The sequence below is a fragment of the Budorcas taxicolor genome, chromosome 15 (assembly GCF_023091745.1).
Source record: "Budorcas taxicolor isolate Tak-1 chromosome 15, Takin1.1, whole genome shotgun sequence".
Classification (NCBI taxonomy): Eukaryota; Metazoa; Chordata; class Mammalia; order Artiodactyla; family Bovidae; genus Budorcas; species Budorcas taxicolor.
Genome location: NC_068924.1, coordinates 33,841,644 through 33,913,732, shown reverse-complemented (window position 1 = coordinate 33,913,732; position 72,089 = coordinate 33,841,644). Strand labels below are relative to the sequence as shown.

The 72,089-nt window shown below is 40.5% G+C and overlaps 1 protein-coding gene across 1 annotated transcript; it reads right to left on the bottom strand.

Moving 5' to 3' along the window:
• Positions 1-23,552: 23,552 nt before the first annotated feature.
• SAAL1 (serum amyloid A like 1) lies at positions 23,553-44,454 on the bottom strand. Its single transcript, XM_052653162.1, has 12 exons — positions 44,323-44,454; positions 42,887-43,000; positions 38,531-38,614; positions 37,485-37,564; positions 35,904-35,963; positions 35,655-35,770; positions 34,866-35,046; positions 32,567-32,649; positions 32,293-32,481; positions 27,655-27,851; positions 24,838-24,930; positions 23,553-23,831 (listed from the first exon to the last, which is right to left on the bottom strand). The coding sequence occupies exons 1-12, from the start codon at positions 44,452-44,454 to the stop codon at positions 23,739-23,741; spliced, it is 1,422 nt and encodes a 473-aa protein (XP_052509122.1). The 3' UTR covers positions 23,553-23,738.
• Positions 44,455-72,089: the final 27,635 nt, after the last annotated feature.

Here is a 72,089-nt window from a genome sequence, read left to right as displayed (position 1 = left end):
TGCCACCTTGCATGCATTGATCCAAGACTGTGGAGCAAGTATCATAGGATGGCATGGGCTTGAAGCCAGAGAGACTGTGTTCCAGTACCCCACAGTTCAAACTTCACGAACTCGTGGAAGCCTTCCCTGACCTCCCCAAGTCAACCCCTAGTGTTGATTCTCATTGCACCAGATACTTCCTACTCATAACAACAGTCACAGGTGCAGCTGTAGCTCACCTGTATATATGGTTGTTCTGTATTTACAACTAGCCTATGAGTTCCGTGGGGGGCAGGGATCACATATACTTTTATTCACCATTGTTAGTACCTAGCACAGTCTCTGCACATAACAGGGACCAAACAGATGTCACAGAATGAATAAATGAATGAAAGACTGGCGACAGACATGGTCCCTACCCTCAGGAAACTATAAGAGTCTTATATAGAAGAACAATGTGAAGGATAAGCACTGTAACAGAGAACACAGATGGTAGAGTGATGGCAGTGGCTAGATTAATTATCTCACTGTGTATTTAGAGGTGCTTCACTGAAGACGTGTTTGAATTCCTCTCCTAAAGAAAAAGGGGAAAGAGCTCATGAGGAGGAGAAAGACGACAGATGACAGGTGAAAGACAACAGGAGATGACCAAGTATTTCAGAGCACTGAGGGATCACGTAGGCATGGTAAGCGGGTCAGATCCTTCGAAAGGCTCTGTGCAGTTAATGCAGAGGAGTTTGGACTTGATCTTCTATGCCCATCCAGATACCCATCTCAGGTACCCATACAATGACCAGCCTGATGAAAAGCTAAATGAGAAAAGTTAGGACAAGGTAATTTTCCATTAAGCTAAATTCTTGGCTTGGAAATGCTTTCTATAGGCTGATGCAAAATGAGGGGCTTCATGAATTTCTGTCCTTCTGACCAGAGAACTTTGTGAGTTTTCTCTTTTGGCCATAATGCCCTTTTTAAAACCCATACTGTGTAACATTTGGGGGCACCTTATAAGAAGTAACCCTAAGAGCCCTATCTGGCTTGATAGAGGTTATAAAGTACCAAATAAAGCTCAGGAATTTCCAACTGTATGGTCATAAACAATAGTCTGCTACTAAATTTGCCAATGGAGTACAATTTTCTGTTTCAGAATCCAGTCTTTGATACCTTTGAAATTTAGTTTTAAAAAATATTTATCAGCCAGATACTAAGTTGAAGGACTTCTACATATAAGTTCAGAGAGTATGAAGATAAAGAATTTCCCATGCCATGATAACAAGATCCCATCCATTTTTAACAACCCAAGAGGTGGGTAAGGGAACTGATACTTGTCAAATGCCTATATATATCATGCACTAATATTGTCCCATATAATTCTCATAAAAATCTTGGTGGAGAGAGATAGGAATTATATTCATTTTATAAATGAGAAAACTGAAGCTTAGAGAAACTAATCTGTCCATGGTAACACAGCTAGAAATGTAAGAACACATATTGAAAACTGGCCTATGAAAATGTGAATGCTAATGTGTGTATCTGCTTTCACAGAATTACCCTAAAAATGTTCAGAAACACAAAATGTAGAGCAAAATTCCTAGGATCTAGTTGAAAGTTGATGTCTCAGATGAACTAGATATCTACCTTGGCATCTTCTCAACCACTATTTACACTGCAAAACAGTGTAAGGAAATATCTAATCACTGGTCTAACATTTGTCAGTGTATGACCTTGGGCACACTACCTAACTTTTCTAATACAGCAAAGCAACCAAACAGTTAATCAGAACTCACAGCATTCAAACTTGCTTACACATTTTAAACACATAATGTGACTTGGTATTCTGGTGTTTTCCCCAGAGAAGAAACTAAGCTACTTCAGGTACCCAAAAATATAAAATTCAAAATTTAACAAATACTTATCAAATCATTGACATTAAAACTGAAACTGCTTAGATATTTCTAACCGTGTCAACTTATTCTCTGCAACTAAGACAATCTCTGTGTCAAATGCTTTAAAACCAAACGGCCAGTTAAACTTAATGATAAAGTGGATTTTTTCTATGATTCAAATGATTACTAGTGGTAAAACAAATAAAATTTCAACACAAGCAGATTTATGTGAATGAATTACTATAGTCAGTATTATGGCAGTAAAGATGAAAAAGACAAAGAAGACTATTTGCCTCAAAGGAATTTGCAGATTTATTATGAGGGGAAGGAGGAAAGACAGACTTGCCAGGAAGGACAAATAGGCAGAAGAGAACAGTATACTGAGATCTGAGCTATGATATATGAGAAGCACACCAAACTTCACCTACTTCCCCACCCTGTGACCAATATCCCATGAGATTCTGAAGGTGTTGGAGATGGTTTGTGGCCCATCCCTAAGTCTCTGAGCAGAAAAGATTTATGGATGGGAAACAAGACATCCAAAAAGGAATTTTCAGCTTCAAAGGATATGACCATTTCTTAAGGCAAGCTTAATTATACACAGGAAATTCTGAATTGGTGGCTCTAGAGCTAAAAATTCAGGGATGGTCTCATGTTTGCATTCTTAGAGATTTGGAAACAGTTCTTACATGTCTAACCATCACTCAAAGACCATGCACTTTTTTTTTTCTCACAGTATTGGTGACTTTGTCCTAAAGAATACAACTGCCAAAAATAAGAGAGATGTAAAATGACAAAGCAGATTTCTGTAATAAATCCAACTACAAATCCATGTAGACAAGTTATAATTTCTATGTGCATTAATTTCCTTATATGCAAAATTGGATGGAGGCTAATTAGCCCCAAGTTTGTGGCTATAAGGAGAAGCAGTATAATATATGAAACTCTTAGAACAGATGCTGACCTACACTAAGTACTCAGTAAATATTAGCTCTAACAATGGGAAGTGCATCCCACATTTTCCAGTCTTTCAAAAAAAAATATTAAACATAATAAAATTGATATCCTAAAGTTCCCTGGCTAAAAACTTTTCTTTCCCTGGGAATTAAGCATTTCACAAGATAGTTATAAATCTACTTCTTATAATAGAAAGCACATGAAAAGATTGTGTTATGGCATAAAATTTAAGTATTCTTTTGTCTTAAGGTGTTTTTCAGTTTTATTTGTTTATTTGCTATGAAACCCCTAAGTGTATTAAGTTCAAAATCTCAAGTGAATAGTTTAGCAATTCTTTTGCAAACAAACAGATGAAGACTCCAAAGTACAATTTACTGAGTCAGTCTATATTTACTGAGTCCCCATTTTCCCTCATATTATCACCATAACATGCTGAAGTAACAGCATACTGAAAATATAAGTTATTTCCTGGTCTACCACTATTTTCAGAATATAAGCTAACTTTCACAACAAGCAAGGAACAGAAAACAGGAAAGAAAAATGATGTTTTTTCCAGTCAGTGGCAACACCAACAGAGTTCAGATCTCCTGATAGTTCATCCTTCAACAGTCGCTCAGAGCTTAGAATGCAACTCTTCATATCAAACTGTATCAAGACTTTATTTCACATTTCAAACTGACCCTTAACCTCCTGTGGCAGGAGCCGCTGTAAGAAGGTACTAATGCTCATAGCTAATCCATCATTTTGGGCTTCATAATTCTTTCTTTTCTCCCTGGTTCTGAAATGGATCCAGTGTTGCCTAATGCGTGGGGGTAGAGGAAGGTGAAGGATACATTAACTGAATATTTATGACAGGTAAGGCATTTTGTATACTGAGATTTGGAAATATTCCTATCCCTCTTGTTAAGTCAATATAAGAATGAAGTTTCGCAAAAGGGACTTCTGCTAAGAAACTAGAAGAAAAGAGTTCTCTCCACTCCCCAACTCTCACCCCAAAATCAACTTAAGAACATAGGGCTTTGATCTTTACTAAAATTTGGCCGCAGCTTGACCTGACAGAACTTATGAAGCATTTTTATTCTGTCTTTATTGTTACTCCCAAACCCCTTTTAGAACCTAAACATTTTCCCCTTGTCACTTTTTTTCTTTCCCCCTTCAGGCTACCTACCCCCTCTTACTCCTTCAGGGGCAAAGCCCACCATACTAGCCTAGTAAGATAAAAGGTTATGAACCATTCAATGGGTCACACTTGTTTGGACATATGTCTCATGAAGAAGTGTATATTTTACTTTGAAAGCAACACTCTAATAGGCCAGTGCCAACTGGTACTTCCCGTTTTTCTGTGAGAGGCAGTGAGCTACTCTCCTATCACCTTTCCTGACCTGAGTAAAGATACACTGGGATATAGGAACCTGCCATGTGAAATAATGAACACATACCAAGAAGACAGTCTGAAGTCCAACATGCCCTTGGTATAGAAGAGGTCAAGGTGTTTACACTGACTGTTTTCTCAATTTAGTTTAATCAGTAACAGTGTAACTTAAATTTCTATGATCTAGGAAGCACAGAGCATTATTAAATTAAAGTATTTTGAAAGCATGGATGCTATTTGAAGACAGAATTAAAAGCTTCTGGAAAGACTGGTGTGAAAGAAGAGAACCCTCCAGAGAACCTTGATGTTCTTTTCTGAATGGAGGAAGGGAATGAGGATGAAAGTAAAGATGAAATAAAAAATCAAATATGAAAATGTGAAAAACATTATTTCAGGAAATAAAGGCACCAGCAAACAAAATGGTAATAGAAGATACATCCCTGCCTGAAGATAATCTGACAATAATACATCTCCAAATGAACTCCAGTGAACTTCATACGTCACAGATTATAGCTTTACAGAACCGTGTATAGTTATTTTAAGCTGTGCTCACTTCTACTTTTAAACCAAATAAGTGAATTCCATCCCTCTTTGAGAATTAATTGACAGGTGCAAACTTTCACTGGCTTCGAAAGTTCAACTCTAGTCTTTTGGCCCTAAGTCAATTAGAGTAGAGCATCAGTGGGGAGTTAATTTTAAACCTCTGTAAACCAAATGGCCAGAGGCAAGATTAAGCTTACCTCGACTATTAACAGGATCTGAACTAGTAGGTCGGATGCCTCTTTGTTAGCTGCAACCTTGTACTGGAGCTCTTGGTCCTGTGTTGGGGTGGAGGTGATGAGATGAGATGCTGAGAGGCTTTGCATCAGAGACACCCTTTTCTTTGGGATGTCTAAGGGAAGGTTCCCTCTGCAGGAGTAGAAGGAAAAAAAGAGATGTTGCAGTTGGACATAGAAGAGAAGGAAGAGTGCGTCTGTTTCTGCTAGCATAGAGGAATCGTGCACTCTTGGGTTCAACTCAACTTCAGTTTCCTCATCTGTAAAATTCAAGACATATCTACTTCAGAGGGTTTGTTGGGGAGGTGAAATCAGATGACATGTAAAGAGCCTGTTTCTGGCACTCAAGAGGTCCTCAAAAATAGTTATCTTTTCGCCCCAAAGAGAGTAGACGGAAGGGAGAAGAATGAGTGACCACAGGAGCACAACTTTGACTTCCCAGACCCAGCTCCCCACAAGCATTTACCTCCCGGAGGATGATCCTGCCTCTCCCCGAGCCAGCCCAACGCCCCCAAATCCTTGACGGTGGTCCCTGATCCCAACGAGAAGGCACCAACCCACTCACCTCGAAGGCAGCTTAGCTGTGAGCTAGGTCCGCGCGCAGCCTCGCGCTGCCCGCCTCTTATAGAGGCGGGCGTCAGAGCCGACCAATGGGAGCCTGAGACGGCCGTGCAGTGACCAATGAGGAAAGGGTTCGCCTGCCGGGCGGGGGTTGACGGGGCACCCAAGGAGCTGACCTCCTCTGGGTGCTGACTGTCCCTGCCAGCCTGCGCGGAGACTGGCACGCCTTAGCCTTTTAACTAAACTAACGTGAAGTGAAGTGAAGTGGCTCAGTCGTGTCCGACCCTTTGCGACCCCGTGGACTGTAGCCCACCAGGCTTCTCCGTCCATGGGATTCTCCAGGCAAGAATACTGGAGTGGGTTGCTATTTCCTTCTCCAGGGGCCATCCTTAACTACAGAAGTCCGACCAATATTAAGCAATCGAGTTGGAAATTCCCTCCAAATCAAGATAACATCCGTTATTGACATCGTAGGCTTGCACTGCTTTTCCTGCTTGGCGACAGAAGCAGGAATCCGCCGCCTCACCCCCACCCCACCTTCCAGAATATGTGCTCTTAGGTTAATAGTCCAGCCCAGCCTCATCGTTCTCTTGGTGCCTTCCCTTGTTCCTTAAAACAAGGCAATTGACCTTTTAAGAAGTGCTCAGTACCTTTCCAATTTAAGAAACTTTAAAGCTGCAAACAGATGAGCACGCTATATTAGCAGAAAATCGTACGTGAACAATGTGGCACTAAGGTCAAAAATTTGGACTAAAGTACTTGTTGATTGAGCACTCAGTCCATAAAATCCTGTCCCAAAAGGCTATATATGTGCTTCAATTTTTTTAAAGTCGTTTGTTGATGTATAATTTACTCCCAGTAAAATTCACCCTTTTGAGAAGTACATTTTTGAGTTCTGACAGATATAGTTGTGTAGCCACCAAACGAACAGAATATAGAACGTTTTACTCACCTCAAAAAAGCTCCCATTTCAATTCTCTCCCCCTACATCCAACCCTTGACAACCGCTGATATAATTTATGTCAGTCTAGTTTTTCCTTTTCTGGAATGTCATACAAATGGAATTATACTGGCATGTGTTTTTTGGCTCCTGGCACTGAACATGATGTTTTTGAATATCATCGATTTTGTTGCCTGTCTATCAGTAATTTGTTCCTTTTCATTGTTGAATATGGATATATTTTTAAAATGCAGGACACCTACTGCTTTCAAGTGCACTCTTCCTTTTATCTGCCTAATAATTCTATGAGATAAATATTATCCTCATTTTACAGATAAGGAAACTCAGGCTCAGAGAGGTTCTGTGACCCTTCTCTGGCACAGGCTGGTAAATAGAATCACAAATTAAACAAAAGTATTTTGACTTTAAATCTGGTGTTTTTACTACAATTCCATGAAAATCACTAGCCAGGTACAGACGTTTCAGAATCAAGCTGTGGTCAAAGACCGCTTTCCTAAAGTAAGTTGGGTCTATGGGAGCGCTTGAACCACCTCTGTTAAGTCATTCAAAAAAATCAGGAGAACAAGTTGGGCACTAGCTCTATGTGAAAAGTTTTGAGTAATTGATATAAATCTATCTAAGGTCACTTTGAAGGACTGCGCAAAGCAGGAATTGTCTCTGGACCTCACTGAACATACTCAGCTCCCACAATCCTAGGAGCTTGCAGGCATTTGGGCTTTCCCACTACTCTGACAGAATTCTAAGGTAATGCTGACTCTCCCCTAAGTATAATGTTTGACATCTCAAACATTGTGCTTGGAATTCCACCAAAGAATAATTTTCACTGGAGCTAATGGTACAATTTAAATTAAATTCATACACTCTGACAAGGCACAGAGAAAGAACTATCAGTTGGAGAAAAATTATATATATATATTTGCCTAATTAGAAGAGCTTATAATTAATATGAAACTGATATCATAGAATGAAAAAATTACATTTCCATGGAAGTTATGGAAGAGGTAAATTAATCAAGACTTGAAGAAAAGAAGCCATCTCAGTAAATGTATTCATTTTCCACCATTGCTGGAACAATTTGCAACAAGCTTAGTGGTTTAAAACAACACACATTTATTATCTTATAGTTCTGAAGGTCAGATCCAAAATGGGTTTCACTAATCTAAAATCAAGGTGTCAACTGGCTTATGTTCCTTTTGGAGGCTCCAGAAGAAAATCTGTTCTCTTGCCTTTCCTAGCTTCTAGAGGTCCCCTGTGTTCCTTGGCAGTAATAAACCATAGTGGAAAGGAATATGAAAAAGAATATAACTGAATCACTTTACTATACACCAGAAAAAGACACATTGTAAATCAACTCTACTTCAATCAAAATAAATTTTAAAAAAAATTTTTTAAGAGACTTTCAATTGCCTTTAATGCTACTCTCCAAGTTAAGGACAGAAGTGTCACCACTGGATTCAGCAACAGGGAAGTCACTGGGATCCTCGATAAAAGCAACATCAGTGATATATGGCAAAGGGAATCCAGTTTGTATGTGCAGAGGTAAGATTAGGCTTCAGAAATAATATCAGCTCCTTCAGGAGGTTTATTGTAGAGAGCAGCATAAAAAATGTGGTACAAACTGGAGGGGAATATGAGGTGAAGGAAGGGATTTTTTTAAAAAATAGGAGATAATAGAGAAAGAATGATCCAATAGGGCAGAAGAAATGGATGACTTAAAGAAATGAGAAGATAACTGTAGAAGCTGAAGTCCACTCCGCTGATCTCATTAGTTCTAATAGGTCAGTCAGGTAAGCCTCCTGATTTCCTAGGTATATAATCATATCCACTGAAAAGGCATCTGAAAAACATCTCAGTACTTTTCAAATAAGTGAAAAAAGATCACCCTAAGTGAGTAGAATGGTTTGGAGGCCATATAGAGGGATATCTGGTTGGCTGACAAAGTTGTTTCTCGAATTGGCCGATGGAAACAGAAGTATTTGCCTTTTAATAATCAATGAAATTCAGTTTTCTGCCTTTATATTTTGACAAGAAAAAGACTGATGAAAAACAGAAGTTATAAAAAATAACAATTTGACCCTTTCTAATATTTCAATCTTATACTTATTTGTTTTTCATCCTATTCTATTAGTCGGGCTGTCAGAGCAACTTTCAATAATAACATCCTGTTTTGTTCCAGACTTTAATGCAAATGTTTCTGTTTCAATTAAGAATCCTATCTGCTTCAGGTATTATGTTAATGAAATTTTCCTTTATTTCAGATTATAAAGGAGTTTTTCTTAGAAACAGATGTTACAAATTTTATCAAACTGTTAGCATTTACTGATTTGAGTTCTTTTTTTAGTTCATTTCCTAATGTTAACTTATCCTTGCATTCATAGGATAAACTCACCTTGTTCATGATGATTTTATGGTTTTTTTAATATATATTTTGTGTGTTTGCTCAGTCACGTTCAACTCTCTGTAGCTCCATGGACTGTAGCCTGCTAGGCTCTTCTGTCCATGGAATTTTCCAGGCAAGAATACTAGAGTGGGTTGCCATTTCCTACTCCAGATCTTCCCAACCCAGGGATCAAACCTGTCTCTTGCATCTCCTACATTGGCATGCCAATTCCTTACCACTAGTGCCACCTGGGAAACCCAAATAATATATAATTCATACATCTTTTAATATGGTGTTAAATTGTATTTCTTGGTATTTTGTTTAGAATTTTTGCATCCATATCAATAAATAAGACTGATCTATAGTTTCTGGCTCAGTCAGTAAAGAATCTGCCTGCAATGCAGGAGACCCGGGTTTGATTCTGGGGTCAGGAAGATCCCTTGAAGAAGGAAATGGCAACCCACTCCAGTTGCCTGGGAAATCCCATGGACAGAGGAGCCTGGCAGGATACAGTCCATGGAGTCACAAGAGTCAGACATGACTGAAGTGACAAAACCATCACCACATAGTTCCTTTGTGTATGACTCTTCTTATCCAGTTGTTATCTCTGTAGAAATAATTCAAAAATTTTCCACCATTTTCTGTTGCCTTGAAGTAGAGATGGGGTAGTTCTTTTATTACCTTTTCAATGTCAATATTAGTCTTTTACAGTTTTCTGCCTCTTTCTGGGTTTAGTATTGAATCTTTCCCTAAAAAAATTTTTTTTTAATTTCCTGGTGGTTATGTTCTGGTTTTCCTTCTAAATATTTTTTTCTTTATTGCACCTGAATCAGAGAATGTATCTGTATGATTTCTACTTAGAAAAATTTATTAGGATGTCTTTTGTGGCTCATCACATTATCTCTTATGGATGTTATATTAAATTTGAAAAGAAAGTGAATTTTTCATTTGGGGGTATGTAATAATCAAGGCAGAGTAAGCAATCCTATAGTAATGCATTATCCTTTTATCATCATAACATAGTAAAGGTTTATTTCTCTCTCACTCTAAGTCCAGCATGTATTGGGTCACTCTCTGGGGAAGCTTCCCTCCATGTGGTTCTGTGTGGTTACTCAGGGATTCAAACAACTTCATCCTGTTGCTCTGCCATCTCAAGCCATGGCTGTCACCCAAAGGGAGAGTTTCCCAGTAGTATGCCAGCTTTTAAATGCTTTGGCCCAAAAATGATACTTGTCATCACTGTTCTCACTTCATTGGTTATCACTAATTGTATTGTTCTTTCTTACTGCAAGAGAGCTTTGAGGTCTAGTCTCCCGATAAGCCCAGAAGAACCAAATATGGAGAGCCCAAGTATTCTTTACTATAGAGCACAAAGGTCTATGTATGTGTGCATTCAGAGCATAGGAGTTAAGAGCATGGACTGTGGGGCCATACACAGTCTTGCCATTTACTTAGCTGTGTGATCCAAGGCAAGTTACTTACGTTTTCCGTAACTGTTTTTTTCCATTTGTAAAATGAAGATAGTAACATGTCTATCCCATAGGACTGTTATAAGGATTAAATGAATACATGCTTATAAAGTATTTAGAACAATGTCTAGCTCATAGATTTGATAATTAAAATATAAAATCAACATTTAAAAATAGTTATTCACATTCTCCATGTCCTTACTTTTAATTTACTTTAATTTTTTTTAAACTTGGTTTGTCCATTTCTGAAAGGCAAGTTTCTTACAATTTAAAAAAAAAATCTCCTTTATTTCTAACAATATATTTGTTCCCTCTATTATCTGGTATTTTAAAGTTTATGATTGTTATATCTTATTAATTTTATCACTTATAGTTTATGAAATAAACAAAGTGTCTCTCTTTGCTATTAACTTTATTCTTAATTTTTTCAATTCTTGTTTTCTATTTTATTACTTACTTAATCATTATCCACCCCTTTATTGAGTGCTGTCTGTCTTAGGTTTGTCTCTTGTAAACAACAAAAAACTTGATTTTGTCCCTTAGAAAAATCTTTACCTTTTAATAATGAGATTTAACTCATTCATATTATGCATATATTTCACCCTAAAATGTATATTTTTCTTTCCTAGCCAAACTTTTGCTGGATAGATCAAATTTTCTTTGGTCTCCTTCTTTTTTAAGTAGTGGTTCCACAATTTTTTCTTATTTCAATAGTAATTATCTTTGAATGCTTAACATACTTAAATGCTAATGTTCATACATTAACATTTAACAATTGTAACAAACGCCCCATCAACTTTTACCAGTGATTGTTTGATATTAACTAACAAACTTCCTGATTTATTGGTTCATTGCTTGTAGAGGATATTACTGTTTTTACGCTTTGCATCTATTTTCTCTTCTTCTATTAGCAGAACCCCGTTTTCCTCTGGAGATCCATACCTCTCCTAGTCTCAGTCCATTTGCTTTGGGTAGGTTTTATTCTACCTACTTTCCACCCAGTTCTAGGGTAATCACATGACTCTAAACTGCTGATCAGAGAATTGTAAGCCTTTAGCCAGATTAATCAGTTCAACGATGGTAACATGCTCTGATATGAGCCCATGCGAATCAGGCCTATGACTTATTTATAATTCAGAAAAAGATCCTCTTTCTTATCTTTAACCTTGGAGGATAAAAGCCTGGAGTTAATGAAAGTTAGCCAGTGGAGAAGGACACCAACATGAAGAGACGGCTGAAAGATGAAGAGAAATGAGGACTAACGACTTTGTTTGAACGTCTGGAACCAGCCATACCCATAGCTTGCCTTCCATTTTTTATTAAACCAAGGACTAAGTTTACCATGAATTCATATTTTATTTTCTTGAAGTAAATTCTTGACTTTTTTTTTTTGCTAGAAAGACTTGGATGGGTATTAATTATATTTTCAGAATACTCACACAAGGAAAAGTGTTCCAGTTCTGGAGACTTACTTACTGTCTTTGTCATTTCATGTGTCTCTTCGGGAAAAGAATAAGTAAAACTCACAGAGCATTTCATACCATGGCAGTCCCATGTTCAATATGATAGATATAGGAAAAGGAGAATTTTTAGGTAAAGAAATAGGCTTTACAGTCAGACAAATTTTGATTCGAATTCCAACTATCTCTGTGATCATCAAAAATTTTCTTAACCTTTCTGAACTTTTCTTCATCCAGAAAACAAAGATGATATAATCTCCCTTGTGAAACTATTGTATTAATAAGACTATGTATGTAAATTCCCTGGTTCGGGGATCAGGTCCCAGCATACACTAAGCACTCAATAACTGCAGGTTTCCTTCTTTTTCCCTTTCTTTAAATCTCTTGAATATAAAGTAGAATAGCACCAGAGACAGGAACATTTAAATACATGTCTTAATACAAATACTTTGTTGAGTTGAAAAATAGCATTCATGATCTACACAATTATTTTTTAAAAGTTGCAGTCCCAAGATAACATGCTTCTAAGATAGCCAGAGTCATGCTGAATTTTCAGTTTTGAGTTTTGATATATTAAATAATATATCAAATCTGAGTGTATATTGTATGGAATGTATGGAGGGCTTTCTCTTTTTTGTGTAGTAAAACCTCAGATGTTAGAAGCCATATGGGGTTCTATCTATTTTCAAATGGAATTCATTTGATGATGCCAAGGGATGAGAGAGATCAGGCCACACATAATCTTTTGAGTCCTCAAGATCTAAATCTACTAAATCTCCCTCCAAAAACAGTAATCTTCCCACCATGGTGTCTTCAGGGATCACGCATTTCTGATAACACTCACATGGCTTTATGGGGGAGAGTTGTGTACTAGTCTGTTGACACACAGCTTTAACTCAAGTTTCATTCCAGATCTGCTTCAATTCTCAATTCCACTTCTAAAAATTACAACTGGAAACCCTGTTTATCATTTGAACATTCTTGCTTCAACACATTACTCCAAGAGATCCTGGCTTGTGGTCATTTCTAACACAGTGAACAAAGCAGTCCAAACAGAAAAAAACCTTTTACTTTTTGTGCATTACAGCTTGCCTGAAGTCACACAGGGAATGACAAAGGGGAGCCAGAATCCAAGACCTCACCTAACCCAGAGAATTTCTCACCTCCAATGTACCACCAAATTAAAAAAAAAAAAAAATTGACTAAGGAATCCAAAGGACTTCTTTTTTTAGTTTCTTCAGGTTTCTAGACTTCTTTGGCTTTGGGCTGTGAGTCATATGGAAACCTCCTAGTCCATTACTGAGAGGTAATTACGAATACCATCTGAAAGACCCAAGACAGTCCAAATCCAGGAAGCAAGATTTACATAAAAGGCAATGCAAATGGTGCTCCCTTGAATTGTGCAAAACAGCATTCCTGCTCAAGTTAATAAATCAAAGTGTGAAAAAATGCCACTAACTACAAGGTCATGCTGGTTATTCAGACTTTTAGGACGAAAGAGACCATCTTACAGCTTGAGAAACAACTGGAGAAACAGGCCCCACTGCCTGGGCATACTTGGTTCCCCCCGCTGCTGTCCTGTTTGCTTTGTACTGTTTAAAGAGGCATCATCCCTCTCATTCAACACAACTAGTCATTCCTCCTACAAGTCAAACAGCATTAGCTGCAGCTGCAGAAAGAAAAGCCAGTACCATTTTTCTAATTAATGATCTCAGAAGCTTCTATGAAAGGGTATCACTGAGCCTACATCAAGAAAAATGAGCAAACTTGATGATTAACGTCCCTTCTCCTTTGTTTCTCCAACTGAGTTCAAGATAGTGTGACCAAGCTTTCACATTATCAGGAAGATTCTGAAAGACTCTAAAAGTGACCACTTAGAAGAGTCAAGAGAGGAAGGTATACCATTCGGACAGACAAGGAATGCCCCTCTTGGAGTTCCACAGGGTCAGAAAGGAGAGATGGGAAAATATACCTAGCTGGCAATTATACCCTGGATCTCACCCCAGAAGAGGTTAGTTGGGGGCACATTTTCTTAAGTGCCAGATATTAGAAGACTATAGATGCTATTACAGCAGAATTTAATCCAAAAAGCCCCAGTCTTTCCCTACAGAGAGAGAAGCAGCCATGCCCTTAATCTGCCTTTAGTCATCACTGGGGGCTCTGGCTTATGTGTTACATAATATTTTCCTCAGAGTGCAACAAAGACACTGATAATCAGATGCATCAATAACTTGAATGTGACCTGCTAAGTAGGTGTTTAATAACAGAAAGAGCCAAGAGGACTCACACCAAAGCATGATCAGGAAAAGGAAGCCTCAGAGAACCCCGAGCAGCCTGTGCACCCTGTGGATGATATGGGTAAATACAGACCACACAGCCACTTGGCAAGTTCAGAGCCACTTCCAAACACCGCTGAGAGCCTCTCATCAGCGGCTGCACAGCGAGGTGTTCTACCGCTTCCTCTGCAGGCTGTGGTCATGCTCACCCTATCGAGAGTCAGGGAGGTGACCTCCCAGGTGGGTACCTGGCCCAAGGCAAGGAAGAGGAAGTGCCGCACATGGCCCTGCTCTCTGCCAACTGGCCCACATGTGCAGCAGACATGGTTATTGTTTGTCTCTGTAATAAAGTCATTGAATGAATTCTGTAGAGCTTTAAATCAGCTGCATAAGTGTCACCAGGCAACTCCTCCAGGAAAAGGAACAGGGGATGGTGAGGTACAGACCTCCAGGGACAGTAAAAAGACAAGTGTGTCTCTTGAAAAGGCCCTTGCACTGGAAATGCTATGACATGATAAACTTTGTGCTGACCATGAAATCCAATCAATACAATGGTCCTGGAAGAGGCCCAAGCAAGTGAAGGGTCCTTAAACCAATGGTCCCCAAACTTCGCTGTACGTGAGAACCACTCAGGGGGCTTTAAAAATCCTGATGTCCAGTTTGTACCCCATACCAATCAGAATGTCTTAGAGGTGAGAGTTGGGCATCAATAATCTTTTTTTAAAGATTTAGATTCCCCTAGGTGATTTCTAGGTGCATCAGTTTGGGAACCACTGATTTAAGTTCATTAGCTTCAGGTAAGCCTCCCTCTGGAAATGGAGCATAGCTTTTATTTACTTATTTAACATTTGTGGAGCAAATGTCACATCCCAAGCTCTGTATCCCCAGCACTTAGCATTGTGACTTCATGTAGCTGGCAACTGCTAAATGCTTGTTGAACGAATAAATGAACTCTACTTATGCAGTCTCTCTCTCTTGTTTCACATAGAAGACTGGTTGTGTGTTAGACCTGGAATTCTCCAATTTCTCTTTTCCTTTAGATAGGCCAGCTTTTAAAGGAACACAGGGTTTCACCCCATGATAGAGATCCTTCATGGCTCCACCATACATATTAGGTGGTCCCTATAAATTCTAGATACAGATGTCAGTCAGCAAGCCTCCTGAAATGAAATCTTTTTCATCTATTGTCTTCCTCTGTTTTCTTGGAAATGAATCTATGCAGAGAAACACTGAGTATATCTGACTGCAGAAATTCCAAAAGGAGTCTGTAAGGATTCTCACTTTTCTGCTAAAACTTTGGCAACTCCTTCTCCTCTCTTTCCTCATGTTGCTGCTGCTGCTGCTGCTGCTAAGTTGCTTCAGTCGTGTCCAACTCTGTATGACCCCATGGACGGCAGCCGACCAAACTCCCACATCCCTGGGATTCTCCAGGCAAGAACACTGGAGTGGGTTGCCATTTCCTTCTCCAATGTATGAAAGTGAAAAGTGAAGGTGAAGTCGCTCAGTCGTGTCTGACTCTTACCGACCCCATGGACTGCAGCCTACCAGATTCCTCCGTCCATGGGATTTTCCAGGCAAGAGTACTGGAGTGGGGTGCCATTGCCTTCTCCGTTTTCTCACGTTACAGGGTCTCAAAATTCAATTCACACTGGTACTCTGATAGAGAGAGAAAAAGTAACAGCTTCATTTTGTTACCATAATAAAGCTGATATTTTCTGGGTCTCCATCTGTTAGTAGCAGGAAAATTTAAAAACCAAATATCCAATTCCAATGAAATTCACTCTGGTCCAATAATTTAAAGAGGTCCTTCAAGACTGCAATCTTTAATTAGAAAGAAATAAAAAAGGCTGGTGTCTTACACAGCTGCCTCGTAAGATGCTGTCCAGGTACATAGAGGAGCGGTGTAGCCAAGATGTCACGGTAGATGTGAAGATTATGTTCTTTTCCACTTGGACTTCTTGGCTTCCAGGGGTCTTGTTGTTGCTTCATCCTCACTTGAGGTAGTATCCTAGTTTCTGTAAATTCAGCATTTTATCTTGTTGGGTTTGCCTCGGGCTCCACAGTGCTCCGAGTGACTAGGCCCCATCTCAGCTCTCACTGGCAACAAACCCTTGAGTCTCCTACATACACATCATTGCTCCAACCTCCTGGATCAAGGCCTCGTCCTCTCCAGCCTCTGCTGTGGCATCACCATGTCCTGCTACAGCAGGCCTGCTGGCATATTCACCAGCTCTCAGAGCCTCCCTCTGCAGGCGGGATGGAGTCAAGCCCCGGGCTGGAGATGCTTTCCTTATGTGGTCCCACGAGAAGGGGGGCAAGTATTTATCTGATGTCCTTAACTGTGATGGTGTATGGGCAACAGTGGAAGGGAGCTTGCTGTTAGGCCTGTATTTAACTGCAGGGAGCTCTCTACCCACAAAGAGACCTATATATCTCTTAGAGTTATGTAAGCCTCAAGAGAGCCCCAATCTCTGACTAGCATGTAACTTTGAGAAGTGAAAGTCAGTCATTTCAGAAGAGACATGGACTCTGATTTTTGGAGATAAAATAAACACTTGTTAACTTTGTTTTCTTCTTGTACCGAATTGTCAACTTCTTAATCCCACTGAGCATTGTGCTAAACACATGGCAAATTCAGCACACTACAACTTTCACACCATGGCATGCATCACTGAGAAGTGTTCATTCACAATTCAGTTTCTCTCTTCCTGGTTCAGCAAACTCCAACAAAGCACTTACTGATCACATATTGGAAGTTTATCCCTAGTTTGAGATGTGACAGAGACCTGTGTTCTATGAACATCCATCTTCTCCCACAGAAGACTAAATCCTCTGCTACTGGAACACTTCAAGACTCAAGAGCAATGTTAACAGAAATCAATACTAGCATATAGGGTGAGAGAACTGGTCCAAAGTGATGAAAGTAAAAGTGTGAGTTACTCAGTCTATCCAGTTCTTTGAGACTCCATGGATTGTAGCCCAAGAGGTTCCTCTGTCCATGGATTTCCCAGGGAAGAATACTGGAGTGGGTTACCACTTTCTTCTCCAGGGGATTGTCCCAACCCAGGGATTGAACCCAGGTCTCCTGCATTGCAGGCAGATTCTTTACCATCTGAGCTACCAGGGACAAAGTGATGGTACAGCCTAAAAAGAACTGAGCTCAAATTTCAGAGCTGGAAACGAATAGATTTTAACCAAAGCATTTCCCAAACTCAGGATGTGGCAAATAAATTCATGGCAGCGCTTCTGTGGTAGAAGTAGACACAGATAAAAATCAGTGCTGCTGCTGCGAAGTCGCTTCAGTCGTGTCCAACTCCGTGCGACCCCGTGGACGGCAGCCCACCAGGCTCCCCCGTCCCCGGGACTCTCCAGGCAAGAACACTGGAGTGGGCTGCCATTGCCTCCCCCAATGCACTAGACCAACCCAATTCATTTGATGACAATGACATAAGCTACAAAATCCCCTTTCTGCTCCCTTTGCGTTTATTTCCAGGAGCACAGACAACCTTCCATGTATATCTTGGGTCCAATGCCCAGTGATTCTGCTGTGTTTGGTGTTATTTAGGCCTTTGGGCATTAGACTCTCTTCCTGTACCCATCTCTTCCTCACGGTCCAATTGCTTTCCTCTGGGTCTCTATATCCAGAATTGCAAAAAAATAAATACCAGCTCCAGCTGGCAACAAACCCTTGAATCTGTCTCATCACTTTTCCAGGTTTCGAGGAGAGGCGAGAGGAAGAATTTTTTTTTTTTCCTTTTCAATTAATTTCCATTTCTTTCAAGTCTGAGTAAACTCTGAGCACAGAGCAACCAGGATGATATGATTATGGAAACTATTAATCTCTCCATCAAAGGAGAGCCAAGTCATGGTTACGGAGCAGCTGGCACGTTCCTCCAAAGGGCTTCTGCAGCATGATCCTCCTGGTTTCCTTTGGGCTCTAAGTGCTCAGGGCACAACCTGTGGCAACTTCCTAAAAGATAAAATAATCCTTGAGTGCCTTGTGAGTTGTTCTGGAAAACTGTGTGTCTTTTCAGCAACAGTCCTAAATAGCCAATCCACATTAAAACATGTTCAAATAGAAATGAAAGATAAAAACCTACTAAGATTTCACATTAGTCAAGACTGATCTGAAAATGTGAAATCTGGATCTTTAAAGATCATTTAGGTATCACTTTATGGGGGCAACAAGCAAAGGGGTACATTTGGAGTAAGAAATCTCCAAATTGCTTTAAATATTGAATACTATAATCACAAAAATTAAAGTAACTTCTATAAGTCAGTCAGGACACAAAAGACAGTTACCTGGTCTGTCCAAACATTTTTTTTTTTTAATTAAAGAATTCAATTTGAGGACTGTGTTCCAGGGTCCACAACGTTGACAGATTTTTTTTTTCTACCACTGGTGACAGAATACAGACTTCGTAAGTTTGTCCACGTGAATGCTAGCTGACTGACCACGTAGATGTTTGTTCCTGGTTAACACCAGCTGCATTTTGAAGAAAGCACACTCATAGGTTTACAAATGCCACCAGCTTTCCCAGACATAGGTCCTAGGAGAGTTAACTTCCAAAGATGCCAATTTCTTCAAACAGTATAGGGTCAGAAAGAGCCATTCAAAATAAAATTACATGATCCTACATTGACTGAGTGACTTATAATAAAGCTGTATGTCTACATATATATATTCTTGAACTGTGGACTATGATAAATATACATTCCCCACTAACCCACATGCCTTGCTTTCAAAACATACACTCCTTCGTGGAAGCAAGCCCAAACTTCAGGAAGTCAAGCTCCTCCAGAATACAGAAAGCCTCCCTGTCCTTTCTTCCACTGTCTCATTGCTGGAGTCTGCATGCACAACGGGCCTGACCAAGCAGGAAATTGTCAGTTTAGGGACTGTTCCCTAAAATGTTTCAATTTCTCATGTAATCATATAAACCCTGAATGGTAAGCGGGAAAACCCATAAAATCATAAACAGATCCCGTGATGTCAAAGGAAAAGAAAGAGTTTAATAAGCAGGCTTCTTTTATTACAATAGACTTGACGTCATTATTTATTATTTCCAATACTAAAACACAAAGACACTTGCCACATTATGGACCAGGATGAAAAGGACATGTGGACTTTCCTGAGTCTTTTAATATCCTCTTATTGACAATAGATAGAAGAACTGAACAAGGACTGGAAACAGGAAATGATTTTAGTGATTTCATTACAGTAATAGAGAAAAGCATTTCCAGTGGCAGAGATGGGCAGATGGTCTCCTAAGCCTCCCACTTCTAAACAGCCTGCAGGTCACCAAGCCCAATATTGATACAAGCTCAGTATGTAATTAACTAGGTGTCCTAGTGAGCAGAATTGTCTTTATAAATACATGCTGTAGCCTTAGCAGTAGAACACGGAACCTGGTGTTTAAAAGTAAATTTAAAATCATTTCGCAAGGAAACGTATTTAGAGGCAGCTAGGGGCACATAGTTAAGACTGCCGCTAAAGAGCTCTTGATGTTCTAGTACAAATCATGTTTGCAGTAAAGTTTCAAATATGGTATATTTCACTTAATATATCCCTAGTGAAAAATAAATGCGGTTGCAGAATTTTCAGATACTTGAGACTTTTCAGATCTCATTCAAGAAAACTTAAAAGGCTTTGCAATATATTTTGAAATCATGACACATGACGTCTCCAGCTTTGTTTTTTTTTTGGCTCAAAACTGCTTTGGCTATTAGGTGTCTTTTATGCTTCCACACAAATTTTATGATTTTTTTTCTATTTCTGTAAAAAAAATCAGGATTTTGTAAGTGCTACAATGAGTCTGTAGATTATGTTGCATAGTATGGCCAACTTAACAATATTCTTAGAATTCATGAGCATGGTTATCTTTTCATTTTTGTCTGCCTTAATTTCTTCTGTCAGTGTTTTATAATTTTTCAGTGTGTAAAAGTCTTTCACTGCCTTTTTGATGCTACTCTAAGTGGGATTGTTTTAAGAACAGACATATAGACCAAAAAAAACACAACAGAGCCCAGAAAGAAACCCATACACACGCAACCAATCTTTGACAAAGGTGGCAAGAATATACCATGGGGGAAGGACAGTCTCTTCAATAAGTAGTGATGGGGAAAACTGGGTGTCCATGTGTGTAAGAATGAAAATGTACCTCTCTTATACATAAAAATTAACTCAAAATGGATAAAAACATAAATGTAAAACTTAGACTGTAAAAACTCTGGGAAGAAAACATGGAGGGAAGTTTCTTGATAGTAGTCTTTGTAATTATTTCTTGGACATGATACCAAGAGCACAGCCAAAAACAGACAAGTGGGCCTACATCAAACTATTCTGCATAGCAAACGAAGCAATCAACAAAATGAATAGGCAGCCTACAGAAAGGGAAAAAATATTTCTATGCCATATATTTGATAAAGAGTTAATATTACAATATAATGGGAAATCTGCAACTCACTAGCAAAAAAACTTCACAAACCACCTGATTAAAAATTTGGCCAAGGAACTGAATAGACATTTCACCAATGAAGATGTGAATGGCTGACACATATATGAAAAAGTGCTCAACGCCACTAATCACCAGGGAAACACAAATCAAAACCAAAATGAGATTACCACTTCACACCAGTTAGGGTGGCTATTATCTACATACACTAACGAAAGATAAGTGTTACTGAGCATGTGGAGAAAAAGGTACCCTTGTACACTGTTGGTAGGAATGTAAACTGAAAGTGACATCTCAATAATACCACGGCAAGGTGATCAGGGTTAGTATGCTCCAGATCAGCCTTATCCTGACAAAGATGGGAAAAAAATCATTATTTTAGGAGAAAAGAGTTGGGAGAGGGGATGAATTAACCGTTTTCTTAGCTAAGTTACTTACACTTCAGCAATCTCACTTCTGAGTATCTAACCAAAGGAACTGAAACCAGGATCTTGAAGAGAGAGCTTCACCCTCGTGTTCACTGCAGCACTCTCCACAAAGCCAAGACACAGAAGCAACTTAAGTGCCCACTGACGGGGAAGAGAATATGGCATATACACACAATGGAATACTATACAGCCTTTAAAAAGACAGGTGTATTCAGACTGCTTATATTAACTTAATGTTCAATTGGCTGAAGCAAAATGACTTGGCCAAGCTCAAAATCAAAGGGCAGGGAAACACACTCCAGTCACCAAAAAGCCATGGCAAGAGAATGGACACAGAGAGGTGAAGAACTGTGAACAATGATCTGCTCTACTCCAGGCTGAGTGACCCTTCTGTTCTTCTATGCAGGACCATTTCTTCCCCTGTTACTCTACAGAAGACTCTAGAATGTGAGCTCCACTTGGCCAGATTCATGTCTCTTTGTCCACTACAAAATTTCCAGTATGCATATCCTGTCCGTTAAGTTGGCTGCTGTCTTCCTAATATTTAGAACAACACCTGGTACATAGTAGACAATAAATATGACTGGCTGCCCCCAAATAGGGTCTTCAGCCTTGCAAGTTGCATGATTTTCAGAGTCCAGCCCTGAACCTGCTCCTGCAGAAAGCACCATTTTAAAATATCACTGTAATTGATACAAGTGTTAATTTTTGGTAAACTCTTCAAACTGTGTAGCATTTTAAAAAAAAGCTTTAACATTGCTCACTTAAAAAAACTCTTTATTATAATTTACAGATTTAGGAAGTTTTCAAACATACTGAAGTACTATGAAAATATGCACCACTTCATAAGGTTACAATAGCAAGAAGCATCAATAAGGCAGGTTCAAGGCAGAAATGGAAGTAGAAAATAACATGGACATCCCAAGCCTCCCCCCTGATGTATCCTTTTTCTCCCTCTGTAACCTGGCCACTCTGAATGGCACTCTTTTGTTCAGACACCCAAGGTTCCTGTGCTCCTCCTTTTAAAATGTGCCCTCAGGAAAAGAGAATGCGAATTTATACACTGACGTTAAACATGACAATAACTTGGAGTATTACTCTAATAGGCTTCTTTGCATCTTTACCCTTAAACTTTAAGAGATAACAAAAGAAGAATTTTTACCACTGGCTAGCCGGTAGAAGTGATTACATAGGTGCCTTTAAAAGCTCACATTAAAGTCACATTCCACTTGGCAGACAGGCTACCACCAAAGACATACAAATATACATAAAGCAAACCTACCAATTAAGAGTTTAATCGATAAGATTTTAATTTCACAGTTCAATTCTTTTTGGCAGGGTACTTTCAACACTAAAATTACCCCCAAACTGGAAATGCTGTATCTCTTACAAACAGCACAGGAAAACCCTGTGTTTTATCAGCAAAGGTCATTCAAGGAAAGAATACAAAGTGTGAGGCAAGACTAATGCTTTAAAGATTAAAAATTTAAAAGATTCTGCAACAGACTGAGAAGAGGCTATATCAGAAGAGAGGCTTTAAAAGCTGGCTTTTTCATTCATAACTGCTATTTTCTGAAAATCTACTAAAAGTCCACTTTCAGTACCTGAAATAATACAAACTGGGTACTTCCTATAAGTGTACCTCGTTGATTCTCAGAATACGTTTCATTAGGAAGCACTACACTAAATGATACAGTGTGACAGGAAAATCACGTATAACAGTCTGTAAACAACCAGAAGTTATGAAACTTCCTCAATCTTAACTTATCTGAAGTCACTCAAGAAAATCGTTTTCTGAAATTAAACCAGATAATTTTGCTAATGTGCTTTCATCAGAATGTTAGCATTTTCATCTTCATACGTAAAACACTGGAAAAATCCTGAACTGTAACAAAGCTAAACTAGTAGTTGCTTCTGATTGTTACTAACAACCTAGCATGGAATCAATACAATTAAAATGGATAGAAAGGTCTGCATATTGTGGCAAACACCATGAACTGGGTATACTCAAAAGCCATTCCTATCTCCCTTCTCTCTTGCCTTTCTCTCCTATAGAGGCCAGAAAGAAAACAAGTACTTAATTTCAAATACCTGCAATTAGGGACAGACATAAGACACGGTTCTGGCCAGGGAGGGCTATCTTTTCTAAATAAAAAGTAAAGATTTGTTAAGAGAAAGCCCCTTGGCCTCTTTCTCTTTTTTCTTCCATGAATGTGGAAGAAAGGACCAGAGATATTATAGTCCCTTTAACCAAAAGACAACAATAATGAACACAAAGGTCTACCCGGCAGATCACATAGAGATAAAAGGAGTCATGGTCCCTGAGCCACCTTATCAGGGCTGGACTGCACACTTCTGGACTTCTTACTGCATAAAATACATACAAGTTAACAGATTAAGCCACTGTAGTAGGGTTTTCTACTAGTGCAGCTGAATGCACTTGCAGCAGATATGAATACAAAACTCTGAGTAAAAATCAAATTGAGTTATGAAGAAAATCCTCAGTGACCTCTCAAAGATTCTAAAAAGGACCTCTATAATAATTTTTTTTCTTTATCTGAAGGCAAATACTATACAACCAACACACACACACCAAAAAAAAGGAGGGGAGGGAGATGATGTTTGATGGTAGTGAAAATATTTCAATGCCAAACAAAAACGAGATAAGGCTGGAGGAGAAGGGCATGAATATAATACCAAACAATTCTGGTGCAGTATTTCCTATTTGTCAATTTCAACAGTCAGCGAGTCCATTTCTTGGGCAGAGGATTCTAATAGGTTTTAAGTCTGAATCTTCAGACTTGGGAAGCTTTCCTCCAGGTTACCAGCAAGAGTCTTATCAACTTCACGGAGGATTTTGAGAAAGTCTTCCACCTGTGAGTTAAACAAAAGAATCAAATAAAAATAAGCAGAGGAAAAGATACCTTAAAAGATACTGACTACTGTCTATAAAAACGCTCTATGTCTTCTAAACAGTCCAATGGAAAATAAATGGTAACAGACCGTCAGATAACAAGAATAGTACTTCCTGGATAGTCCTCTGAAACACCAAGGAAATGCCCAGCCCTTATCACTTCGTTTACTTTTACTTTTATCTGTTTTTGGCTGTGCTGGGACCCCGCTGCTGTGTGAGGGCTTTCTCCAGTTGCGGCGAGCAGGGGTTTCTCACTGCAGTGGCTTCTCTTGTTGTGGAGTGCACGCTCTATGCGGGCGAGCTCAGCAGTTGCAACATGTGGCTCTAGGGCGCTCAGGCTCAGCAGTTACGGCCCACGGGCTCTAGAGGACAGGCTCCGTAGCTGTGGCGCACGGCTTAGTTGCTCTGAGGCATATGGAATCTTCCCAGACTAGGGTTCGAACCCATGTCCCCTGCATTGTCAGGAGGATTCTTATCCAACTGGTCCACAAGGGAAGTCCCCTCGTTTATTTTTAAACCAATATTTCTCCTCCTATTGATTCCCCTTGAGGGTCCATTACCAGTTATATTATCATCCTCCTTTCTGACCCACTTCCTCACTCCCACATTCCACATTCCATTTTTCTCAAAAAACATTATTTTGAAATTGCCTCTAATGGTAGCAAATGCAATGTAATTTGAAGGACCATAAAAACCTATTGACTGTACCTATCTAAGAATCTTATTTTTAATTAATATATATGCTACAACAGAAAAGGATACTATGAATTCAGGGTTGATCCCTTTGTTGCTCAGGCTAGTGCCATGAATTATCCAGCAGTCATCTATCTGACAAAGGCACCGAGTCATGTGTAGTATATGCATTCTTTCTGCACAAAGGCCTCAGAGATCAAGTGCTTAGTACTTAAAACATTTTACGGAGTAATCCCCTGAAACTCGGCCACCTATACATCTACTCATACTCACCACAGGGCTATAGAAAGGAAGCAGATTTTCAAATGCACAGGAACACTTCTGTTTGCTTAACTGGCCCTCCTTTAGTCCCTGAGTTACAGTCTCCTAAAACAAATAAATAAAAAGATGTTATCAAAAAAAGGAAAATTTCTAAAGCTACATCTGGCGAATAAATACAAATCAGTGTATCCAGTTCCCCACTGATCCTACAGGCATGTCAAATGTTCCAAACTGAACCCACCATCATTTCTCCTTGTCTAACCCAAACATGTGCTCCATTGAAGGCACCACCACCCCCCAGGCCTGCTGCACAAACCGAAACATAGGGTATCGCCAAGACGTCCTCCTCTGCTGCTAGCCCCTCCACCTAAGTGTTTAGTTCTGCTCTGCTAAATCTCTCTCATCTCACCCCTGCTCTCCATCCACTCTTCCACTGTCTAAGCTCTCACTCTTTTTCCTTGAGGATTACCAGCCACAAGAACCTATTGGTTGGTCTCCTGTCTTGCAGCTTCAACTCATTCTAATCCTCTACTACTTCTGGAGGAATCTTTCTAAACAGGTCATTTCACTTGATGCTTCAAAAAAACACTCTAGTAGTTCCCCAGTTTCCTCAAGGTTAAGTCTAAATTCCATTAAGTATGGCATATCAGAATTTTCAAGACATATCCCTGGTTTATTCTCAGCCCACTTTCTTCCCATATTCTTATCACATAAAAATTAAGACACACCTACATCCCTCCCTCCAAAAAAAACAAAAACAACAACAAACAATGGGAAAAATACTTGTAACAAATATGCAAAAGATATAGAGTTACCCAAGGAGTTCATACAAAAATCAAGATGGATAAGTTTATAAAGCAGGAAACACAAATAATATACAAATATATGGAGAGATATTCAATCTCACTAATAATAAAAAATTATTAAGGCTAAGGTTTTTCCAGTAGTCCTGTATGGATCTGAGAGTTGGACTGTGAAGATAGCTGAGCACCAAAGAATTGATGCTTTTGAACTGTAGTGTTGGAGAAGACTCTTGAGAGTCCCTTGGACTGCAAGGAGATCCAACCAGTCCATCCTAAAGGAGATCAGTCCTGGGTGTTCACTGGAAGGGCTGAAGCTGAAACTCTGGTACTTTGGCCACCTCATGCAAAGAGTTGACTCATTGGAAAAGACCCTGATGCTGGGAGGGATTAGGGGCAGGAGGAGAAGGGGACGACAGAGGATGAGATGGCTGGATGGCATCACCGACTCGACGGACATGAGTTTGGGTAAACTCTGGGTGTTGGTGATGGACAGGGAGGCCTGGCATGCTGCAATTCATGGGGTCGGGTCGCAAAGAGTCGGACACGACTGAGTGACTGAACTGAATTGAACTGAATAATAAAAAAAAAATGCAACCAAAATAAGGTGCAATATATCATCTGTTGCATTTTACTTGAAATAAAAATTATAATACACAACAACAAGGATCAAGTAAAATCAACATTTTTCACATGTCAAGAACATTTTGGCAATATATAGCCATTTATGCCTCAGTCATCTTTACATTTATCATGTCGAACCCAGCCATTTAGCTTCTGAAAATCTATGTTAAGGTAATAATCCCAAATCTGGAATAGGGAAGCATGATAAATCACCAAAAATACAAATCATCAGAATAACTAAAGCTTGTTTTAAGGAATATTCTTCTTAAAAGCATCAATGAATATGATCTTCATAACTGCATGCATAAATATATTCTTCCTAAAATACATGGCTTCATGGGAAATAGATGAGGAAACAGTGGAAATAGTGTCAGACTTTATTTTGGGGGGCTCCAAAATCACTGCAGATGGGGACTGCAGCCATGAAATTAAAAGACACTTACTCCTTGGAAGAAAAGTTATGGCCAACCTAGATAGCATATTCAAAAGCAGAGACATTACTTTGCCAAGAAAGGTCCGTCTAGTCAAGGCTATGGTTTTTCCAGTAGTCATGTATGGATGTGAGAGTGGATGGTGAAAAAAGCTGAGCACCAAAGAATTGATGCTTTTGAACTGTTGTGTTGGAGAAGACTCTTGAGAGTCCCTTGGACTGCAAGGAGATCCAACCAGTCCGTTCTAAAGGAGATCAGCCCTGGGTGTTCTTTGGAAGGAATGATGCTAAAGCTGAAACTCCAGTACTTTGGCCACCTCATGCAAAGAGTTGACTCACTGGAGAAGACTCTGATGCTGGGAAGGACTGGGGACAGGACAAAGAGGGGATGACAGAGGATGAGATGGCTGGATGGCATCACCGACTCGATGGACGTGAGTTTGAGTAAACTCTGGGAGATGGTGATGGACAGGGAGGCCTGGTGTGCTGCAATTCATGGGGTCGCAAGGAGTGGGATGCAACTAAACTGAACTGAACTGAGAAAGAATATGCTCAAAGAAAGAATATGCTAACAATCCTGCACATATTCAGGAAGAATACTTCTTAAGACAAGTTTACAGTAAATTTTGAAAACCGATTTTTTGGCAAATTGAGTATTAAACAAACTGGTTCTCAGTGAAAATTTTTTCAGTGTATTGATGTGCAGTCAGGAAAAGTGCTTATAATGTTAAGTGAAAAGAGTGGCCTTTAAAAATTGTATAACTGGTGAGAAGTATATGAAAAGCACATAAATAAATATACCAATTTACGTCAGCTGTTAGTTTGAGTATAAACTTATAGTGATAAGTTTCTTCTTTCTCTATTTCCCCAAATTTATGTAAAATTAAAAAATAAAAACACTAACAATAAAATTTGAGAGCAGAAAGTAATCCATACTTTCTTTTGCGGAAGAAAGCATTTATACTTTTCTCCTACCTTTGTTAACACTTGGAAAATATTAGAAAGAAATTCACATGAAATATCCTTCAAGATTTTCAAGTGGAAATCCTCTTGGGTTAAATCAGACTTTTTAGTTTCTTCTGTGTTAGACTCCACTGAGTTCTCTGGCTTCTTCTGACAATGTTCCATATTTTGTAAGACACGAATCAGGCTGTCAATTAGAGGAAGATCCACTGTACAAACAAATCAAGGCGCAAGGAATCAGCCAGTTAAATTTGGTTACCATTCATTCATTCCTGCACATGTACTGAACACCTACTAATACTAGACACCACTGTATTTTAGGTACTGTAGATATGGCCGTAAACAAGATTGTCAAGGCCTCAGACTTCAAGAGGCTTACGTTTTTATACTCTCAAATAAGCAAATGAATAAAACAGATTGAAAAAGAAACCCAAAATGATGAAAAAGAATAGATATCGAAAAATATAATTCAGGAACTGCCTCCTCCCTCAAGATTTAAGTTTGTAGTTTGAAAATACCAGGGAAATGGATAAAAAATAGTCAACATGGAGATATATGCTTTATCAGATTTTAAGGATTTTTTTTTAATGAGGGGCATTATAATTGTATTTTGAGACAGTTATAGTTATTAACCTTATTAAATCTCAAATATACTCACAAAACAAAGCAAATAAATCATATGCTGAAGTATTTCAATATAAATGTACATCATGAGAAATATGACAATATTCAGATCAAACATAACTATCAACATATTTAAATGGTTTAACTCATTTACTGAAAAGAAATAACACATCTAAAGCAAAGTATTCAGAAAGGTTGAAAAAAATAATATAGACAAAGGTATTAGAGGCAAATGCAAACAAAAGGAAAACAGGGGATATGAACTTTATATCTGATTTAAGAGGATTTAAGCAAAAAAAGTAAATATTATGGGAGACAAAGATGGACAATTTATAATGAATGTCTCTATACTAAACAATATGCCATCAACATTCATTAAACTACAAACGATGAAAAGGGCAAACATATTGGCAGTAAAAGATATTAATTTTCCCTCTTTTCATATCAAATCAAGTCGAAAGAAGTAACTAAGGTTTATGGAAGACCTAATAAGCGTTAACAGCTGACAACGCCAACATTTACAGTCCAGCTCAGGCCTCTCTTCTCCGCTCTAGACTCAAGACTATCAGCTCAACTGCTCCAGCTGGTCATGGAGTTGACATCTCAACCTTACTAGGTTTAAAAGCCAGTCTTTTCTACCTTAGTAAATGGCAATTCTTTCGCACAAAAATGCCAGACAGAGCTTGACTTTTCTAACGTTCATTCTACTAGTCGGCAAATCTTGGCACTATATAAAAACGATCAGAATCTGACTATTTTTCCCCACCACCTCCCCATTACCTTAATCAAATTATACCACCTCTTGCCTCAAGTTCACAGCAGCCTCCTAACTAGTCTCCCTTTTGCCCCCACAGAAAGCCTGTTAAAGTCTGCTCATGTCTGTCCATCCTCTGCTTTAAACTCCCACAGTTTCCTAGCTCATTCAGAGCAAAACGCAAAATCAAGCCCTCCCCACCCAACCTCCATTACCTCTCTGGCCCCAGGTGCTATTTCTCTTTCCCATGTGGTCCTATCCCAACCATATACAGCTTCATTGCTCTTCTTCAAATATACCAGGCATACTTCTAATTCAGGGCTTTTACACTTGCCGTTCTGTCTGGAATGCTTTCTGCCCAAGTATTCACATGAGTCACTTCATTACTTCCCTCACATTTGTACCAATGTCATCTCCTCAGTCAGGTAACTCATCCATAAACGCAAAAAAGACACTTGAAAAAGAACAAACCTAGTGGAGGTGATGGAATTCCAGTTGAGCTATTTCAAATCCTGAAAGACGATGCTGTGAAAGTGCTGTACTCAATATGCCAGCAAATTTGGGAAACTCAGCAGTGGCCACAGCACTGGAAAAGGTCAGTTTTCATTCCAATCCCAAAGAAAGGCAATGCCATAGAATGCTTAAACTACTGCACAATTGCACTCATCTCACACGATAGTAAAGTAATGCTCAAAATTCTCCAAGCTAGGCTTCAGCAATACGTGAACTGTGAACTTCCTGATGTTCAAGCTGGTTTTAAAAAAGGCAGAGGAACCAGAGATCAAATTGCCAACATCCACTGGATCATAGAAAAAGCAAGAGAGTTCCAGAAAAACATCTATTTCTGCTTTATTGACTATGCCAAAGCCTTTGACTGTGTGGATCACAATAAACTGTGGAAAATTCTGAAAGAGATGGAAATACCAGACCATCTGACCTTTCTCTTGAGAAACCTGTATGCAGGTCAGGAAGCAGCAGTTAGAATTGGACATGGAACAACAGACTGGTTCCAAATAGGTAAAGGAGTATGTCAAGGCTGTATACTGTCACCCTGCTTATTTAACTTATATGCAGATTAGATCATGAGAAATGCTGGGCTGGAAGAAGCACAAGCTGGAATCAAAATTGCTGGGAAAAATATCAATAACCTCAGGTATGCAGACGACACCACCCTTATGGCAGGAAGTGAAGAGGAATAAAAAGCCTCTTGATGAAAGTAAAAGAGGAGAGTGAAAAAGTTGGCTTAAAACTCAACATTCAGAAAACTAAGATCATGGCATCCGGTCCCATCACTTCATGGGAAATAGATGGGGAAAAAGTGGAAACAATGTCAGACTTTATTTTTCTTGGCTCCAAAATCACTGCAGATGGTGATTACAGCCATGAAATTAAAAGACGCTTATTCCTTGGAAGGAAAGTTATGACCAACCTAGATAGCATATTCAAAAGCAGAGACATCACTTTGCCAACAAAGGTCCGTCTAGTCAAGGCTATGGTTTTTCCAGTAGTCATGTATGGATGTGAGAGTTGGACAGTGAAGAAAGCTGAGCACCAAAGAATTGATGCTTTTGAACTGTTGTTCAAGGGACTCTTGAGAGTCCCTTGGACTGCAAGGAGATCCAACCAGTCCATCCTAAGGGAGATCAGTCCTGGGTGTTCATTGGAAGGACTGATGCTGAGGCTGAAACTCCAATACTTTGGCCACCTCATGTGAAGAGTTGACTCACTGGAAAAGACCCTAATGCTGGGAGGGATTAGGGGCAGGAGGAGAAGGGGACGACAGAGGATGAGATGGCTGGATGGCATCACCGACTTGATGGACATGGGTTTGGGTAGACTCCAGGAGTTGGTGACCGACAGGAGGCCTGGCAGCTGCGATTCATGGGGTCACAAAGAGTCGGACACGACTGAGCGACTGAACTGAACTGAACTGAATAAAATAAAACTAGATTAGTATCTCCTCAAATGGTACAACATAAACAGCTTAACCCTAAAACAGCATCATGATTAATGGAGCTCTAGAATCATGGCCAATTAAAGTCAGGAAAAAGGTAAAGATCACCATTATTACATAACCCCAGAGGTACAAGGCAATCCATTAAACAACAAAGAGGTAGAAAAGTGAAAAAACATCTAGGTTCAACAAAAAGGAGTGTCAGATAAAGTCCAAAATTACCACTGGAACCACCACTAAGAGAGTTCAGTTGGAGAAGGAAATGGCAATGCACTCCAGTATTATTGCCTGGGAAATCCCAAGGACAGAGAAGCCTGGCGGGCTACTGTCCATGAGGTTGCAAACAGCTGACATGACTCAGTGACTAAGCAACAGATGCAAAATTAACATACAGAAACCCAACAGTCCTCATATATTCCAACAGTAATCAGTGGACAATACCACAGACAACAGCAACACACAAAATATTTGCAAATAAACCTGAGAAATATGAAGATCTGTATGAAAAAAATCATAAAACATTACTGAGAGACGTAAGACATAAAACTCATAAAACATTACTGAACAAATGGAAAAGCACATGTTCTCAGATACTCTATAAATTTAATATCTCAATCAAAAAAGTCAAGAAGACATTTTGGTTTGGTTTTGTTTGGAAGTTGTCAATCTAATTCAGTGTTAAAAAAAAAGAATAAGAGTCAAAAACATACTGAAATATTAGAATGAAGGAGGACTAGCCCTCCTAGGTATCAAAACATAAAGTCTTAATAATTAAAACACTATTGCTATGAATATATGAATAGAGCAACAAAAATGAATCAAGTATATATGGAAATATAAAACACAGTAACAATGATCTTTCAAATCTGTGTGGGTAAACTGGTTTATTCACTCAGCAATGTTGAGACAGCTGGGCAGCCATCTGGAAAAAATGTGAAACCACATCTCACATGTAACACCAGAATAAATTCTAGATGGGTCATGGATTTAATTGTATTAGTCATAAAAAATTACTCTGTGAAAGACCATGTGTTTGCAGAGGAAAATATTCATTTTTATTTCTCAATGAAAAAAGCTGCCTAAAAAGCAGGGGAAAAAAAAATACTTATGGATGTGAGTGTATAGTAGTTATCTCTGAATGGTCAGATTACAAGCACTAGATTTCCTGTTATAAATTTAATTTTTTTGTGTGTTGAGCATGTGGTATTTTTTATTCAAGGGAATAAAAGCACCGAAAAAAATGGAAAAAGGAATAAAATGAACAACAAAGACCTCTGATGAACCAGAATTTAACTTAGTGAACTAAAATTACACTTGCCTTTTCCTATCTTTAGATACTCCTGTTCAGTCTGGGAAGCATAGATGGCAGACAACACTGAAAAAACCGAGGCCAGCACTGTTTTCTGTTCCTGCAGTATGATGGGCGGATCATCAGACTGGCAAAATTCATGGCACACCAGGTCAAAAAGTAAATTCCAAGTGTCTTTTCCAGTATCTGGACACTGTACTTGATAAAGATGATGAAAGTAATAATTAAAAAACAGAAAACACTTAAATGAATAACTATTGTGCTCCCCCACTCAACATCTTACCAATTGCTTGAATTCCTTCATCTACTGTGGTGAGCAGCTGTAAGACATGCATGTAAACATCGAGCCCTTCTGGATTTTCAGAGCTAAATACAAAAAGCAAAAGCCCTGAATCAACTCTCAGTCTGTGGAATTGTGACCATTCATTTATTCAGTAAATATTTATCGTGGTACTAGGCACTGCCCTACACGCTAAGGATGAAAGAGGGAACAGGACAAAGTCCTTACATTCTAATGGAGGAAACAGTCAAAAAACAAATATTATGTAGTACAATCAACACACACTGGGCAAGAAGTAAAAATTCGTTTTGACCTTGGCCCATGAAAGTAACAATGCAGAAACCTACCAGGTGACAGATACTTCACCATGCTGGTTTACTTGAATCATCAGACAAAAAGTGACTGAGACTTCTACAGAACGAATGTAAGGCCCACGGCACCCAGCACTGACAATAATGCTGTTCTTAAAACTTCACAGGATCATCTTACCCGCTGAGCTGGGAATACTAAAACCTGCTAAGTATAATTTTTGTGATAAACAATCTGGATTCCTAAACTCACAGACTTAGTTCTTCAACCACACAATTAAGTGAAAAGATAGTGAACAACTAAAAGATGATTCATAAGTGCCTACAGCTTGCAGGCACTATGTTAGAGGCTGGGAAAACAGATACATATACGACACCCTTACCTTCATGAAATTTACTGTCTAAAAGGAAAGACGATAATTACAGGGATAATAAATAATAGTAAAGTGATATGAATGTAACACTAGAAGATATCCAAGTAGCAGACTTAATTTAGTTTGGAGAGTCAGGGAATGTATCCTAAGAGAAACATTTTGCCCTGAAAGGGCCAGAGAAATGTTGGAGGCAGAGACAACATGGTGTGCAACGGCCTGGAGTCACGGTGGCTTGGTTCAGTTGAAGAAATGAAGGAAATTTCCTGTAGCTGAAACAGAGGACAGGAATAAGGATGGAGAAGCACTGTATAGGGCCTTGTAAGCCAGAAAAATCTGGACCTCATTCAAGGAAGGCAACTGAAGAGTCTGAAGCATGAAAGTGAGATGATCAGTGTATGTTCTGGAAAGACAGCTCTATAGTCTAGGCCTGGAAGAGCGAGCCTTGAGGCTGGGAACTCAGGTTAAGAGAATGGTGCAGCTGTCCAGCTGTGCAACTGTCCATCGTAGCCTGGCAGGGGCACAGACAAAGTTCCAGAAAAGCCAGGAAAAGAGACTTCCCTGGTGGTCCAGTAGTTAAGAATTTGCCTTGCAATGTGGGGGATGCAGGTTCAATCCCCAGGCGGTTCAATGCCCACATGCCAAGGGGCAACTAAGCCTGGTACACCGCAACTAGTGAGTCTGCATGGGGCAAACAAAGATCCTACATGTCACAACTAAGGCCTGCTGAAGCCAAATAAATTAAGTATTTTTAGAAAGTTAGGAACAAGGCTTGGAGGTTGACTGGCCATGGGAAAAGGGTGGGATAGGGAAGTGTCAGTAATGGCTTCCACATTTCTCCCACATTATCCAAATGGAATAATGATTACCTCATTTATTGAGATTGAGAATACTGAAGAGGCAGGTCTGGGGGAAAATGATGAGTTTTATACTCACCTGGATAAAGGACATAAAATTTAAAGGTTTTAGTGTGGATTATTTGGAATTCCCTGGCAGTCCAGTTGTTAAAACCCTGCACTGTCACTGCTGAAGGCCCAGGTTCAATCCCTGGTCAGGGAACTAAGATCCTACAAGCCACAGGGAGTAGCCCCCCCAAAAAAAGTAGGTCAAAAAGCATTAAGAATGAGTTGACCAACAGGCAGATGACTTCATAAATTAATTTTCTACTGACTAGCAAAAACCAGTTTCGGTGCTCTACAAGATCTAGTAATCACTCAGGAAGACACCAGAGCCCAAAGGCAGTCACTTATCCGAGACTGGCACAAATATGCAAGGAGCAAGAAAACAAATGATATCTGACATTAAAGGAAGAAGTTGTCACACGGCCAGTAAAAAATAAAGCACAAAGAAAATCTTTTCCATTTGATATAAAACTATACAAAACTGCATAAGATTTTAGCCTACTGCTAGGTAATACTAGTATTAGAACAGGTATTTTGCAATCATTATGATTCTTGCAAAGAGCAAATACACTGTCACCAATATTAGTAGTGAATCAAACCTGTCAAAGATCAGCTATGTGCTACTCATCCCGCCGAAAGGTAACTAAGAAGACATACGATGTAAGGATGCTTCTAGCAACGGGGTTTTCCCAGAGCATTCTGCACAGAAGGGCTCACCTACCGCACTTGTTTGGCAGCTTCAAGTACACACGGCACAATTCGAAACACTGGCTGCTGTTCAGAATCTTCCTGGGGTTGGTCCAGAGCCTGAACAGCCCCAATTCTAATCCATTCCAACATTAGCTTCTCATCCAAATCAAACAGCTTGTCCACAACCTCCCCAACCTTTACCAGCAAGTCAACTGCAGAGAATAAAAGAGATATTGAAATAAGAAATGAAATTTTTAAAGCAGTAAGTCTAATCAAAATTCCTAAAATTTGAAGGCTAAATCTTATCAAAAACGGCTAAAAGGCCCAGGTTCAATCCCTGGTCTGGGAACTAAGATCCTACAAGCCACAGGGAGTAGCCCCCAAAAAAGAGTCAGTCAAAAAGCATTAAGAATGAGTTGACCAACAGGCAGATCAATTCATAAATTAATTTTCTACTGACTAGCAAAAACCAGTTTCAGTGATCTACAAGATCTAGTTATCACTCTTAGGAAGATACCAGAGCCCAAAAGGCAGTCACTTATCCAATCAAAATTCCTAAAATTTGAAAGCGAAATCTTATCAAAGCATTATTTATTCCAAGCACAATCTGTTTTCTACCTTCATTTAAATTTGCTTGCGTTCCTTCAAGTGGGAGATTTATTGGTATCTCGAGAGCTTAAGAAGAAAGTTTATATCTTGAACTGAAACAGTTTCTCACCTAACACTTAGTTTTTAAGTGACCTCTAGAAATAGTTACGTGGTTTCCTAAAAATTAAATATAACTTTAAAGATTTTTTTCCTAGATTACATGGTGACTTACCATTTGTTGAACTTGACATGATAAAGCAAATACTATCATAAATAGCTGGATTGTCTCGAATTCTTTCAACCCAGACACTGGCCACTTCTGTCTGGGAAAGGCAAGTAAGCAACAACCTACGTGAAAAATGTGAGCTTAATACCTATCTTTCAAAACAGTAAAGAAAATTCAAGAGGGAAAGGGCAACTCTATTCTCCTGGGTCCCCTTATGGGCGAGTATAGAGAATCCATAAAAAGAAGAAAGCATACCTGCTTGTTTCCAGCAGAGTAGGAGGGTCTGAATCATGCAAACAGTGCAGCAATACCTGGCTACGAAAACAAAACTGGTAACCCAATGTGCCTCCCTTCTCTCATTTCAAACACCACAACAGAAGTTTTAGCTTTTTAAGCATTTTAATTGCGGAAAAATGGCTTACAAACATAAAAACCAGTAAGATGCAAATCTACACTTGGGGAACAATTATAAAGCAAGACAGAGAACAGAGCTGCACCTCTGTAGCCACTCTGTGTCCCTTTACAAATCACAGTTCTCCTTCCCACCTAGAATGAGTACTATCCTGACTTTTTCAGCAATCAGTTTCCTGGTTTACCCTATAGTTCACTTATATATTTTGGTTTTGAACTTTATATGAAAGAAATGATATTGTATGTACTCTATTGCATCTGAGCTCTTCTGCCCAACACCATCTCTTTACAATCTATCCATCTTGTTCCTGTAGCTGCCGATTCACTGCTGTGGAGCGTTTCATTGAATGAATATAAAACAATTTATTTTTCCAGCCTACTACTGATGAACATTTGGGTTGATTCCAATTTGGGGCTATTTCAAGCAATAGTCATAATACTTTTTGTATGAGTATCCTGATTTACGTGTGCAATTTATCTTACCGTATACCTGTAAGCGGCATCACTGGGTCACAGTGCATCTTCTAATTTGACTAGGTAATGCCCAACTGTCCCAAAGTGGTTGAAGAAATGTATATCTTATCAGCAACGTACACTGTTCCATATTATTCTTAAGATAAGTATTTAATTAAATTTATAAAACTTGTCAATATTACTCATTCAGATTTTTAATAGGTATCACTAGACACCAAACATAATCCTGAGTCATTTATTCCATGAATGATTGTCAGTTATGGAAGAATAGATACCTTAAACTAGGATCTTAAAGTCCTTCCACACCTAGAAGAGGTAATAACCTCTATTTTGGAAGCCCCAGGTACCTGAATCCTGTGATAAGCCCTACAGCTCTTCCTGAAAATAATCTAGAACAGTTTTCTTAATCTACTGTAGGCACGTATTTCTTTAAGATTCTGATGAACAGAATTAAAAGAGACCTATCCTCTAAGCAGAAGCATGAGAGCCTTTGAATCACAGGGGCAACCCTGTATCCTCTAGTCTGTTGGCAAGCCAATCCACCCACCATCTAAGTCACAATTCCCAGGGTGACTGTGGTCAACAAGTCTAGCTGTTTTAGACTGCAGCTCTGCGCCTCTGCATTCCCTGAGCCTGAACTGTTCTGGACTCTGGTCAGGGGCTCCATCTCTAAGCTCTGCCCCACTGGTTCTTATCCCATGTGGGTGACGATTCGGGCTCCTTTGCAACCAATGCTGAAGACAGGCTTAAATTCTGAATCATGTCCACAAATAGTATGGAAGCCCTCAGATACCATCATCAACACGGAGTGAAGTTCCTGGAGCATGCTCACCAGGAGAAAGGAAGTACTACATTCCACGTTTCCCTCTCTCTTATGTATAAGGATTTCCTTAGGGATGCGAAACATGGATCTGTCTTTTAAAAACACAGTTATTATGTAGTAAAACTTACCCAAGATTTTTATCACTGCTGATGGACACACATATCTCCTGGAAACAGGCCATATTACCTAATATCCCCACACAGATTTCCTGCCAAATCAAATTTCACATGTCACAATGGCTCCAAGGTGAAAGACATACATACAAAAATAACAACTTGAAAAAACAACAACAACAACAACTTTCACTGAGCCAAGTCTGGGAAGAGAAAAAGGGAAGCAGCACACGGGAGTATACTGCCTGTACCCTAATGTGACAACTGTCCAGTAGTATTTGAGAGGAGATGAAAAACACAAGAAAAAGAAAGATCAAAAGCAGGCAGGAGTTTGTGGAAGAAGAAACCTTATGGATGAACTGAGTCATAACTGATTGATAGGACTCGAATGTACAAACAAGACAGCCATTCAAATGAGAGGGAAAGTGTCAGCCGAGGCAGGAAGGGGATAATGCAATAGGGTGAACAAAAGCTAACACCCAAAGCTGCCTGTATTATCACACTTACTGAGTCAGACAAAAGGCCCATTCAGGTTTTCCCATGACATCGTACACAAACAAACTTTTTGGCCAACCCAATATTAGTAGCACATGGTGGGAGGAGAGCGTGAGATAAACACAGCAGATAGAAAGGATCAGGATTAAGGGCCCTAAATGTCATGTTGAAGAGTTTAGACTTAATCTGAGTTATCTGAAGTCATGAAGGTCCTCAAGAAAGTGGTCAACATACTGTAATATTTTAGGAAAATTATTTTGGCAGCAAAATGTATAACACATGATAGGGAAAATTTTTTTAAAGATGCTAACTTCAGTAGTAACAGCTAATATTTATTTAGCACTTACTATTCCCATGCACTTTCCATGTACCATTTCATTAATAATTTACAAGGTATGTACCATCATTATCCCCATTTTTCAGATGAGGAAATCAAAACACGGAGAAGGTAACAACTTGCAGACTGATCTGTAGCCACTTCAGAACAGTAAAGTGAGAAATGAAAGACTATCCAGGATCTTAGGTCACTGCTCCAGAGAGGCAGCTTTAGAAATGTACATACTCACTCTTAATCGAGGGCATCTGGATTTGGCCAATACTCCCATAAATATGTCAGGAGCATTAAATTCTTGGAGAAACAAAGCTACATCCTGAAAAGAAAAGTGATTATTAACTTGGATGCTGAATATTCCTCCTTAAACCCAATAGCTTAGGCAACCTTAAAAAAAATGAATTTCACATACACTTCTTTTCAGGCACAAGGGAAAAAATGCATAAGGCTAGGAATTGTGTCAACAGACAAAAGTAATATGAGAGCACTGTGGTATCCGGCCTCAAGGCAATGGAACAATTCCACAAGCAAATCGGAAGTGACTGTGATATTCCAGAGCACCGTCCTCCTCTCTCTGCCTGGGATGTAGTTATCTTAATGATCTTTCTACCCACCAGGAATTCTCATTAATTCATTCAAACACATTGCTGATTCCAGGTATCATGCTAGAACATGGGAGAAGGGGGAAAAAAGTAAGTCATAATTTTTTTGTCTTCTAAGAGCTTAACACTTGACAGAGAAAAAGAGATAAAAGCTCCTATTGGGTCATGCCCCAAATCAGAACTTTTATTTTCAAAATCCTCAACAGAAAAAATTCTGATCACAATGTAATTGCAACAGCTTCACATGTTCAGCCTAGAGAGTCTGCCTGGTCCCCAGGGCCTAAAGGGACACATCACACAGGTGAATGAACCGGGGGTGGACATGTGGCCCAACCTCACTAGAAATGTGAACTCCAAAACTAAATCAATTAGCTGTAGAGATTTTCATTGTAAAATACTGAAATAAAATTAAGCTTCTGGCTGCCTATTGCCTTGGATATTCACCAAACCTATGGAGTGTATTCGCAATAGTTTAACTTAGAACACATGATAAGTGGCTCAAATGAAAATGCCCTTCAAAACGCCCTCAAAGAGAAAGGCAGTAATCCTTCAAAGCAGCTGAAACCGTGGTAACTTGCATGACTGCTGGCTAGGAGAGAAATACTATACTTATTCAGAGATCATGGTCAGACAGAACAATATCTTCAAAGATATACTCCAAACTGAAAGTCACAGCACCAGATGCTCTCCACCCTAAGTGATCAAGCTGTCTTGTCAAGTGCGCATCTCTCTGCAGCATGCAGGGATTTACTTATTTAATGACAGTTACTGACTCCTGCAGTAGCACAAGGTAGCCTAATAATATCAATGCCAGTAATAGCAACAGCAATGAACATTTATTGAACAAGCAGTAAATCCCAGTGAAGTGGTTTGCACACTATCTCATTTAATTCTAAAAACAATCTTAAGAAGTAGTTACGATCATTACACTAATCAGCAAACTCAGGTTTTAAAAGGTACGTAACCTGCCCAAGGTTATACAAAAAGTAGGAGAACAAAGTCAGAATTTGAAATCTGATCAAGCCCATGCTCTTAGCCAGCACACCATCCTAACTCTAACTCTTAGGTATTCATCCACTCATTTGGTCCTCATAAAATATTTACTGAAAAACTCAAGTAATAGGCACTGTTTTGAACTCTGGAGACATACTAGGGATAAGGTCTCAATCCCATCTAGTTTTCCTTCTAGAGGTATAAACAAATAATAAACATACAAACAACTAATCTATTAATACATACATTCTAAGTACTACAAAGAAGATAACAAGATGGTATGTGCTAGAAACCAAGGTAAGGAGGCCTACTCTAGATATATCAGAGACGGTATCTCTGAAGAAGTGACGTTAAGCTTTTAAGAGAAGGAACTTAAATCTATCAGAAGAAACAGGCTCAAAACAATCACTGAATAACAAGAATGAACAGGTTCCACGAAAGCAGAGGAGAGGAATCCTGCCTGGAGTGTCTCCGGAGAAATCACAGGAGAGGTGACATCTGAGCTGGGCCATGAAAGATGGGGAAGATTTTGTGGGGTGGAGGACATTCCGTGCCGGGAGCTGCATGAGCAGAGCATGAGCACATGAGAATGCAAGAAGCGCCTGGAAGCCTCTGGCCCTGCTCAGACACTGAGTGGCAGGGGATAAGGCTGGGATGAGCTTCACTGGAAGGACTCTACCCCAGAGAATCAGCAAGCAGCTCTGTTCTCCAGAGGCACTTCAAGAACCACCACAAGGGACAAAGAGAAGACCAAGAGCATGACCCTCCCTCCACCCATGATCTCAAACAGTGGCTCTATTTCACCTTTTTATATTTGAGGTTTTCACACTAACATTTCATTTGAAAAATGAGTTTTCTTTAAAAAAATGTTTTCACACCATAGCTTCTTAACAATTGGAGGACAAACAGAGAAGATTTGAACAATACTCTCAACCGACCTGATCAAACTGACATTTACAGGACACTCCACCCAGCAACAGGAGTATACACACTCTTTTTAAGAGAACACGGAACACTTATCAAGACAGATCAAATACTGGGCCATAAAACAAGTCTCAATACATTTAACAGAAGTCAGAGTGTTCACTAACCACAGTAATAGAAAGATAGCTGAAAAATCCCCAAATATCTGAAATCTAAACAACGTACTGCTAACTCATTAACCAAAAAAAATTAAGGAAAATTAGAAAATATCAATTGAACTAAATGCAGTGAAACATATCAACATATCAGAAGCTGTACAACAGTTCTAAAGCAATATTTAGAGGAATATTTATAGTGTTAAATGCCTATATTAAAAAAGAATGATCTCAAATCAACAACCTCAGCTTCTACCTTAAGAAATTATACAAAGAAGAGCATATTAAACCAGAGTGAGCAGAAGAAAGGAAATAATAAAAGATCAGAGTGGAAATCAATGAAGCAGAAAATGGTAAAGCAACAAAGAAAAATCTGTGAAGATTAAGGAACCATCACTACAGATATTAGAAGGATAATAACAAACTACTGCTGCTGCTGCTGCTGCTGCTGCTAAGTTGCTTCAGGCGTGTCCAACTCTGTGCAACCCCACAGACGGCAGCCCACCAGGCTCCACTGTCCCTGGGATTCTCCAGGCAAGAATACTGGAGTGAGTTGCCATTTCCTTCTCCAATGCATGAAAGTGAAAAGTCAAAGTGAAGTCGCTCAGTCGTGTCTGACTCTTAGCAACCCCATGGACTGCAGCCTACCAGGCTCCTCCATCCATGGGACTTTCTAGGCAAGAGTACTGGAGTGGGGTGCCATTGCCTTCTCCTACTATGCCAATAAATTCAATAACTTGGATGAAGTGGATTAACTTCTTGAAGAACACAAACTACCAAAGTAACCAGAACAGCCCTGTATCTATTAAAGAAACTGAATTTACAGTCTTCCCCACAACACACTGCTAAGTCGCTTCAGTCGTGTCCAACTCTGTGTGACCCCAGAGACGGCAGCCCACCAGGCTCCCCCGTCCCTGGGATTCTCCAGGCAAGAACACTGGAGTGGGTTGCCATTTCCTTCTCCAATGCATGAAAGTGAAGAGTGAAAGTGAAGTCGCTCAGTCATGTTGGACTCTTCGAGACCCCATTGACTGCAGCCTACTGTGGCTCCTCCATCCATGGGATTTTCCAGGCAAGAGTACTGGAGTGGGGTGCTACTGTCTTCTCCGAACATACTGCTGCTGCTGCTAAGTCACTTCAGTCGTGTCTGACTCTGTGCGACCCCAGAGACGGCAGCCCACCAGGCTCCCTCGTCCCTGGGATTCTCCAGGCAAGAACACTGGAGAGGGTTGCCATTTCCTTCTCTGATTCATGAAAGTGAAAAGTGAAAGTGAAGTCGCTCAGTTGTGTCCAACACTTAGCGACCCCATGGACTGCAGCCTACCAGGCTCCTCCATCCATGGGATTTTCCAGGCAAGAGTACTGGAGTGGGGTGCCATTGCCTTCTCCGAACATACTAACAACCACTAAATGGTGAGTTTTATGGTAATGATTCGTGTCTCAATAAAACTCATTTTTTTAAAAGTAACATATATATATATATATATATACACAAAACTAAAAACAAACGAAAAACAAAATCTTCCCACAAAGAAAACTCCAATATCAGATGGCTTCACTGGTGAATTTCACCAAATATTTAAGGAAGCATTGATAGTAACTGTACACAAACTCTTTCCGAAATGCGAAGAGGGAAAACTTACCATCTCATTCTGTGAAGACAGCGTTACCTTGGTACCAAACCAGACAATGAAAAGAAATGAATCTCTCTCGTGAATATACATGAAATTTCTAAACTACACTTTAGTAACTTGAAAAATCAATCAATGTAGTTCATATTCACAAATCAAAAAGAAAAACCACATGACCAACTCAACAGATTTAGTGAAAAAATGATAAAATCCAGAGACTTAAGGACTGAAACATTCACCATCTCCTTACTCAACAGTCTTTTCAGCTTCATTTCCAATCCCATACCTCATCCATGGACATATCCCATACTCTGCAAATTTCATTCTCCATTTCTTCATCAAGCTCCATCTGCTGCTCCTCGTCATCCGAGCTGGATTTGGCATTTTCAGGGCTAACCATCTTCAGAAACACAAAGTAAGGAGATGAATAAAGGCTGTCCATAGCACTCCTCCAGTAATATTATCCCATAGTCGTTTAGAAGTCACAAAGATTAGTATCCTCAAAGTACCTTCTTCTCCAAGAAACTTATTTTAAAAAACTAGTACCTGGGACACCTTGGGGAAATACTGCTGCTAGGCACTGGGGTAGAAATACAAAGGTAAAAAAGATTTAATTACTTACTTCCAAGTAGTTAAGGATCCAGTGGGGAAAAGACATATAAACTGATAATCACAACAGAAAAGGTAAGTGATTCAACTGAATTGTGGACAGAGTCCTGAAAACAAAAAGATGGACCAGTGACCTATGTCTGGGAGCTTTCCCAAACTTCTCTTAGGAGGGGATATTGAAGCTAAATTTGAGGGGAAATCAGTTTGTCATCCTGAAGAAGAGGAGACAGAGAAAAGTACAAGAGTTCAGAGTTAAGAAAAGGCCTAGCATGTGTGGGGAATGGTGAGCAGTTTAGCGTGCCATGGGCAGATAAATCTGGAAAAGCTGCAAAGAGCCCTGGATTTCAGTCTAAGAAATAGGAGTTTTCCACTGTAGGCAACAGTAACTATGAGAACTCCCATGGACGACTTTTTTTTTTTTTAGATTATTGGGGCAGCTGTGCAGAAGATGGACTACGGAGGACAGTGATTGAAAGCAGAGGGAAAAGTTAGGGAAACATGAGAAGAACGTTCACATTTATTGAGAGGTTCCTATAAGGCAAACTACGGTAAGCATTCTCTGGCTATCATAATCTTATTTAACTCTATAAACAATAATACAAATACTACCCTACTTTATAGAAACTAGGAAAGAAGTCGGTTACGTGACTTGCCCAAAGTCACGGAGGGCAAACCGCGCTTTTGACATTAGAGCTGCAGGAAGCCCATTTATTCTACTACAGCCAAAGTCCTCGAAACAGATAAATTACGACCTGGGCTTCAGAAACGACAGCGGCAATGGGGCGCAAAAACCCACTGCATCATATGCACTGCATGTAAGCAATGCATTTACACGGTCACGTATATTTGGAAATTTTGTAAAAATAAAACATTCTAACCAAAAGCATTCCAGCATCCCTACCGTTACACTTCCGTTTGTACTGAGGGGCACAAAGAGTGGCGCCCGGCAGTTTTGGGGTCCGCGGGTAGACAGCCTGGAGGCAAGGCCAGGGGTAAGGCCCGGCCGCGGGGCCTGGGGAGGGGTCGTCGAAGGGACGGCGGCTCCCGGGGCAGGAGGGGGGCTGCCCGAGGCGGGGAGAGTAGAGGGAGCCCACGCGAGGCGCGTTTCCGCACCTGGATGAGCCCGCTGAGGACGCCGAAGAGCCAGTGTTTGCTGTAGACCGTGCTGCCTATGCAGTCCCCCCCGGCCGCAGCCTCCTCGTCCTCGTCCCGACTCGGCGGCGGTGGCGACGGGTTGCGGTCCATCTCTTGGCCGCCTCTGGCGCGCGGGAGCTCCTCCGGAAGCCGCGGGAGGAGGCGAGAGACCGCCAGGCGCCAGAGGGCCCAGCGCAGCTCCCGCCACAGCGCCCTCTGCTGCCCGGAGCCCTGCCGGCCTGAATACCCGCCGAACGCATATGCGACTGGGATGGGGAGCCCAAATGCCTTGGTCTTACCCCAGCGCTCTACCCAGGACCCCAGCGCCCTTATATTCATAATTGTTATTTGTCACCCTCCCTGGACCACATATTCCATCTCTCCAGGAGCTCTTATCCTGATTGGAATGGCCAGGGTGTGGGGGCAGGGAACAGGAAGATGTATCCGCTACAGACGTGAAACTATCGGACCTCTGCCCTTTGGGCACAGTTGCCATTCTTAAAAACATCGCTCTTCTCCCAGGTGTGTTCAGAATCCTGGGAAAGACGAAAGTCACCAGTAAGAATGTCAGTATTACAACTCAGTTCAGTTCAGTCGGTCAGTCGTGTCTGACTCTTTACGACCCCATGGACTGCAGCACACCAGGCCTCCTGGTCCATGACCAACTCCCGGAGTTTACCCAGACTCAAGTCCATTGAATCGGTGATGCCATTGAGTCGGTGATGTATTTTCAGTTCCTGCTACTATTTAGTCTGATGGTACTAAACCTCAGACCCCATGCTCCTCCACACCCCACAGCAAATATTTTAGAACACCCCTTTAAGGAAATGAAATTTACAGATGATATAACCTACCTCAAAAGGTAATGTCAATAATACCAATATGATTCCTTAGAGAAGGAATGGCAACCCACTCCAGTATTCTCACCTGGAGAATTCCATGGACGGAGAAGCCTGGCAGGCTGCAGTCCATGGGGTCACAGAGAGTCAGACACGACTGAGTGACTCAGACACGACTGAGTGACTAACACACACACACGCAATATGATTCCCTTACAGAAATGAAAAATAAAATTAATTTAAAATAAAATCAGTTCAGTTCAGTCGCTCAGTCATGTCTGACTCTTTGCGACCCCATGAATCACAGCACACCAGGCCTCCCTGTCCATCACCAACTCCCGGAGTTCACTCAGACTCACGTCCCTCGAGTCCGTGATGCCATCCAGCCATCTCATCCTCGGTCGTCCCCTTCTCCTCCTGCCCCCAGTCCCTCCCAGCATCAGAGTCTTTTCCAATGAGTCAACTCTTCACATGAGTTGGCCAAAGTACTGGAGTTTCAGCTTTAGCATCATTCCTTTCAAAGAACACCCAGGGCTGATCTCCTTCAGAATGGACTGGTTGGATCTCCTTGCAGTCCAAAGGACCCTCAAGAGTCTTTTCCAACACCACAGTTCAAAAGCATCAATTCTTTGGCGCTCAGCCTTCTTCACAGTCCAACTCTCACATCCATACATGACCACAGGAAAAACCATAGCCTTGACTAGACGGACCTTAGTCAGCAAAGTAATGTCTCTGCTTTTGAATATGCTATCTAGGTTGGTCATAACTTTCCTTCCAAGGAGTAAGCGTCTTTTAATTTCATGGCTGCAGTCACCATCTGCAGTGATTTTGGAGCCCCCAAAAATAAAGTCTGATACTGTTTCCACTGTTTCCCCATCTATTTCCCATGAAGTGATGGGACCAGATGCCATGATCTTAGTTTTCTGAATGTTGAGCTTTACACCGACTTTTTCACTCTCCTCTTTCACTTTCATCAAGAGGCTTTTTAGTTCTTCTTCGCTTTCTGCCATAAGGGTGGTGTCATCTGCATATCTTAGGTTATTGATATTTCTCCCGGCAATCTTGATTCCAGCTTGTGTTTCTTCCAGTCCAGCGTTTCTCATGATGTACTCTGCATATAAGTTAAATAATAGTATGTATTTTAATGTTTTAACTGCTCAGGCACAGCAGTACTAGAAGATATCAATATACTCAGTTCAGTTCAGTTCAGTCTTTCAGTCGTGTCCGACTCTTTGCAACCCCATGAATCGCAGCACGGCAGGAAAGATCTCCAATTTTGGCACATACATATCAGATTACTGTGAGCCTCATATTTACAAATGGAGAATGACTTAGGTGTGGTTCCTGAGGGACCCTGCTTCTCAAAATCATGAATAGATGATGGTAAAATTTCTAACAAAATAAAGTTCCAATTTACATAGCAATTGCAGTTATGGAAAAATTTAAAATATATTAAAAGTGAGCAAAAATACTCTGCATTATTATATAAAATACATGTGGGTCTTAGGCTCAAATAATTATCCACATTTTTTCATCTTTTGTTCAGGGGCAGACTTTGTGGTATTTGAATTATTCAGTTTTGGAAGCCCATTTTAGGGAAAACACTACAAAATTACAAACAGTAAGTTAGTTACAATATGAAATATTTATTTAGAATGGGAAAAAAGAAATCACAGCAAATCACCAATTTAAAGTAGCCAACTAATGCCTTAAAGTGAAATCCAGAAAAATACCTGTTTTTATTAATAAGCAGCCTGACATACTTCCACAATCCTTTTTTCTTGTTTTAATAGACTTTATTTTTCAACTTTTAGGTTCACAGCAGTATTAAGCAGAAGGTACAGAGATTTCCCATAGAATCCTTACCCCCATTCATAGATAGCCTCCACCATCATCAACATTCTCCACCAAAAACAATAAACAACATTTGATACAATTGTTGAACTTACATTGGGGTATCATTACCACCCAGAGTCAATAGTTTACGTTAGGGCTTACTCTTGGCGTTGTACATCCTATGAATCTGGCAAATTCGGTGGTACTGGTGGTAAAGAATCCACCTGCCAATGCAGGAGATGGTAAGAGACAGGTGTTCAATCCCTGGATTGAAAAGATCCCCTGGAGGAGGGCATGGTAACCCACTCCACTTGCCTGGAGAATCGGGTTGCAAAGAGTTGGACATGACTTAAGCGACTTAGCATGCATGCAAGTCCACTGGGGCATCTTTATCATCCAGAATCCATAGTTTTCATTAGGGCTCACTCTTGGGGTTGTACAATCTATGACTCTGGCAAATTTGCAATGGCAAGTATCTACCATTATAGTATCATACAGAGTAGTTAGTTTCACTGTGCTAAAAATCCTCTGTGCTCTGAGTATTTGAAATCCTTTTTCAATATAGTTTTTGCTATGATTTCTTTGATCACCTTTTTATATGACAATGGCCTTGTAAGGTCATTTTCTATGACAAAAAAAAATGGTAATTTTGTCTTTAACATAGTTGTTTAAATATTTAAAAATTATTATTAGTAGTTTAGGAAATTATGGGACGGGGGAGCCTGGTGGGCTTCCGTCTATGGGGTTGCACAGAGTCGGACACAACTGAAGCGTTTTAGCAGCAACAGCAGCAGCAGCAGGAAATTATTATTGGTAGTTGAAAGCTCCTTTCAGCTTCACAACTTGTTATTGATAATATTCTGTAAAGTTTTGACCACTTGTACTTTTCTTTCATTTTCACAGTGTCAAGCTTCCCTATGCTGGGGGAGTATTTTCTACTCAGCAGAATTGTTTGTACAAAAAAATAATTATTCACTTTTTTGAAGGGTTAGATTTGTCTGTAGGACCCTTTGGGAGTACTGTATTCCTTGGAGGAAGATTTGATCTTTTACAATGATTGTAGACTAATCAAAGTTCTCATTTCTTCTTGAGTCGGTTTTGGTAAATTGGGTTTTTCTAAGAATTTGATGATTTTTATCAAGTTTTAAGCTTTACTGCCGAAGTTTTTCATGGTGTTCTTAATATCCTTTCCAGGATTTGGAGCACAGAGTTGTGGACAGATAACTGTTCCATATAATGGTCCATATATGGTTTATAAAGCATGGTCCGTGTTCTGGACATAAAACTGGCATGCCCTCCATGTGGAGGGCCGACTATACTGTGTCATTTTATATGAAGCACTTAGTATTTGCGGATTTTGGTTTCTGCAGGGGTCCTGAAATCCATCCCCAGCAGTTATCAATGGATAACTGTAGTTTTACTCTGAATTATTACTGTTGTTTATTAGTACATTATCTCCTTTTTAAAAACAATCATGTTTATTGATCATCCCCATAGTATTACATCATGTCCAACCCTTCTGTGACTCCATGGACTGTAGCCCACCAGGCTCCTCTGTCCATGGGATTTCCCAGGCAAGAATACTGGAGTGGGGTGCCATTTCCATCTTCAGGGGATTGAACCTGAGTCTCCTGCATTGGTAGGCAGACTTTTTACCACTGAGCCACCTGGGAAGCCCTAGAGTATTGAATACCAAAGACAAATTGACTTCACAAGCATTTATTATTTTTTGTGCTCCTTATACACTATCAAGTACTGCAGATACAGAATGCAGTAACTTAGCTCTGCACCATCCCTGCTCCCTTGGGGCTCACAGCCCTACCCCGCACGGAGTGAGAGGCAGCTCAGTACAGCTTAGTACTGGCCAGAGGCCGGCCAGCAGGTCTGCAGTGATTGGGTCTTCGCCGCTCCAGTCCCATTCATTGGTACACTGGTCGGCCCTCGAGTCCTCTCACCCGTAGCCACTGTCGCCATACTTAGACAAGCCTGTGACTCCCTTAGCATTCTCTCTGGCATCGCTGGAATGGAGAAGCGTGGGGAGGAGATTAATCCAGGGCTGATGAGCCACAGCTGCACCCTCCCCACCTCTCCTCTTTCCAAGGAATCAACAACTCTGAGAGGAGCCAAGGAAGAGGGGCTAAAACTCTGAGACAGCGCACCTCCGCCCAACTTAGCCCTGTGCTTGGTGAATAGCTCTCATAGGGAGAGGGCTGAGAATCGCTGGTTCCACCAGCCTCATTCTGCTCTTCAGCCACTCAGACCCCACACTGGGCACAGAGCAGGAAGGTGGGTAAGAGGAGGAGGGCCCGCAGCCCTAAGGGAAGTTTTCCAGGCCTTGGCCCCTTCATATTCTCCAAGGCAGCTGAGCTCTGCTCACCCATCCCTGCATCGCCAGCGTGCCTGGTACCTGATCACTTTAGCAGCCCAGGTGCTCCCTGGTCCTCTTTAAGCAGCATAATAGTTCCCTGGGAGTGGAAGTATTTGTCTGAATCTTTGTAGTTGGCTTCTCTCATGTCAGTAAGAAATGGCCAGTATTCAGGTTCGATCCCCTGAAGATGGAAATGGCACCCCACTCCAGTATTCTTGCCTGGGAAATCCCATGGACAGAGGAGCCTGGTGGGCTACAGTCCATGGAGTCTCAGAAGGGTTGGACATGATGTAATACTATGGGGATGATCAATAAACATGATTGTTTTTAAAAAGGAGATAATGTACCAATAATACTGGCCATTAATAATAATTAATCTCCAGTATTCTTGCCTGGAGAATTCCATGGACAGGGAAGCCTGGCAGGCTACAGTCCATGGGGCCACAAAGAGTCAGACACGACTGAGTGACTAAAACCACTAATACTCTGTCATGTCAAGTAGGCCCTCCATATGTCTTTAGCTGCTGGAAAGGGAAAGAAAATGATGAGATGAATGTGATCATATCTTGGCAAAATAGAGAAATGATACATTTTCTTCCCACTGCATCCAAATTTCAGCCTTTGAGTAAGCCCTTGGAAATTATTATATTGGCTTGAAATAAAGATTCCTTTACTTTTCACTTCTCTGATTTAAACTTGTGAGAATCACACTTGGTGCAAGTTTTATTCTGTTTGATTCCATTTTAAGCCTGTTGGTACTTTGTTTCTGGTGGGGTGTGATGTGTGCAAGAAGAAGTCAGATGCTCTTTAAAGGACATTTGTTTATACAATGAACCTCTACCTGGAAAAATACAGGAAAGGCTCTGACCAGAACTTGAGAACAAAGGCAATACTAAGGGAGGCTGCAGATACAGGATAGTTCTAACAGAGTAAAGGGGAAAATATTCATCCCTGTACGCTCAGTGAGGACAACTTGGTTCTGCATACGTCTGAGTTCAGTTCAGTCACTGAATCGTGTCCGATTCTTTGCAACCCCATGGACTGCAGCACGCCAGGCTTCCTGTTGGTCACCAACTCCCAGAGCTTACTCAAACTCATGTCCATGGAGTCAGTGATGCCATTCAACCGTTTCATCCTCTGTCATCCCCTTCTACTCCTGTCTTCAATCTTTCCCAGCATTGGGGTCTTTTCCAATGAGTCAGTTCTTCACATCAGGTGGCCAAAGTATTGGAGTTTCAGCTTCAGCATCAGTCTTTCCAATGAATATTCAGGACTGATTTCCTTTAGGATAGACTGGTTGGATCTCCTTGCAGTCCAAGGGACTCTCAAGAGTCTTCTCCAACACCACAGTACAAAAGCATCAATTCTTTGGCGCTCAGCTTTCTTTATAGTCCAACTCTCACATCCATATATGACTATTGGAAAAACCATAGCTTTGATTAGACAGACCTTTGTTGGTAAAGTAATGTCTCTGCTTTTTATCATGCTGTCTAGGTTGGTCATAACTTTTCTTCCAAGGAGCAAGCGTCTTTTAATTTTATGGCTGCAGTCACCATCTGCAGTGATTTTGGAGCCGCCCCAAATAAAGTCTCTCACTGTTTCCATTGTTTCCCCATCTATTTGCCATGAAGTGATGGGACCAGATGCCATGATCTTAGTTTTCTGAATATTGAGTTTTAAGCCAACTTTTTCACTCCCCTCTTTCACTTTCATCAAGAGGCTCTTCAGTTCTTCTTCGATTTCTGCTATAAGGGTGGTATCGCTACATATCTGAGGTTATTGACATTTCTCCCAGCAATCTTGATTCCAGCTTTTGCTTCATTCAGCCCAGCATTTCACATTATATACTCTGCATATAAGTTAAATTACCAGGGTGACAATATACAGCCTTAATGTACTCCTTTTCCAATTTGGAACCAGTCTGTTGTTCCATGTCCAGTTCTAACTGTGGCTTCTTGACTTGTATACAGATTTCTCAAGAGGCAGGTCAGGTGGTCTGGTATTCCTATCTCTTGAAGAATTTTCCAGTTTGTTGTGAGCCACACATTCAAAGGCTTTGGCATAGTCAATAAAGAAGTAGATGTTTGTCTGGAACTCTCTTGTTTTATCAATGATCCAACAGATGTTGGAAATTTGATCTCTGGTTCCTCTACCTTTTCTAAAACCAGCTTGAACATCTGGAAGTTCATGGTTCATGTTGAAGCCTGGCTTGGAGAATTTTGAGCATTACTTTGCTAGCATGTGAGATGAGTGCAATTGTGCTGTAGTTTGAACATTCTTTGGCATTGCCTTTCTTTGGGATTAGAATGAAAACTGATCTTTTCCAGTCCTGTGGCCACTGCTGAATTTTCCAAATTTGCTGGCATATTGAGTGCAGCACTTTGACAGCATCATCTTTCAGGATTTGAAACAGCTCAACTGGAATTCCATCACCTCCACTAGCTTTGTTCGTAGTGATGCTTCCTAAGGCCCACTTAACTTTGCATTCCAGGATGTCTGGCTCTAGGTGAGTACTTACACCATCATGGCTATCTGGGTCATGAAGATCTTTTTTGTATACTTCTTCTGTGTATTCTCGCCATCTTTTCTTAGTATCTTCTGCTTCTGTTAGATCCATACCTTTTCTGTCCTTTATTGTGCCCGTCTTTGCATGAAATGTTCCCTTGGTACCTAATTTTCTTGAGGAGACCTCTAGTCTTTCCCATTCTATTGTTTTCCTCTGTTTCTTTGCATTGATCACTGAGGAAGGCTTTTTATCTCTCCTTGCTATTCTTTGGAACTCTGCATTCAAATGGGTATATCTTTCCTTTCCTCCTTTGCCTTTTGCTTCTCTTCTTTTCACAGTTATTTGTAACCCCTCCTGAGACAATTATTTTTGCTTTTCTGCATTTCTTTTTCTTGGGGATGATCTTGATCATTGCCTCCTGTACAATGTCATGAACCTCCATCCATAGTTCTTCAGGCATTCTGTCTATCAGATCTAATCCCTTGAATCTATTTGTCACTTCCACTGTATAATCGTAAGGGTTTTGATTTAGGTCATACCTGAATGGTCTAGAAGTTTTCCCTACTTTCTTCAGTGTAAGTCAGAGTGGTCTGGGCGTATTTGGCACCTGGGAAAATTCAATTAGCAGGTGATAAAAGTGAGTTCCCTAAGAGATTTGAAGAAACAGGGTAATTAGATGCAGTAAAAGGGCAACTGGTCCACCAGTTCTAAAGTTCAGTGTCCTCTCCAGTAAAATGGAGGAGTGTTGCCTCCCTGGGGATGTTTATGCAGAAGAATTGAGGGAAATACAGGTTTAGTTTATAGAACATTGTAGGTGCTCAGTACACGATCACTCTCTGGTCCTTAGGAAGAGTGTGATAAAAAAAAGAAAAAGAATGAACCAAGATGAGTGTGATAAAAGAAGAAAAAGAATGAACTAAGATGAGGAGCAGAGAGTTATGGACAGAAGGGATCTGGTCAACTAAAATTAAATGGCAACATCTTTTTTCTAAAAAAAAAAATGCTTATCAGGAAAACAAGAAAAATCTAATATAGAATTATAATCATGGTTTATATGGTGACTCTATGAGATAACCTATCTCCTTTTTATATGTTTGTTATGTTTGGCATTTGGAAAGATAGTATTGTTGAGAGTTATGACATCTCTATTATTCACATTGATTTAAATAGCTCCTTGGAATCCAGAATTCTCATAAAAATATTTCCAAAATGCTTGGCATACGTATCTTGTCACCTAAGAACAGGAAAACCAGAGGTAACTATGCATACTTCAGTGTGTATAAAAATTAACTGGGGTGCTTAATAAAAGCCAAATTTCCAGTCTCAGCCCCAGGTGTTGTGTTCAGGGAAGGAGTTGTGTGTGGACCCAGGCATTTCCACAGAGCACCACAGACCACAGGTGATTCTCACGCAAGTGATCCTAGAACAACCCTTGGAAGAACATTGACCTCAGAGATGAAAAGAAATTTTTAGCTGGGTCTGTGAGAATTTTGATAAAATTAACAGCAAACACTTAAAACAGTTAAGTCAAAAACTATCACAGAAGAAAAACACAAAAAATAATTTTGTGAAATAAATTTTGGGCACTTCACTCTGGCTAGTGAGGTCTACACATCTTGCTGTAGGATTCTCACCTGGTCTCAGCCTCAGTAGAACCATTGTCAAGGTAACTCATGGTGCCATTTTTTGTGGGGAGGAGAACTTTATAGAGTTTCCTTCCAAAGACACCACATCCCCACCATCTGTCACCTGCTCAGATAAAGAGCAGGACGTGTGTGCACAAACCCCTCACTCTCCCACATGAACTCTTGTCTAGAAGGCAGTAGAAGTGCTGGCGTTAACAGCAAGGTCTGGGAGCTCACCATCCAGGGTTAAATCCTGCTCTGTTGAAGGACTTTGTTACGTGTCTAAATCTCTTGTTGCCTCGGGTTCTCTGTTAAGGGATAATGGTACCTACATTTCAGGGCTAAAGGATTAAAACCTGAGGATGAAAACAAGTTCATTTATACGTACAAAGCTTTTAGAACAGTGCCTAGAGGAGGCTCAGTTATTTTAGTTGCAAGTATTAAGTGGGTGGATAGTGTGAACACTCCCCAACCATTGGATGCATGTATCTCATGGCTACCAGACTTGGAAATGAGCTGTCCCCTGGTTGCCCACAAGGGGGAAGCAGAGCCATTCTTGTATTTAAGGAACACCTGATGGGGTTTCCCTGACAGCCAGTTGGTAAAGAATCAGCCTGCAATGCAGGAGACCGGGTTATATTCCTGGGTCGGGAAGATACCCTGGAGAAGGGATAGGATACCCACTCCAGTATTCTTGTGCTTTCCTCGTGGCTCAGCTGGGTATGAATCCGCCTGCAATGTGGGAGACCTGGTTCGATCCCTGGGTTGGGAAAATCCCCTGGAGAAGGGAAACTCTACCCACTCCAGTATTCTGGCCTAGAGAATTTCATGGACTGTATAGTCTATGGGGTCATAAAGAGTCAGACACGACTGAGTGACTTTGAAAGGCTTTCCTGATAGCTCAGTTGGTAAAGAATCCTCCTGCAATGCAGGAGACCCTGGTTCGATTCCTGGGTCAGAAAGATCCACTGGAGAAAGGATAGGCTACCCACTTCGGTATTCTTGGACTTACCTTATGGCTCAGCTGATAAAGAATCCTCCTGCAATAAGGGAGACCTGGATTACATCCCTGGGTTGGGAAGATCCCTGGAGAAGGGAAAGGCTACCCACTCCAGTATTCTGGCCTGGAGAATTCCGTGGACTGTATAGTCCACGGGGTCATAAAGAGTTGGACACAACTGAGCAACTTTCACTTTCATTTTCACCCCTGAACCCAGATTTCTTCCTCACTCCTGCTGAAAGTTGGGGCCCAAACTTCATGTGACTTCAGGTTTGGGGATCTCCAAAGAAGAGTACAAAGCTGGTCAGAAAAGCCTGACAAAGTGCTACCACAAAAAGCAAGCTCCTTTTCTGCCTGATTGTGGCCTTTGCCCTGTGAGGATGTGGCCTCTGCTCAGGTGAATCCTGGGGGAAGCAGACACAGCCTCCCCTGGCCCATCCTTTGGTCCACATTTTGACTAGCTTCCTTGAAGAATGTTCCCCATCTCTGACTGCTGATGCCCAGGATCAGGAAGCAGAAAATGATGCCCATGGAGAGCTTCATCCTGCTGTAGAGAGATACTCAGACTCAACCAAGGATGAGAGGTCTTGGGGAGGGAGTTGTAATGTTGATACATCCTTACATTCCAAAAATAAACGCCACTGAATTTTATCTCAATAGATAGATGGATGATAAATTGTATTATGGAGGATCCAGTTCTCATTTTTGTGTGAATCCTCGGAATCCCAATGATTTCCTGTATGAAGGATTGCAATGGGCTTTTAGCATAAACCACATTCCAGTCCAGTCATCCTCTGTCAGCCCTGAAACCCAATGTACTGCGAGTTACCCAAAGGCATGAGGAGTCTGGGCACCACGCCTCTGCGGTGATGAGACAAGGTGAGCAATGCTCCGGTGTTTGTGGACCACCTGCTCACCCCATCTCTGCCTTCACACAGGAGAAGCATATGAGGGAAGCCCTGCCCCCTGAAGCACTCACACCTGGTGAATTCTGTCAGAATAGTAGACTCAGGAGGGCAGCAGAGAGCTGAGGCTGCAGCACAGGAATGCTGGTGAAGAGAGAGAGTCTTCAAGGAGGAAAAGTGTTGGAAAGTTCTAGCACCTCACCTTTGGCTGTGTCTTCCTGCTGAGGTTCCTGGTGAAGCTGAGCTGCCTGTGCTGGCTGCCTGGGAGATGGCACTGGTGCTTTATATACTGAAACTCAGCTAGAGGAACAAATCAGAAGATGGGTTTGAAGCAAAAAAAGAAAAAAGAAGGGAAATTTGGGGAAATCCCTCTTGACCAGAACACAGCATTCAGTATTATTCTTCACTCACATCTAATTTCCCTAAATTGTGCAATCCTGCAGCTTTCAAGAGAGTAGAAATTTAGGCCTTTTCTGTCTGTTTCCAGTCTCACTCCTGGTGGGGACAAGGTGTTTTTCCCCCCACACAATAATGTACTGATACTTTCTGTGAAGGGTAATCAATATTAGAAAAAGAGAGTTGATTGCCTAAAGAATGTGAGGATACAGGGTGAATGGAACAGCAGAATAGGTCCATTGCAAAGGACAGCTCAGGATGAAGCTGGGACCCCAGGGTACAGCAGTAGGAAAGAAGGAAATAGAAACCAAGGAAAATCAAACTTCCAGCACCCACATAGGGTGGTCTTAGCACTGGGAAAGGGAATTCTCCACTCGAGTGTATCTATGAACAGATACTATTGAAGATCATAATGACAGGCTATGTGGAGAGAGCACTGTAACCCCAGGAATGTTGAACTATAGTGTAGAAATTTGCCATAATGTTGTGTAGCAATGACACATCATAAAAATGATCAGGAATGGACCCACTGGCTGTTAAATGGCCAGAACAGAAGATTTGAGAAGGATGCAGAGAAAGCTGGAACTTAGTACAAGAATGCTGGGAGGGTGTGATGTCAGAGAACAGTTGTTTCAACCAGAAAACAGGACTGGGCTTTATTCTGTGAGTTTCGTGAGACAATCCTGAGAGGAAACTTCATGCAGGTGCTATCACAAGGAGGAGTCTCTGATGAACTCCTTGCCCCATCTCTGCCTCCTCATCCAAAAGGGAAATTTCAAAGGTCACTGGATTTCCCTAGAGGAGAAGGGATGGTGCATGTGTAATATGTCAGAGATGGTTGGTGTTTCAGAGGACTTCAGATCTGCTCTTCCTGATGGTGGGACCATGAGTTGGAAGCCTCAGGAGGGCAAGTAAGCCCCAGCGCAGGGAGCACCACATCAGGATTCTTGCCTGGAGTGTTCATAGGAGAGAAGGAATGCATTGGAGACACAGAAAAGCAATCTCCAACACAGATACAAGCAAATCACAGAGGCTTGGGAACTGAGACGCTAGGAGATGGTAAATAAGAGTCTGGAAGGACATGGGACTTGCGCTCAAGTGGTAACCCTGAGAAAGGGAAGAAGGGTGAAGAACCTGCAATCTGTTATTAACAGCAGACTCGGGGAAATAGGAGGAGGACATTAGACAGAAGAACACTGGCCCCGGAGGAAGCAAGCCAAGTGAAGGTGACTCTGGTGTGTGGGAATCATTGTCTTAGAATAGAGCCTCTCAGAATAAGGATGATGCCTCCTCCTGGGTCTGGATCATATTTTATTTCTTGTAGGTGTAATGAGATGAACATGTAAGGCAGATAGCTGTCTAAAGGATTTCTCTGTCCCTCTGGTTCCTATCCAGGGAAAAACTAAGTAACATTCAAATATTCCCAACAGAACTTATACTCCTTGGGAAAGATGGGGTTCCCTGTGGTCCAGGTACTCCAGGTCCCTGAGCTGGCTCAGCTGAATATGAGTATGCATGGAGGGGAGAAGGGATGCTGTCAGTCACCCAGAGTCACTGACGCTGGGCATGCACTGGGGGCTACTCCGTAGAGGGGGGCTGTGACATCCACCCCCCTTTCTCCTGCTGTCCTCCTACTTTCCTCAGGGCAGAAATCATGAGCCAGTGATCACATTCTGTTGCAACTCTTTTACTTAGCTTGGAGCCATTCATTACTGGAAATCCACTCCCCACTTCCTCATGTCACTCCCGTCATTTCTTCTTTGATAGAATCATTAGAGAGAAAGCAAGTACAATCTCTAGAAACCAAGTCAAGCATTGCAAGTTCTTCACCTTGTTTCTTAATGCACTCTGTCTTCCTGGCAGGGACATGCTTAGAATAATAGACAACAATGGTGGTCAGTTCTTTTCATTTGTTTTTCCTGCAAAAGAAAGGCACCCTGTCTTGGCCATATCAGAATCTTCAGGCTTTAAAGGGATCTCCCAAGAGTCTCCCATGAGTCGCTGTGTCCTGGTTTGCATAGATGGTCTCTGTTAGCGCCTATGGTCCCACGGAGTTAATAGTGACAGTTAGTAAACAGTTCTACGTTTGACCTGGGTTACATAAGAAATTAGATGGTACCCCCTACTCCAAAAGCCGTGTGCGGCAAGGCTATTGAGACACCTAAGGGATCTCCATTTTTCTCTCACAGTTAATATAAGCTGCAGAGAATACCAAGGCTATGAAGAATCAGAAAACAGAATAACAAACAAAAAAAGCCCCACAGAATAGCATCTGAGGCCTAAGTCCCAGACTCAGAAGGACAAAAGGAAACACTCATGAGCAGTTCCATCAATGTAAAGTGAAGAAAATAATACCTACCTTATATAATTGTTTTTAGGATTAAATGGTTAATGTTTTAGGGCTTGGATCAGTTCTGGGCACATGTAAAATATTTAATACATTTTAACTCTTCTAGAGTAACCAAGAAAATTCATAATAATTTATACTTTGCAGAAGACAGAAAGATAAACTAATATATTATTGTGAAAGCCATGCAGTTTTAATATATTAACAAGTAAGAGTATCAAACAGAGTTAAAGTTTTAAAGATCAAGGTTTAATTTTATAGGGTATAGCAACATTTTTTGAAGCCTGGGTGTCTTTCAAGTTTCCTTTGTCAGAAATAACTGTTGCAAGGATAGTTTTTGATGTAGAAAACCATCTGTATTTCTTGAAGTTGCTAGAGAAGAGGAGATAGTCTCCCCTTATGCTGGCACGACTTCTTTCACCAGCAGTTGGGTGGACATACGGTTTTTCTAAGACTAAGCCCTGGAATCCCACTACATAGCACTGAGAGAAAAAGAGACTGGCTTGAGAAATTCAAAATTTACCAAAAGGATAAAAGGTCAAAGTAGGATAGTGAGCATGGAATATTGAGTATGTAATCTTTTGTGTCTAAAGTCACCTGTTTTGTTATGTGTGTGTATGCTGAGTAACTCAGTCAGGTCCGACTCTTTGCAACATCATGGACTATAGCCCACCAGATTACTCTGTCCATGGAATGTTCCAGGCAAGAATACTGGAAGGGGCTGCGATTCCCTTCCCCAGGGGGTCTTCTCAACCCAGGGATCAAACCTGTGTCTCTTGCGTCTCTTGCACTGGCAGGCAGATTCTTTACCACTGCACCACCTGGGAAGCCCCATTTTGTTATAGTTAATATTTTATCTGAATTTCTGTCTACATGGGTTCCTTTTTCTCTTACTTTTCAGATTTGTCTGTCTAATATAAAATGCCTGTTTAGTATCCAGGTGAGAACATTTGTGAGCATCCTATAAGGGTTAAAACTCACATATTATTTAAAATATTACTGGTTTGAAAAATAAGTACTATATTCAGCCTCATTAAAATACCTTTTCTAAAACATTTAAGTCTTCATGGACTGGAAGAATTAGTCGTGTTAAAATATCCATACTACCCAAAGTAATCTATTGAATCAATGCAATCCCTATTAAAATTCCAATGCCATTTTTCACAAAAATAGAAAAATCCTAAAATTCACATGAAACCACAAAAGACCCCAAATAGCCAAAGTAATTTTAAGAATAAAGAACAAAGTTAAAGGTATCATAATTCCTCATTTCAAAATGAGCTATAGTGGTCCAAACAGTATGATGTTTACATTAAAAACTGGCACATAGATCAATGGACCAGAATGGAGAGCCTTACGCATATATGGTTAATTAACTGATGACAAAGGAGCCAAGAATATATAATGGGCAAAGGACAGCTGGTGTTTGAAAACTGGGCAGACAGTCTTCTAAGAGCATGAAACTGAAACACTATCTCATACCATTAACTTAACTTGACTCAAATAGATAAAGACATGGATGTAAGACCTGAAGCCATTAAGGTCCTAGGAGAAACATAGGAAGTAAGCTCCTTGGGGCTTCCCAGGTAGCTCAGCTGTGAAAGAACTGCAGTGCAGAAGAAGGAGGAGACACGGGTTCGAGCCGTGGATCAGGAAGATCCCCTGGAAAAAAGCATGGCAAACCACTCTAGTATTCTTGCCTGGAGATTCCCATGGACAGAGGAGCCTGCTGGCTACAGTCCATAAGGTCACAAAGAGTCGGACATGACTAAAATGACTCAGCACACACGCATAGCACCAGGAGCTCCCTGACATCAGTCTTGTAAAGATTTTTTGGTGGGTTTAACACCAGTGGCAGAGGCAACAAAAGCAAAAATAAACAAGTAGGACTATCTTCAGAGAAGGCAATGGCACCCCACTCCAGTACTCTTGCCTGGAAAATCCCATGGACAGAGAAGCCTGGTAGGCTGCAGTCCATGGGGTCGCTAAGAGTTGGGCACAACTGAGCGACTTCACTTTTGCTTTTCACTTTCATGGATTGGAGAAGGAAATGGCAACCCACTTCAGTGTTCTTGCCTGGAGAATCCCAGGGATGGGGGAACCTGGTGGGCTGCCGTCTATGGGGCCTCACAGAGTCGGACATGACTGAAGTGACTTAGCAGCAGCAGCAGGACTATCTTAAACTAAAAAGCTTCTGCATGGCAAAGGAAACCATCAACAGAATGAAAAAGTAACTACCAAATGAGAGGAAATATTTGCAAATCATATATCTGGTAATGGTTAATTTCCAAAATATATTAAGAACTCATTCAATTCAATGGCAAAATAAAACAATCTGACTTAAAAATGGGCAGAGGATCTCACCAGACATTTTTCCCAAAGAAGACATATAAATGGTCAACAGACACATGTGAAGGTGCTCAACATCACTAATCATTAGGGAAATACAAAAACCATAATGAGATATCATCTCACACCCATTAGAATGGCTCTTTTATTTTTTTTTTAGTTTTTTTATTTTTACTTTACTTTACAATACTGTATTGGTTTTGCCATACATTGACACGAATCCACCACGGGTGTATACAAGCTCCCAATCCTGAATCCCCCTCCCACCTCCCACCCCATATCATCTCTCTGGATCATCCCCGTGCACCAGCCCCAAGCATCCTGTATCCTGTATTGAACATAGACTGGCACTTCGTTTCTTACATGATAGTACACATGTTTCAATGCCATTCTCCCAAATCATCCCACCCTCTCCCTCTCCCTCAGAGTCCAAAAGTCCGTTCTATACATCTGTGTCTCTTTTGCTGTCTCGCATGCAGGGTCATCATTACCATCTTTCTAAATTCCGTATGTATGTGTCAGTATACTGTATTGGTGTTTTTCTTTCTGGCTTACTTCACTCTGTATAATCGGCTCCAGTTTCATCCATCTCATTAGAACTGATTCAAATGTATTCTTTTTAATGGCTGAGTAATACTCCACTGTGTATATGTACCACAGCTTTCTTATCCATTCTTCTGCTGATGGACATCTAGGTTGTTTCCATGTCCTGGCTATTATAAACAGTGCTGCAATGAACACTGTGGTACATGTGTCTCTAGAATGGCTCTTTTAAAAAAGAAACAGCAAGTGTTGGCAAAGATGTGGGGGAAAAGGGATAATTGTGCGCTGTCAGTGGGAATGTAAATTGCAGCAGCCACTAAGGAAAACAGTATGGAGGATCCTTTAAAAATTAAAAATAGAACTACCTAAAATATTAGTTCTAAAAGTATAACTAAATGATCTAACAATTTCACTCTGAGTACTTATCTGAAAGAAAGGAAAGCATTAACTGGAAAAGATATATGCAGCTCCATGTTCATTGCAGCATTATTTACACTAGTCAAGACATGGAATCAACCTAAGAGTCTGTTGATGAATGACTGCATAAAGAAAAGGTTATTTATATACTAATAGAACATACATATATATGTGCACATGTATGTGTACACACACACACACATATATATATTCATACATAGAAATATTATTCAGCCATGAAAAAGGAGAAAGCTTGCCATTTACTATGACTTGGATGGACCTTCAGTTCAGTTCAGTTCAGTCACTCAGTCGTGTCCTACTCTTTGCGACCCCATAAATCACAGCACACCAGGCCTCCCTGTCCATGACCAACTCCCAGAGTTCACCCAAACTCATGTCCATTGAGTCAGTGATGCCATCCAGCCATTTCATCCTCTGTCATCCTGTTCTCCTCTTGCCCCCAATCCCTCCCAGCATCAGAGTCTTTTCCAATGAGTCAACTCTTCACATGAGTTGGCCAAAGTACTGGAGTTTCAGCTTTAGCATCATTCCTTCCAAAGACATCCCAGGGCTGATCTCCTTCAGGATGGACTGGTTGGATCTCCTTGCAGTCCAAGAGACTCTCGAGTCTTCTCCAACACCACACTTCAAAAGCATCAATTCTTTGGCGCTCAGATTTCTTTATAGTCCAACTCTCACATCCATACATGACCACTGGAAAAACCATAGCCTTGACTAGATGGACCTTTGTTGGCAAAGTAATGCCTCTGCTTTTCAATATGCTATCTAGGTTGGTCATAACTTTCCTTCCAAGGAGTAAGCATCTTTTAATTTCATGGCTATAATCACCATCTGCAGTGATTTTGGAGCCCCCCAAAAATAAAGTCTGACACTGTTTCCACTGTTTCCCCATCTATTTCCCATGAAGTGATGGGACCAGACACCATGATCTTCGATTTCTGAATGTTGAGCTTTAAGTCAAACTTTTCACTCTCTTCTTTCACTTTCATCAAGAGGCTTTTTAGTTCCTCTTCACTTTCTGCCATAAGGGTGGTGTCATCTGCATGGACCTTAAGGGCAATCTAAAGTATTTAAATAAGTCAGACAGAAAAAGACAAATAGCACATGATCTCACTCATATGTTGAATCTGAAATAAAAATCAAAAGCTGAATTTATAGATACAGATTAATCATTGCTAGAGGCAGGGAGTGGGAAATGAATGAGTGGAATGAAGGGGATCAAAAGGTACAAACTTCCAGTTATAAAATAATCAAATCTTGGGGATGTAATATGCAGCATGGTGACTATAGTTAATAATATTGTATATTTGAAAGTTGCTAAGAGAATAAATCTTAAAATTCTTATCACAAGAGAAAAGAATTGTAGCTATGTGTGGTGGTAGTGGATGCTATCTATACTTCTTGTGGCAGTCATTTCACAATACAGTCGTCCTGTAATATCTGTGGAGGACTGGTTCCAAGACTCCTGTGGATACCAGAATCCTCAGATGCTCATGTCCCGTATATAAAATGGTGTAGTAGTTGCATATAACCTCAGACCTTCCTCCCATATGCTTTAAATTATCTCTATTTTACCTATAATACCTAGTACATTATAAATGCTATGTAAATAGTTGCCAAACCAAAGAAATTCAAGTTTTGCTTTCTGGAAATTTAGTTTTTCAAATATTTTAGGTCCCAGTTTAGTTGAGTCCTCAGATATGGAACTTGTGGATGGGAAGTTCATTATGTTGTACACATGAAACCAATGTAATTTTCTACATCAATTATATCCCAGTGTTAATTAATTGAATATGCTACCTTACAGAAAGAATTCAGCACCATGGACCCTTTCTTTCTCCACCTATTGATACTGAAACGCTGTTGATGAACCATGAAAAGACGCCAGGATTGTTGGCCTCCAGAGGAGAAGAATTCAATCCAGGGCCAGAGACGAGGCTTGATCACTCAGAGCTTTTGTGCAATAGAGTTTTATTAAAGTATAAAAGGGATAGAGAAAGCTTCTGACATAGACATCAGAAGGGGGCAGGAAGAGTACCCCCTTGCTAGTGTTAGCAATGGAGTTATATACTCTCCAATTAGTTATTACAATGAATCCAAAGAATGTCTGGAGGTTGTAAAGACCTCACTAGACCTGCCGTCCATGGGGTCGCACAGAGTCGGACATGACTGAAGCGACTTGGCAGCAGCAGCAACAGCAGCAGCAGACCTACTCCCATAATTTACATTTTAAGATAACAGGATTAGCCAGAAGGTTTTTTCCAGAGACTGTCCTCAAGCAGGATACATTATTGTTATATAACCCTAAGGAATGTAGAGGGAAAAAAAAGTTTGTCCTTTCTTCCTCCTTGAGAATTCCAGACCCCTCTCTCCTTGGGGACCCCTGGACTTCTCATCAACCTGCCTAGGAAATGATTCTCTCAATACGACATATCATCCAACAACTATTAATATTAATTTGATGGGTAAGTATTGACGAGCACACGGATCCTCCATGTCAAATCACAGCAAGAAGGTCACCACTTGATTAGTCTCAGCTGTATCAGATCACACACACACCAACCAAAAAATCAACAAATTATTTGGAAATTACTAGACTGATTCAAAGACTTCCCTGGTGGCTCAGGCGGTGAAGAATCCGCCTGTAATGCAGGAGACCTGGGTTTGATTCCTGGGTGGGGAAGATCCCGTGGAGGAAGTCATGGCAACCCACTTCAGTATTGTTGTCCGGAAAATCCTGTGGACAGAGGAGCCTGGGGGGCTACAGTCCATGGGATCACAAAAGAATCAGACACACAACAGACTGATTTAAGAAACAATGTATGTGTAACCGAATCACTTTGCTGCACATCTGAAACTAACACACTATTGTAAATCTACTATACCCCTATAAAAATTTTTAAAAAGCAACAATGTGTGCTATACCCAAAACCTTTTTAAAAAAAAACCTTTTCATTTTGCATTGGGGTATACCTGATGAACATTGTTGTGACAGTTTCAGGTGGACAGAGAAGGGGCTCAGCCACACACATGCATGTATCCATTCTCCCTCAAACTCCCCTCCCATCCAGGCTGCCACACAAAACTTGGCAGGGTCCACTGTGCTATGCAGTAGGCTCTTGTTCAATACCCATATCTTTTGCTGAGCAGTTTTAGAATTTATGTAATTTTGTTCTTATGAAGGTCAGTGGCAGAATAATTAAAATTAATATGTTAATTTATATTACTTTACCAGCTAAAGCTTTTAAAGTATTCCTCTCCAAGAAGCCCCCAATCCAGAAAACAGCATATTACTAACATCGCAGAAGCCTGTCATGTCCCTCTCTCTTCCACACGTTTCTCTCCAAAGGTAATTTCCATCCTAAACTTAGGGTTATCAGTCCCTTGCTGTTTTAAAATTATTTTTTTAATCACATATGTGTATCCATAAACAATATATTTTTAAGATTTTTGTCAGGTTTTGAACTTCTGTAACTAGATTTATATTGTATAGTTCACTGGTCATTTATTTATTTTGATCAACAATATGTTCTTTAAATACAGGCATATTGATGAAATACAGTAGTCCTTTCATTTTCAGCACTGAAGATTATTGCAAAACATGGATTTATCACAGTTTATTTTGACATTTGTGGGGTTTTTTTTCCTGTCTTGGTATTACAGTGTTGCTTCTGGCAATCTTGTACACATATCCTGGTAAGAGAGTTCAAATGGTACAGACCTAGAAGTGAAACAGAATATGGTTATGTTGAAGTTTAGTTGATAACACCAAATTGTCTTTCCAAAATTGTCATATATATATATACTTACATATTTATATATTTTACATATTTATATCCCCACAAGCAGTGGATCCATGGCCCTTTTGCTTCCCATTCTAGGCCATATTTGTTTCTTATGTCAACTTGGTGGGTGATAAATAGTATCACATTGCATTTTAAATTTGTTTTTCTGATTGTCAGTGGGATTTGTTATTTTTATACATTGATGAGCCATTTGTGCTTCCTCTCCTGTCAAGTTTATATTCATTTCTTTTTCCTTTTTTATTGATGAGTAAGAGGCATCATCGACTCAACGGACATGAGTTTGAGTAAACTCCGGCAGTTTGTGATGGACAGGGAGGCCTGGCGTGCTACGCGGTCCATGGGGTCGCAAAGAGTCAGACATGACTGAGCGACTGAACTGAACTGAACTGAACTAAACTAAACTGACGAGTTCATTACATAATTCATACTTTTGATTATGTATGTTGCAAGTATCTTCCCCCAGTTTGTGGCCTTTATTTTCATCTGTTTTCGGTCATTTTTATGGAGTAATGTATTTGGTTTTATATTTAACGAACTTATGATTCAACAAAATGATAATGTACAGCCATGCACTAATTCTTTTAAAATACTGTTTATTTCCCCTTATTTTTCAATTTTCAGAGTAATAAATTTTAATCCTAGGAACTCCAAAGTTGTCTAATGAATTTTGCTTTTTAAAAAATTTCCTTCTGGTATCTTTTGATGACTACTAATGCTTACCCTTGTCGTAACTTTTTTTTCAATTAGGAACCATCTTTTAAAGTGAAAAATTATCTTATTCATTCCTCTGACAACCAACTTTTATAATTTGTTAATGTATTTGCTCAAGGTACAGAATATATATAACCTATGACATAGCTATCTTTGCAAGCACCTTTAGAGGTAAACTTTCATTTTTCTCTCGAGTTACAGTGCATGTTCAGTAGCTCAGTCATGACCAACTCTTTGGGACACTATGTAGCCCACCAAGCTCCTCTGTCCATGAGATTTTCCAGACAAGAATGCTGGAGTGGGTTGCCTTTCCTCCTTCAGGGGATCTCCCTGACCCAGGGATTGAACCCACATTGAGATCAAGTTACAGAGTTTTCTTTAAAAGCCAGTGCCTTTTAAAAGAGTTTGTTTTGCTTGCTATTTTCTCCTGGGAAATCTATGAAACTTTCATCTTGGATTCAAAGTTTAGCTGGTAGTCCCTACCCTTTAGAAGTGGATTACCCTGTGGTGTGCTAGAATTAGCTCATATTAGCTCAGGGGAGCTGATTATTACATTTTTGGGGATGAGCCAACTGTTAAGTCTTGGTCATTTGAAATTAACGACGGTAGGAGTATTTGTGCATGCGTGCATGCTCAGTCACTCAGTCCTGTCTGGATTCCCCATTTCCTATCCTTCAGTTCACTCAGGGAGATTAAAAGAGAATATTCCATTCAAACAACTTAAGAAATATTAAATTCTTGTGTACACTCTTGATTATGTGGCTGCATTTCTCCCCAGGGAAACAAACTTGGTATGAGGCAGGGAGACTGTGGTGGGGCGCGGCGGGTCGGGGGTGGGGGGCAATGGATACATCAAAAAAGAAAACGTTTTACACAGCTGCTCTGTCTTCCTGAAACCAGGACCTGCACCTATAGGTTTATCCGGTAAAGGGCAGCAGCTCTCTGATACTGAGGTGAGGCAGCCTTTTAAGAGGTGGGTAGTTTCGCTGAAGGTCAGACACGACTGAGCGACTTCACTTTCACTTTCACATTCATGCACTGGAGAAGGAAATGGCAATCCATTCCAGTGTTCTTGCCTAGAGAATCCCAGGGACGGGGGAGCCTGGTGGGCTGCCGTCTCTGGGGTCGCACAGAGTCGGACACGACTGAAGCGACTTAGCAGCAGCAGCACTTTCTGCTCTGGAGGGCTCCTCACTGTGCCCACACTCCAGGAGCCTGAGAAAACATCGTCCACTGGACTGCAAGTGTCAGAAAGAATGACCAACTTCCCAGAATCACAAAGTCTGACTCCAGTCACTCTCAAACCTAGAAACAGCCAGTTAAGAAACCAGATCTACCACGTTTCTCCTCTCAGCCAGCTGCTGGTGGTGCATAGGCAAGACAACACTGCATTCTTCTGGCAGAATCCACAATCAACAGCAACAACTGCAACACAACACAACCAAACCCAATAACTGTCCTACCATTCAACGACTGTAGCATTTCTCAGCATCCAGATTCTTCAGCAACATTATATTGAGCTGGTTAGAACCAGTCCACAGAGACAGAGATTCCCTGTTGTTGTTTAGTTGCTCAGACGTATCTGATACTAGTGGACAGTTGTTTGCAGAAGTTTATAAAAATACTGATAAATAGGAATGGATGAATCCAGAAGTGGAACCGTGCTGGGTAACAACAAGCTGAAAATTGTCACAATGCCTTTTGACGAATGGCCCAAAGTGAACTTTAAGAAGAGATTCATGTCATCAGGAGAACTTCCCCTGGTGGCCCAGTGGCTGAGACTCTGCCCTTATAGTCCAGGGGCCTCCAGTCCCTGGTGAGGGAACTAGATCTCACATGCTGCCACTAAGAGATTGCATGCCACAACTGAAAAAAAAAAAAAAGATCCTGCATACTGCAACGAAGATTGAATATCTCATGTGCCCCAACTAAGAACGGCACAGCCAGATAAATAAACATTTTTTTAAAATATGTATCACCAGGGAACTTGCCCTACAATGTAGTTGCTATCTGGTTTTTTAAATTATATAACAGTATTATAATATGATTATCATTATAATGATGAACACTATTCTTATCATAGGTACTTAATTAGACCTAGTAACATATGGGTATTAAATGATTAAATTAGTTACAAAAACTGAGTTTAATTGTGTCTATGGAGAAGTACTCTGCTGCAGTTCTAGATAGCTGCTTAACTGCTCTGCTTTTTATGAGCCATGGGCACCTGGTAATGAAACAAGGAAGACACAGGACAAAGAGCTCCCAGTGATAGCATCAAAAACCAGATTTGTTGCTCCCTTTCTCAGCCATCTAAATCACTTGTGATCTAAATCTTCTCTCTGGCTTTTTCTGACTCCGGGAGTGGGACAAAAAGCTTTAGTTTATAAGGTTTAATTACCATTGTGTACATGAAGATCATTTTCCCTCATAACTCATATTCAGTCAGGTATTTATTCATAAAAGATGTGTTGAGTACACTTATTAAATTGGTATAGCACAGTCTCTGCATTTATTCATTCTGACATTTACGGCCAGTATGATCATGAGAAAGTTATTTACTCTCTTCATACCTCAGTTTCCTTATTAATAAAATGAATTTTCATAGCAATTTCTATGATGTCGGGTTATTGTATGATAAACTTGAAAGCACTTATATTAGTGCATCACTGGGTAAATATTCAGTTCAGTTCAATTCAGTTAATTTCATTCGCTCAGTCATGTCCGACTGCTTGTGACCCCAAGAATCACAGCATGCCAGGCCTCCCTGTCCATCACCAACTCCCGGAGTTCACTCAAACTCGTGTCCATCGAGTCAGTGATGCCATCCAGGCATCTCATCCTCTGTCGTCCCCTTCTCCTGCCCCCAACCCCTCCCAGCATCAGGGTCTTTTCCAATGAGTCAACTCTTCGCATGAGGTGGCCAGAGTATTGGAGTTTCAGCTTCAGCATCAGTACTTCCAATGAACACCCAGGACTGATCTCCTTTAGGATGGACTCCTTGCAGTCCAAGGGACTCTCAAGAGTCTTCTCCAACACCACAGTTCAAAAGCATTAATTCTCAGTGTTTCTTTATAGTCCAACTCTCACATCCATACATGACCACTAGAAAAACCATAGCCTTGACTAGATGGACTTTTGTTGGCAAAGTAATATCTCTGCTTTTGAATATGCTATCTAGGTTGGTCATAACTTTCCTTCCAAGGAGTAAATATTAGCTACCCTTTTAAGGACCCTGTGTAAAATTCTATGGGAGGTTCTGAAGATATAAACAAAACATGAATTCTACCCCTAAGTAATTCATATTTTAATTTATTTTTTTAATGATACGTAAGAAAATATGGTGAATGATAAATTCTAAAACTAATGGAATTAATACTTTTGACTTTGACCATGATGGAGATTTTATTTAACCTGTTGATTTAAGTGACTAAATAATGTCAAAAGTACATACAGTAAGTTTTCAGACATCGAACAACAAGCAGTGCAGAAATGTAATCAGTGAGAGAAGGGAAACAAAGTGAGCCCTACAATTGCCCCAACTTGCAGGCTGAATGCTGTTTGCAGGCCACAGCACAGAGATGGGGCAGGGGGCTGGCAGTGTTTCTGAAATGAGCAGAGATCAGAGTTCAGGGAGGCCAGATAACTTGACTGGCATTTCCAGGGAAGAGAACCAGAAATGGGAGAGTTGCATAGAAAGACAACTCTGCAAGTAGGCAAAGGGGGCCCCTTGGGATTTGCGCTGAATTATAGATTTCAGCACACATGAAAAATTTTTTTACCTGAAAGTGTGAACAAATACACAAGAAATCAGTAAGCAAATAATTCCCAGTGATCTCGTAGGGATGGAAACTGTTTTTGTTCCCACCAGCCAAACAGGAAAGACCTTTTAGTAAACGGGACATTATTAAGAGTAAGGGGGATAAATTATCCCTATTGCAAAAACAAACCAAGCTTTTTCTTAAGACAATTTTTAGAACAATGCCTAAAAGGATCAACCCCACCCACAAGTAACATAAGTGCCTGGGAGAACACAGTCTTAACCCACCCTAAAAGAATACAAACCTAATCCATGACAATTTAAGGCAACATTCAGCCTCCAGACAAAATTATCAAGGCATACAAAGAAGGGTGATATTGTTATATATAACAATGTAACAATGCATATTGTTCTTTATAACAATTATACAATAATGTATATTGTTATAGGTAACCCCAGGGGAATTCAGGAAAGGAAACATGTAGAGCAGTGTGAGCATGCTTGTCCTACCAGGTATGGGTGAGAGAAAGAGTCAGAAGATTATAATTTTTGGAAATGGGATTTCAAGAATGCCTTCAAAGTTTGAGAGTAGTTAACATTGGAAAAGACTCTGATGCTGGGAGGGATTGGGGGCAGGAGGAGAAGGGGATGACAGAGGATGAGATGGCTGGATGGCATCATCGACTTGATGGACATGAGTTTGAGTGAACTCTGGGAGTTGGTGATGGACAGGGAGGCCTGGCGTGCTGTGATTCACGCGGTCACAAGGAGTTGGACGTGACTGAGCAACTGAACTAAACTGAACTGAACATACATTAGAAATATTTTCTGGCTTTTTTTGTTTGTTTTTTGTTGGGCCATACTGCACAGTTTGTGGGATCTTAGTTCCCTTACCAGAGATCAAACCCAGGCCTCTGGCAGTGGAAGTGCGGAGTCCTAATCACTGGACCTCCAGGGAATTCCCTAGAAATATTTCCTGGATACTGTTATCTTTATCAATGTAACCCCTAATATTTCAATATAGTCAATTGTCAGGGAGGAAGAGATTTTCTTCTGCCTTTCTAGGTTCCTCCGGTTGGTCTAAGAAGCAAATTGATATGAGACAGATCAAGGGTATAAAATCAAACAAAAGTTTAATAACATATATTTGGGAGGGGTTTCCCAGGTGGCACAACTCGTGAAAGAACCAATGCAGAGACATAAGACTTAGGTTCTGTCCCTGGGTTGGGAAGATCCCCTGGAGGAGGGCATGGCAACTCTTGGCTTGGAGAATTCTTGCCTGGAGAATCTCATGGACAGAGGAGCCTGGTGGGCTATAGTCTATAGGGTCGCAAAGAGTGGAACACAGCTGAAGTGACTTAGTACACATGCATGCATACTTGGGAGAGACCCAGGAAAACTGAGTAACTTAGCAAAAAGACCAAAGCCCTCGTTTTAAATACCATCTTCAGCTAAAGACAAAAGAGGATGCTGAGGGTAGTGGTTTGGGACTTCAAAGGAGAGAAGGTAATTCACAGAGACATGGAAAAACAAATGTTTGCTGAGCCAGGCAGAGATAATGGGACCCAGAGTGGACTTTGGTCTCCAGGTCCTGCCAGGTTCCCCCATCACACCTGGTCCACATTCTTTACAGACATCTCTGCTGATAGCTCTATTCTGGAAACAAGCCCTTTGTCTAAACTCTTTGGGCAGCTAAGGCGGAGACAAAAAGAAAGACTCCTTAAGTCTTCAGTTTTTCAAAAATCATCAGCCTAAAATAATCTTCATGACAAACAGACACATTTTGGGGTGGCAAATTTTGTTCCCCTACATAATCAAATATATGAAAGTCAAAAGGATTCTATTATAAATTCACCTTAGTGGCAAACTGAAAATCCATTCTCTCAGTCTAGTAATTGACCAGGCTGAGCCTTACTGCTAGAAATTTTTGCTCTGCCTTTAAAATACCTAATCACTTTTTTTGTGTGGGTGCTTGTTTTTCTCCTAGTTAAATACCATAAGGGAGTCCCTCCCTGATCCTCTTGGGGTTAAATTTGAAAACTACATTTTGTTAGTAATACATTCCAACCACAAGAGGGAGTGCAAGACACACACATGCTGCCCTCCTTTCCACTTCTGCCTAACCTCCATACCAGACCACCTTACTTGTCTCCTGAGAAACGTGTATGCAGGTCAAGAAGCAAGTTAGAACCAGACATGGAAAAATGGACTGGGCTGGATGAAGCACAAGCTGGAATCAAGATTGCCAGGAGAAATATCAATAACCTCAGATATGCAGAAATACCTACCACTCTAGTGGCAGAAAGTGAAGAGAAAC

Coding starts and splice junctions, on each gene's coding strand:
- SAAL1 (XM_052653162.1), bottom strand. CDS start 44,454: ATGGACCGCAACCCGTCGCCACCGCCGCCGAGTCGGGACGAGGACGAG. Junction 37,565..38,530: donor CCAGATGCCCTCGATTAAGA/GTGAGTATGTAC, acceptor TTGATTTGGCAG/GAAATCTGTGTGGGGATATT. Junction 24,931..27,654: donor TTTTCCAAGTGTTAACAAAG/GTAGGAGAAAAG, acceptor TATTTGTTTTAG/GAGACTGTAACTCAGGGACT.